Raw genomic sequence first — 72,089 nt, 5'->3', positions numbered from 1 at the left:
GGAGAAATCCGGCAGTGTAGTTGTGCCTGGGAAGAAGGGAGGGGTGGTGGGAAGGTGTTCTGAGATTTTGTTTTATTTCTCATTACCTTGCTCTGGTTGGTTTGTAATAAACTGAGTTAACTTTCCCAAATTGAGTCTGTTTTGCCCGTGACGGTAATTGGTGAATGATCTCTCCTGTCCTTATCCCGACCCACAAGCCTTTTGTTATATTTTTCTCTCCCCTGTCCAGCTGAGGATGGGGGAGTGATAGAATGGCTTTGGCAGGCACCTGGTGTTCAGCCAGGGTCAACCCATCACATCACTCCTCTCTCCGGCTGCCCTTTTTCTGTCTGTCTCAACTTTTTTTCCCTTTTTAAAAATGTTATCACAGAGGCGTTACCACTATCGCTGATTGGCTCGGCCTTGGCCTGTGGCGGGTCCATCTTAGAGCCAGCTGGTATTGGCTCTCTCGAATGGAGGGGAAGCTTCCAGCAGCTTCTTACAGAAGCCACCTCTGTAACACACCACCACCACCACCACCCCCCGCCGCTACCAAAACCTTGTCAGACAAAGCCAATACAAAGAGCAACCTCTCTAATGGCACATAAACATTTTCCAAGTGGCTGTCCTATTAAGGTTATGCAAGACCCAGGACAGTCCTCTGCAACATGATGTCAGCTCTGGCTCCTGACCTGACACACAGTTACATAACAGGAGAAGGCAAGGGGAGAAAATGGAGATGCTCTGGAGCTGTCAATTTTTTGAAATACAGTTTAAGCACATAGTTTCTATTGCAGTTACTAGCAAAATGTCAGATGGGTAAACAGCAGTGGGGAGCGTTAAGGTTGATCTAAGACACGCTTGTTTTTTTCCTTTTCTTTATATTATTCTTTATTCTTCTCTTCATGCATCTGTTCTGATTATCCCTCTCAGAATCTTGGCAGGGGTGCAGAAAGAAGCTCATAAGTACATAGCTTATGACTAAGTAATGCTCTACTGAAGGCAGGGAATCTCTTTTTTTCAGTTTTTCATGTTTTTATTTTACTTTGTGCATGAGCTGTTAGCTTAGAATCCCTCCTAATATTTAGCATTCCTTCCACACTTGTTAATTCATGCTTGTCACAAAAAGCACATGGTGGGGATTTGGGGCCAGCATTGGTGGAGATGTGCTCATTATGACAAGCAGGGCAGGGAAGTGTCACTGCTATGTTGCACAGCCCAAGAAAAGAGAACAAAGGAATCAAAACAAACCTTTTTCCTCACTGCCCACGTAAGCCCACTCCAGTGTAGCAACGAGTGCTGAACAGATGTGGAAGTGTGTCTGAGATGGAGGAGACCTTCAGGTGCCACCGTCTCAGGATAGGTTCTGCTGCTCTTTCTTCCCAATGCTTTTTGGAGAGATCAGAGCTATCAGCCAAGTGAAATGGTTGTCTTTCCCACCTCACACATTAGCCAGCCTTTTTGAAGGCATTTTTGTCCTCCCTCAACTTAAAATCATGTAGGTGGCCCTGGCTAGGGAGGGAATTGCCCAGGATGAATAGGGCTTGTCGGGGCACAGATAAAGCCTTGCAGAAGGACGTCCTGCAGCCACTCATAGGGCCAAGGGTGCGTGGAGGAATGATGGACTCTCTTTGCTGATGTTGGTGAGTGAGGAGCAGCTCTCTGAGCAGCAAGCGCAAGCCCTGTCCACCATGCGGGTGGGCGTGAGGGCACTGTCCTCACCACCAGGTCTCCACATCGCAAGCCAGGCAGGGGAGTGGGCTGGCAGCACAACAACAGGCAGGAGAACCAGGGCCCACAACACATGCCATCTGACCATGGGCAAAGACAGAGAAAGAAAGGGGTAGCATGCTCTTGGACTAGGGTCCAGCTCTTGGACTCACTACCTGAAGGGAAGGTCTCTGCCCAACTGAGCTCTCTGGGAAACTCATGGTAGCCAAGAGCCACATGGAGCCCAGGGCTACCCTGTTCGTCCCCAAAATGCTCCTAGCCTGTTACTGAATTCTTTTATTTTTCCATCAGCCTGTGTAAAGAGCTTGACTGTTCACTCAGTTGCTCTATCAGGAATGTGCATTTGGCTGATGTGGGGGAGTCCTGTCTACTCATACATGTAGCTGCACTATCCTCATGCCCAGATTAGGACTTGTCAGAATAAAGCTGTGAAACTTCTCAGACAAAAATTGGTAATGAAGGTTTGAATTGTAAGCACCGATAAATTTCAGTTTGAACTAAATCTTTTGTCCACAAATATTTCCTACAGTTTTCTGTCTTTTATCTCTGATACATGCCAACTTGCATGAATTTCTTTCGGTGATGTCTTAGGAGAAGGCACCACAGGAAAACCACTCAGCCAAAGATTTCCCTGTAGATGAAGAAAGTCAGACCTTGCAATCCAACTACTTATTCCAAACTGCATGTGTCTGAACTTTTGCATGTCTATGAAAAAATTAAGCTTTTCTATTCCCTCTCTGGTCCTCACAATTCACTTGGAACCAGCAGTATCATTCAGGCAAAACAGACCTTCTCAGAGAAAATCAGTTTGCTTTCTCCTGCTGTGTTAAAAGAAACTGGATTTCTATGAAACAATAGAAATTCCTTGCATTTAAAAAAAAAAAAAAAAAATCCATTCCACGTGAATGTTAATGCTACCTCCAAATGATGTGTGTGTGGGGAATGCCTTTAAAAGAAGCCCTTCACAAAATCCATTTGCATCAGGGGATGCAACTGGTGGACTTCCATCTGAATGTTGCTATTGTTCTAGTCTCTGTCACATTTCCTTTTCCAGTCAGTCTCAGATGTAACTTCCCAACCACAAGAAATTGTTTTGAGTTGTCGGCAGTCTAATTCATCTAGATTGTCTTTGTTTACCGGAGGATTTTAGTGTCCAATGAGAGGAAGGGATTTTACTGCCAGCTCTTAGTCAATGCAGGGCAAAATGCAGGCAGGAGAGTAGATTTCCACAGATCAACATTCATAGGAGAACTTTTTGTTCAGGTTACTGGCTGTAGCCTAGCAATAACTATGCATGAAGTATCTATGCTGTGCTTGGAAAGAGCAGAGCTCAAGTAATTTGGTGCTAAACTGATTTGCATGTCCTCAGCTGCATTTTTATCCTATTTCTTCGAACTTCATGAGCAGAAACCTCTGTCTACCCTCCTGCCCCATGGCAGGCTGAGCCCCACCTACGTCTGTCACTCCTGGCACTAGTTTGTCTGACCTGTTCTTTAAGACCTCTGAGCCACAGCTCCCCTCGGCAAGCTATTCCAGCTTTTGTCTGTCCTCACAGTCTCCACTTTCTAAACTAAATTTCTTTTAGGCAGTCTCTGATCCTCAGCTTGCATGAAATGAGATGAGCTCTGTTGACATCAGTGAAGTTTAAAAACTCAGTCCTTTCACTTCCCTCTTAATTTTTCTCTGTTCCTACTCTTTATCTTTTGATAGATTCATGATGTTCCTTCCATTCACTTTAACATCTAAGCAGTGTGAAAGTGCTGATGCTCACTCCTACATACCATCATCAGCATTCAGCTCTCTTATTCTGTTCATATCTCTAAAACTTTCAGATCTTCATCTTCACACATGCCCACTACAGCATTCTGCGGGGGATCTAAGAAACACATCAGACATATAAAGAAGTTTCTGAGATCATCTTCCAGCCTTGTCTTTCTGAGCAAATAAACCTTCACTTTATGACCCTGTGGTAGGTTGACCCTGGCTGGATGCCAGGTGCCCACCAAAGCCACTCTATCACTCCCCCTCCTCAGCTGGACAGGGGAGAGAAAATATAGCAAAAGGCTCGTGGGTCGAGATAAGGACAGTTTAATAAAGTGATAGCAAAGGTTGCACACGAAAGCAAAGGAAAACAAATGATGTTATTCTCTACTTCCCATCAGCAGGCAATGTCTGGCCACTTCCTGGGAAGCAGGGCTTCAGTACGCGAAGTGGTTGCTCCAGAAGACAAAAATGCCCCCCTTCCGTCTCCCTTTACTTATCTTTTATAGCTGAGCTGACGTCATATGGTATGGAATATCTGTTTGGTTAGTTTAGGTCAGCTGTCCTGGTTATGTCCCCTCCCAAGATCTTGCCCAGCCCCAGCCTGCTGTTGAGGGGGGCGAAAATGTTGGAGAGACAGCCTTGATGCTGTGCCAGCACTGCTCAGCAGTAGCCAAAACACTGGTGTGTTATCAACACCTTTCTAGCTACCAGTGCAGAGCACAGCACTATGAGGGCTGCTATGGGGACAATTAACTCCATCTCAGCCAGACTCAATACATATGCTGATACTCATATTCATTTTCATACTCCTACCATGATATCTTGGATTCTTTCCTAGAGGCAGCGTGAGAGCCAAGGAAGAACTCATGCTTACCACCATCATCCACTAAAAAGGAAGAACTGGACAAAAAGGTACTGTGGTGTTTGAGCCACTTGTGAGCTCAGTGGAGCATTGCTGCTCTTCTGGGAGGAAGGGACATGGCCCAACAGCAACACTGGCCATGCACAAAATACACTAAATCATTTAAATCCATATGTGTATGTATAGACATGTTGGAGTGGCGGAGGAATGCACATAAGTCAACTCAATATGAGTGATAGAAGTGATTCAACTTTATTTGCACAGATAGCTCATATTTATACTGCTTGCGATAATTATGCCTACTAGTCCTAATATGATTGGTACATTGCTAATGTTTATTCATTACTAAAACACACCCACTTGTGATTTGCAGCTATGCGTGTTCCGTAACTTTCTCATGGGAACTTCTTCAAAAGTTGCTTATGAAACTATGCCAAGGTCACACCGTCCCTGTCTTTCTCCTGATATCAGCGAGACCAGCTGTTGTTTTTCTCCTGATATCAGCAAGGCCAGCAGTCTTCGGCCAAGGCCTAGTCTTGCTGCCCACGCTGACATTCCTTCACACACAACTCTGCTCGCACAACTTTTCCATAGACCCATGTCCTTTCTCATCAAGCCAATTCCCAACATAGACATGCTACAAAACATTAGCTACAGCTAAAGAGACTTAGAGGTAGAAGTAGAGGAACAAACTATGAGGAAGGAGAACAGGGAAAGGAAAACTTTGGAAAGGGGCAGAAAGGCCTCACTTAGGCTATTTGAGCATGTATAAAAATGTCTCGTTTTGCCACTTTGCTGGAGGGAGGAGGGTAAGAAGGCAAGTATTATATTATTCAGTCAATAACAGTTGCAAACATGAAACAGATTAAAAGAATGAGTCATTCCCAGTCTCATGGTCAACTACCAAAGTCTGCTGAGGCAGCTGATACTAAAAGTTTTGTCAGTGCAACGTCATGATCCGTAGTCGTTAGGGTAACACGAGTTATGAGCAGTCAGACCTCATGCCTCAGGGTACAAGCTGATCACATGCAGGAGTTGGAAAGGAATTTCCTTCCCTCACTCAACCAAAGGGTGGGGGGTGATGGCAGTGCCGCTGCCTCACTGCCCTCCCTGTGCCAGGGCAGGGGAATTTGTGGCCCCATTGCAAAACGCCAGCACTGCAAAGAAGTAGCAGCGCCACTGCCCATCCTGTTCTTTGTGGAAGAGGGGGATGGGAGAGAGATGGAGCACAATCCTAACTCAGCTTTGAGCCTTTCTCTTCCTATATTTGGATGCTTTTGAGTGTTTATGTTTGATGTTTTCCAGAGCAAGAGGAGAGGAGGAATGGGCAGGAACCAGGATTTGTCTTCTCATCTTTTTTTGCCTCCCATCAGTAAATACAGGGGCTTTTGGGCCAGCTTCTCAATGGGAACAGGAATCAAGAAAGACCTCTCAAAATACTTCCCTGTGGTCACTTGGGTATTTACAGGGTCTTGGTTCCTTGAAAGAGCACACAGGCAATTTCACCTCTCAGAAAAACCCCAGCCGTGACTTCTCTGCACCTCTCATGAAGGAGCAGCTCCACTCAGTCATGTCTACTCAAGAGTAGCTACTTGAAGCACACTTCCCCTTCCCTCCCCCGCCTCTGAGGTTGCTTCTAGCTCACAGCCTGGCTCCAGTCCTCTTTGTGCAGCTGCTCTGGATCAGAGGAACCGAAGAAAGACCGGATAACACAGACAATGCAGACAGTGTTTGCACATCCATGATATCTTTACCAGCTAGGAGGTCTGTTTGCTCATTGGCAGCTTTAACTCCTTGCACAGTTTCATCATGGGCGCTTTTGTGCTGAGGAACTTTGAAGTGAAAGGCAGTAACACTTTTGACCAAGGCATATTGCAACACCATCTCCCTTAAATAGCCACAAGCCCTTATCATTCCCATCCTGCCGCGACTGAGAGACGGGACACAGCTTGATGCAAGCAGAGGGTCCGTTTTATTGCATATAACACTCGTTTATATAGAAAATTAGAAGACCCGTTTTTTTGAACTGATTGATTATTATGCTTCAAAGTTCTTATCAGCGTGCTCTAATTGGTAGCTACTTAACTTTAACAATTGGACTGTCAGCAACTAAGCTATTTTTGCAAAAGACTCTAAGTTCCAGCACCTTATCGAACATGACTCACAGGTCAGTAATTCTCCACCACCTCGGCGCCTCTCTATTTCCCTTATCAGGCCTCCCAAGGTTTATAGCCTACGAGTTCCAGCACATCCCTTTCTAACAACGGAGCAGTACCCGCCGTCCTGTCTGATTCCTTCAAATCTCTCCCCACATCTCCCCCTTCCTGTTGCACAGAAAGAATCTTTTTCATGGAGCGCTCTATCAGTCGTTGCAAACATTGTAACAAGCAGGGTAAAAAAAGCAATAAGACAATAAAGATGGCTAAAGCATAAACAATACTAATGATCCCCAGTCTATGAAGTTCCGTAGGTGTCCTCCGCAGCCTCAAGAAGGTGAGGGAGTTGTTGTTCAGGAGGGCGATCTGGGGGTTGAGCAGAGTCCCCGCCAGGCTCGTCGGGCGCTCGAGGCAGGGATTCACGGAAAGGACACACGTTCTTTGCTGGAATCCACCTGGGGCCTTTCTCTGTGGAGACACAAGCTTAACCTCTTCCCCACGTGACAAGGGGATATGGTCCCATTATTTTACCTGTTTCTGGGTGGTGAACCAACACTGGGGCTTTAACTCGTGTCTCGAATGACGTATTCGCGTTAAAATGTCGAACTATTGGAGGATTGTTACCTAGCAAAGAACAATTCAAGAAGTTAAAAACATACAAAGCTTTTTGTAATTGTTCCTCAGGGGTGGCAATCCCTACTCCCCCTTTCTGTTGTTGTAGTAAGTGCTTCAAAGACTGGTGAGAACGTTCAATTAGAGATTGACCTGTAGGGGAATGAGGGATGCTAGTAATGTGAATTTTTTCCAGCACAATACAGAGGCCTGCCGAGTTGATGGCAGCCGTGACAAGGGCTACAGCTTCCTCCATGACCTCGTGATGTTGTGCGGCCACCAAGATGTCATCCATATAATGGTATAGCAAGACACTAGGCATTGCAATCCTAACCAGACTAAGTACTTTAGCTACATACCACTGACAAATTGTAGGACTATTCTTCATTCCTTGTGGCAGCACAACCCACTGGTATCTTTGCAACGGGGCTTGCATGTTGATGCTTGGAACTGAAAAGGCAAATTTAGGAGCATCCTCAGAGTGTAGTGGGATATTAAAAAAGCAATCTTTGAGATCGATAACAGTCAAATACCAATTCCGAGGAATCATAGTGGGGGACGTGAGTCCTGGTTGGAGGGCTCCCATGTCTTCCATAGCATCATTAATTTTTCTGAGGTCATGGAGCAAGCGCCACTTGCCGGTTTGTTTTTTAATAACAAAAATAAGCGAGTTCCAAGGACTGGTAGAAGGCACAATATGCCCTTTTGTTAACTGTTCCATAACTAATTCTTGGAGGGTGCAATGCTTTTCCAGTGGTAGGGGCCATTGATCTACCCAAATAGGGGTATTGGTCTTCCATGTCAATTTAAGGGTGTCGCGCGCTTCAATGGCCCCTTCTAAAAATGTGTCCGAATGGACATTCCCCACTGGGACAGCACATCATGCCCCCATAGAATCATAGGGACGGGTAACACAAAAGGTTTAACAGAGGCTATATGCCCCTCTGGACCTTGGATTTGGATTAATTCCACACTTTGGCGGCTGTTACCAGTTCCTCCAATTCCAGCCAATGCTTGGGAAGCATTAGCCAGAGGCCATTGTGGAGGCCACTTAGCCAGAGATATTACCGTGACATCGGCTCCAGTATCAATAATTCCATTTAGTACTACTTGTTGCCCTCCGTGGATAAGGGTACATTGACATACGGGTCGGTTCTGAGAAATAGATTGCACCCATAGAATTTGTGGGTTCCCTGTACACCCAAACCCTCCCTGCCTTTGAGGAGATTGACTAGGAATGGGGGAATTCTTCCCTGCCGGAATCAATATTAATTGCGCTACATGACTACCTTTAGGTATCGTGCAGGGAGGAAATGGAGTCCATGCCATAATTTTAATTTCATCAGTACTATCAGAATCAATGACCCCTGGTAATACAAAAAGCCCCGACAATGTGGTAGATGATCTCCCTAACAACAGCGCTTGTGTTTTGGGGGGCAAGGGTCCCGAAATATTTGTCGACAGCAAGTGAACTGAACAATCAAGTAACATTACTGTGTGGGCGGTTGCCAGGTCCAATCCGGCACTCCCAGCTGTTGCTGGACGAAGACTTGAGGCACTTCTGTTTCCCTCCGTGGGGGTTGAGACGTTGGCTGCGGTACTTGTGTCTGCGCGTGTCACTGCCTCGCGCTCCGCGACTAGTTTCCCTGTATCAGTTGACCCTGAAAATCACACTTAGACCGACATTGATTAGTATAATGACGCCCTTTTCGGCATCTAGGGCAAACCCCAGAGGCTTGGTGCCTGGCTTCCGTATTCATAGACAGGCAGTTCTTTTTTAAATGCCCTGGTTTACCACAGCTGTAGCAATTCCCCAAACCTGACGGACCGCGCATGGCTGCAAAGGCAGCAGCCATGGCCTCAAATTTATGATCCACAGTGCCAATTCTATTACAAGCTTCCACCATTTCAATCAGTGTAGGATTCGGTTTAGGGAGGGATTTCAGGAGCTTTTTACAATCCACATTAGCATTTTCTACAGCCAGTTTCAACAACAAAATTTCTCGTGCTTCCGCATTGTCTATCTGACGCTCCAGAGCCTGTTTTAATCTATCAATAAATTGCATATAGGGCTCTCGGGGTCCTTGAGTAATAGTTGTAAAAGCTTTCTGTGGCTTTTGCGTGTCAGGGACCTTAAAAAAAGCCTTTTTCACTTCTTCACGGACTGCTTCAAGAGCCTCCCGAGGGATATCCCGTGCCTGAGCTACCGGATCAGTGTGCTGACTGATGCCGGTAAGATGTTCTATGGTTAATGCAACCACAACTTGATTAGCATTACCCGCAAATGTGAGAAGAAGTGCCTGGAGCCCAATGTGAATCCCACAGCATAAACTGAGTCGGAGTTAACAGTAATTTTGCTAGAGACTTTAAATCATGAGGAGTCATAACATAAGTATCAAAACCAGAAGATAAGGAGAGGAAAGCCCGTGCTCAGTGATGGTACGGCGCAGTTCCTTAATTACGGGAAAGGATAAGGCTTCCCATTGTGCCCCCCGGCCCTGATAAATTACAGGGGCAACTATGGTTTTGGCAATCTCGAGATCCCCTTCCTTTAAGGCTTGGTGTCTTATATTAGCCCACAGGTCATGTGGGTCAGGGGGATATAGGTCTGGCTCCTTCTCGGGGTTTACCGGCCCCAGATCAAAGGGGTCCTCCTCTGGAGGATAATTTGTGGCGCCGACCTCTGGGGGTCCTCAGCAATTTTGACTTTCCAAAGGCAGAGAAGGGACCGTGGGGGTATTCCCTTTAGTCTTTACGTCACCATTATCACTCTCCTCTTGAGCTTTTAGGGTTTCAAAAATGATCCTCCACCACAGAAGCATACGCTGTGCTTCTACATCCCCCAATGTGGCGGAGTCCCACAACTTCACCCCCACATCATCCCAAAGTTCCCGCGTAAAGATGCTAGAAGCAGTTACAGCGAGTATCTTCATTGATACCCATTTAAGCATGGCTTTAAGATCATGCCCGGAGATAACTTTCCCATACTTTTGAAGAAGAGCTTTCATAAGCTCATATACGACTCTTTCAGGGGAAGACGCTTGATTCCCCATGTTTCCCACAGCTCACCTCTCTACTCCGGAGGGATTTCAGGCCGGCCGGCTCCTGCTGCCTTTCAGCAGCTCATTCAACGTTCTGTGGGACTCGCAGCATGCCACGCAGATAGGCGGTTCCTGGACCCTGGAATCACGTCGGGGTCGCCAATTTGCAGCGATTGAGAGATGTGACACAGCTTGATGCAAGCAGAGGGTCCGTTTTATTGCATATAACACTCGTTTATATAGAAAATTAGAAGACGCGTTTTTTTGAACTGATTGGTTATTATGCTTCAAAGTTCTTATCAGGGCGTGCTAATTGGTAGCTACTTAACTTTAACAATTGGACTGTCAGCAACTAAGCTATTTTTGCAAAAGACTCTAAGTTCCAGCACCTTATCGAACATGACTCACAGGTCAGTAATTCTCCACCACCTCGGCGCCTCTCTATTTCCCTTATCAGGCCTCCCAAGGTTTATAGCCTACGAGTTCCAGCACATCCCTTTCTAACAACGGAGCAGTACCCGCTGTCCTGTCTGATTCCTTCAAATCTCTCCCCACACCATCCCTCTATTTTATTCTAATGAGACTTTACCCTGTACTCCTTTTGCACATTTTGGCAGAGAGGGGATCTGTTAATTAGCTAGACTTTGCATTTTTAGTGGAAGTCTTCTGCAAAAGTCTTGTTTTTCTAAATCCGACCTGCTGAGTGATTCATGAGATCCATATTAATACTTGGCACAGTACAGCTCCATTGGTTAGCATCCTAAATCTGCCAGATGGCTCAGGAAAAAGATAAGCATCAGGAGAAAATTCACTCTCAAAACTAGCATTGCGACAACAGCATTCATTATCCTGAAGTTCACAACATAAATCTACTATGCTATAGCATTTTTTAGTACACTGCACTCTCAACCAGGATGCAGGGGAAGATCAAATTTAGAGAAGAAGGGCTTCTATTTGAAGTTCAGTTAAAAAATATAGTGTACCCTTGGGAGTTATGTTCCTGTAATAATTTTAGAAACAAGAGTAGAATAAAACATTTACTAGCATTCTCAGGTGACAGGCAGTGTAGTCAGGTGGACATTCCTGAATATAACATGCTGTTTCAAATACAGACTTCCAAGAAAAACAGGGCCTGGGACCATTTATTATACAGCACTAAGAATATTGGAGATGTGTGAAAAACTAAATTTTCATATGTAGGCCATCTGGCTCGAATGGCATGATGGCTCACATCAATAGTTTTTTGTACTCGCCGGTTGTCTCCTGGTTTCCAATTAATGAGTATCTCTGTGGCCAAATTTTCAAATCTCTGCTTCCAACAAGGTACACGAATAAGTGCCTATTCAGATGTGCTCTGCCCATAACAGCTTCCAGTCTGACATGCCTGGACAGATTTTAAAAAGCATTTGGCAATAATATTCCATCTATAGCCCAAAGAGAACTGGGTGAGATATTGTGGCCAAAACATTTCTGGTAAAATATGTGCAATATCTCCAACATTTAAGATTCATTTCAAAGAAGCTAATTTGTTTATATCACAATCCAGGGAAGAAGGAATTGAGCATGGAAAGACAAATAAAGAAGGATGATTACATTTGTTTTGCCTGCAGAAGGGATTTATTTTTCTGTTCACTGATATTTTACTGGGAAATTCCATCCAATATTTTTTTTAATTCTGAAAAATTTTCACATAGAAAATGCAATATTGTGTGAAATATTAGCAACACATTAGCTCCTGTGAGTTTAAACTACAACAAAAATATTTTCTGCAATCTTTCAGCTTGTTGAAGATGTTGAAAAAATATATTTGTTGTTGACCTAGGCTGATTTTTTTCCCAGCTGTTGGAAGAACTACCACAAACCAGAAAAACAGTTAATCACGTGGCTCGAATACTGTTTTGTTTGGTTTTTGTTTTTTTAAACCTATCTACACTTTTAGATTACTTTATGATGAGACAGAGAAAATTTAGTCCTATGCATGTCCCTGAAAATACAGTTCACTGGAAGAGCTGGGGAGAAAAAACTTGCCACCCCTGCAGATGATTATCTTTCAGGAAACATGAGGACAGACTGTCATTTTTACTTAAATAATGAAAGTATAACGAAGATGCTACCTAAAGATGTCCTGTTCTTCTGTCTGTATTTAAATTTGTTTAAGGAAAGGAGACAGGGTGGGTTTGCATGTTGCACTTGTCATATTATGCAACAAGATACATGACACTGCATTAGTCATAAGAAAATTTTTTTCCATGTGTATTCTCTTTTCTGTTGGAGAGAGTAACAATGTAATGACGATTGTTTCAGTAACAGAAATGTGATGTTGGAAAAAATATTTTGTAGTGCATTATAATCATTAAACTTATGTTAATTCTAGTAACACTTCTGACAATTATTTTTCCAGATATTGAATCTGACCTAGGTGCACGTCTAATTTTGTAGTAGATAGTTTACTCTTTGGATATAATCTGGAAATCTACCTTGGAGTCTTTTGATCATTTTAGTTTTCCACTGATCTGTAAGAATAAGGAATATTTGAAAATATTTAGCAACATGTCTTTGTAGAATATCCAGGGCTTCAGCTTCGAGTCAAAAATCTAGAGACCCAGAAGCTGATGAAACTATGTCTCTGTCAGCACAACACTGAGCCTGGGCTCCTGGCTCCTTGGCAGGGGGTCTGGGAGCCCTGACGGTCAGGAACTTTGGATTCCTGGCAAAAATTCAATTAGAAATTGTCATAAAGCTATCAATTAAAAAATTATTATTTTTCAAATATCTCTTAAAAAAAAAAATCTGGATTTCTTTTTCATCTTTTGCCTTGCTTGTCTCTTTCCCCTTTTTCCCCCTCGCCTCTGTCTTTTACCTCTCTTTCCCTCAGTGTCTATTTTTCCCGCTTTTGCTCACCTTTCTCTATTCCCTCGCATTTCTCAGCTCTCTCTTTTCCCCTCTCTTTCCCGTTGCCTGTCTCGTTTCCCTCTGAGATGGGTTGACCCTGGCTGAACACCAGGTGCCTGCCAAAGCCGTTCTATCACTCCCCCATCCTCAGCTGGACAGGGGACAGAAAAATATAACAAAAAGCTTGCGGGTCGAGATAAGGACAGGAAAGATCATTCACTAATTACCATCACGGGCAAAACAGACTCAGTTTGGGAAAATTAACTCAATTTATTACAAATCAACCAGAGCAAGGTAATGAGAAATAAAACGAACTCTCAGAACACCTTCCCTCCACCCCTCCCTTCTTCCCGGGCACAACTACACTCCCGGATTACACCACCAAGCCCCCTCAGCGGCACAGGGGGACAGGGATGGGGTTTATGGTCATCACACGTTATTTTCTGCCGCTTCACCTCCTCAGGGCGAGGGCTCATCACACTCTTCCCCTGCTCCAGCATGGGGTCCCACCCACGGGAGACAGTCCTCCATGAACTTCTCCAACATGGGCCATTCCCATGGGCTGCAGTTCTTCACGAACTGCTCCAGCATGGGTCCATTCCACGGTATGCAGTCCTTCAGGAGCACACTGCTCCAGTGTGAGTCCCCCACGGGGTCACAAGTCCTGCCAGAAAACCTGCTCTGTGGGCTCCTCTCTCCACAGATCCGCAGGTCCTGCCAGGAGCCTGCTCCAGCGTGGGGTTCCCACGGGGACACAGCCTCCTTCGGGAAACCCACCTGCTCTGGCGTGGGGTCCTCCACGGGCTGCAGGTGTATATCTGCTCTACCGTGGACCTCCCTGGACTGCAGAGGGACAGCCTGCCTCACCAGGGTCTTCACCACGGACTGCAGGGGAATCTTCGCTCCGGTGCCTGGAGCATCTCCTCCCCCTCCTTCTTCACTGACCTTGGTGTCCGCAGGCTTGTTTCTCTTACATGTTCTCACTCCTCACTCTGGCGGCTGTTTCTCCCTGTCCCCACTTTTTTTCCTTCTTAAAAATGTTATCACAGAGGCGTTACCACTATCTCTGATTGGCTCAGCCTTGGCCGGCGGCGGGTCCGTCTTTGAGCTGGCTGGTATGGGCTCGCTCTCTCTCGAACACAGGGGAAGCTTCCAGCAGCTTCTTACAGAAGCCACCCCTGTAACGCCCCCCCCGCTACCAAAACCTTGCCACACAAAACCAATACACACTCTTTCCCCTATGTCTCTCTCTCACCTCTCTTCCCTCTGTCTCTAATTCCCCCCCTCGCTCTTTTTCCTCTTTTCCCTCCCATCCCTCAGCTCTCTCTTTTCCCCTCTCCTTCCCCTTGCCTGTCTTTTTTCCCTCTTTTCCCTATTTCCATGAACTCTTCCCTCTTTATCCTCACCAGTCACTTTTTCCTGCTTTCCCTCAACACCCTCTTTCCCATCTTTTCCCGTGCTTGTCTCTTTCCCATCTTTCCACTCGCCTGTGTCTCTGACCTCTCTTCCCTCGGTGTCTACTTCTTCCTACGTTCACTCGTCTTCCTCTATTCCCTCCCGTCCCTCAGCTCTCTTTTCCCCTCGCTTTTCCCTAGCCTGTCACTTTTCCCTGCTTTACCCCGCTTTCCCCCAACTCCCTCTCTTTCCTCTCTTTTTTTGCTCGCATGTCTCTGTTCTCTGGACCCTCTTTTCCACCTTTTCCCTCGCTTGTCTCTTTCCCTTTTCCCCCTTGCCTGGCTCTCTTACCTCTCTTTCCCTCGGTCTCTATTTTTCCCACTTTCGCTCATCTTCCTCTATTCCCTCCCATTCCTCAACTCCCTCTTTTTCCCTCTCTTTCCCCTTACCTCTTTTCCCTCCTTTTCCTATTTCCATGAACTCTTCCCTCTTTACCCTCACCAGTCACATTTCCCTGCTTTCCCTCAACTCCCACTTTGCCACCTTTTCCCATGCTTGTCTCTTTTCTCCTCTTTCCACTCGCCTGTGTCTCTCACCTCTCTTCCCTCAGTGTCTACTTTTCCGCAATTACACTTGTCTTCCTCTATCCCATTACATCCTTCAGTTCTAATTTTCCCTCTCTTTTCCCTCGCCTGTCACTTGTCCCTGCTTTAACTGGCTTTCCCCCAACTCCCTCTTTCCCCTCTCCTTTCCCTTTCCCGTCTCTTTACTCTGGACTCTCTCTTTTCCATCTTTTGCCTTGCTTGTGTCTTTCCCTCTTTCCCCTATCTGCATCTCTCACCTCTCTTTCCCTCGGCCTCTAATCTTCCCACTTTTGCTCGCCTTCCTCTATTCCCTCCCATTCCTCCACTCCCTCTTTTCCACTCTCTTTCCCCTTACCTCTTTTCCTTCTTTACCCTATTTCCATGAACTCTTCCCTCTTTTCCCTCGCCTGTCACATTTCCCTGCTTTCCCTCAACTCCCTCTTTTCCATCTTTTCCCACGCTTGGCTCTTTCCCCTCTTTCCACTCGCCTGTGTCTCTCTCCTCTCTTTCCTCGGTGTCTACGTTTCCCACATTCACTTCACTTCCTCTATTCCCTCCCATCCCTCAATTATCTCTTTCCCTCTCCTCTCCCCACCCCCTACCTTTACTCTGAGCTCTCTCTTTTCCACCTTTTTCCCCTCGCCTGCCTCTTTTGCCTCTCTTTCCCTCGGTCTCTATTTTTCCCACTTTCACATGCCTTCCTCTATTCCCTCCCATCCCCCAACTATCTCTTTCCCGCTCTTTTCCCTCACGTGTCACTTTTCCCTGCTGTCCCCCAACTCCCTCATTTCCCTCTCTTTTCCCTCGCCTGTCACTTTTCCCTGCTGTCCCCCAACTCCCTCTTTCCCCTCTTTTTTCCCCCTCTCCTGTCTCTTTTCTCTGGAGCCTCTCCATTCCATCTTTTGCCTTGCTTGTCTCTGTTCCCGAATTTCCCTCGCCTGTCTCTTTTACCTGTCTTTCCCTCGGCCTCTAATCCCGCCCCCCCCCCCCGCCTTCCTCTATTTCCTTTCGTTTCTCAGCTCTTCTTTCCCCCTCTCTTTCCCCTTGCCTGTCTCCTTTTCTCATATCCCTATTTCCATGAACTCTTCCCTCTTTACCCTCACCAGTCACTTTTCCCTGCTGTCCCTCAACTCCCACTTCGCCACCTTTTCCCGTGCGTGTCTCTTTCCCCTGTTTCCACTCGCCTGTGTCTCTATCCTCTCTTCCCTCGTTGTCTACTTTTCCCACATTCACTTCTCTCCGTCTATTCCCTCCTATCCCTCAATTCTCTCTTTCCCTCTCTTTTCCCTCCCCTGTCCCTTTACTCTGAGCTCTCTCTTTTCCACCTTTTCCCTCGCTTTTCTCTTATCCCTCTTTCCCCTCGCTTGTCTCTTTTACCTCTCTTTCTCTCAGACTCTAATTTTTCCCACTTTCACTCGCCTTCCTCTATTCCCTCCCATCCCTCAGCTCTCGCTTTCCCTCTCTTTCCCCTCACCTGTCACTTTTCCCTGCGGTACCCCAACTCCCTCATTTCCCTCTCATTTCTCTCGCCTGTCACTTTTCCCTGCTTCCCCCCAACTCACTCTTTCCCCTTCGCCTGCCTCTTTTCCCGTAGTTTTCCTCTTTCATTGTCGTGGCTTAACCCCAGCCAGCAACTAAGCACCACGCAGATGCTCACTCACTCCCCCCCATCCAGTGGGATGGGGGAGAAAATCAGGAACAAAAGTAAAACTCCTGGGTTGAGATAAGAACAGTTTAATAGAAGAGAAAAGAAGAAACTAATAATGATAATGATAACACTAATAAAATGACATCAGTAGCAATAAAAGGATTGGAATGTACAAATGATGCGCAGGGCAATTGCTCACCACCCACCGACAGACACCCAGCTAGTCCCCCGAGCGGCAATTCCCAGCCCCCCCCCCCACTTCCCAGATCCTATACTAGATGGGACGTCACATGGTATGGAATACACCGTTGGCCACTTTGGGTCAGGTGCCCTGGCTGTGTCCTGTGCCAACTTCTTGTGCCCCTCCAGCTTTCTCACTAGCTGGGCATGAGAAGCTGAAAAAACCTTGACTATAGTCTAAACAATACTGAGCAACAACTGAAAACATCAGTGTTATCAACATTCTTCGCACACTGAACTCAAAACATAGCACTGTGCCAGCTACTAGGAAGACAGTTAACTCTATCCCAGCTGAAACCAGGACAGTATCCACCCCTTATTCTATACCATTGACGTCATGCTCAGTTCCCATACCTTTAGTTACATCCTGATTAATCATCACCACCTTTCCATCCCTTTGAGACATATGAACAATGAGATATATATATATATATGTATACACACACAGAGATATCATTCCTTTAGTTCATGAGTTATGTTCATAAAACATTTGTTGAGTTCATTTAGTTTCCAACTCTGGGCTCCATCTGTCATACCAGTCTGTCTGGGCAGGAGGGATGGTGCAAAGTCCTCTCAGTCGGTAGAGCAGAATTGGGCTTCAGTGCGGTGTGATGAGCGGGTGACATTGGACACAGCAGGAGGATGGTGTGCACCGTTGAATTGTTGCATGCAGGAGTCAGTTCAGGTTCCATCACTACTGTGCTTTGCTCAGTTTAATCACAGTTCTTTCTTGCTTGATCTAAGTGATTCTTACTATAGTACTATGGATATAGCATATAACAATTATAATAATGATAACATACAGTAGCAGGGTTATATAGCAACTAAAATCATACAGTTTAATTCTGGCCATTCTCACCTAAAATCAAATCCCCTTGAGCCATATATCGGACTTCTCCATCTTTTTGCATCACCCACCAAGTGCACCCAGGCCCTTGAGCAAAAGCAATCCCACGAATGGGTTTACCTTTGCCTGAGTCAGGACTAACCCAGACTGTCTTCCCTAACATATTTTTCATGTGCACTACAGGGACTTTATCCCCTTCTACAGTATGTAGAAATTCTGATTGGGCAGGCCCACTCCGATTGGCAGATCCTCTGGTGTTGACTAACCAGGTGGCTTTTGCTAAATGTGTATCCCAATCTTTGAAAGTTCCGCCCCCCATTGATTTCAATGTAGCTTTTAACAGTCCATTGTATCGCTCAATTTTCCCAGAGGCTGGTGCATGATAGGGGATATGATACACCCACTCAATGCCATGTTCTTTGGCCGAGGTGTCTATGAGGTTGTTTCGGAAATGAGTCCCGTTGTCCGACTCGATTCTTTCTGGGGTGCCATGTCACCACAAGACCTGCTTCTCAAGGCCCAGGATAGTGTTCTGGGCAGTGGCATGGGGTACAAAATATGTTTCCAGCCATCCGGTGGTTGCTTCCACCATTGTAAGCACATAGCGCTTGCCTTGGCGAGTTTGTGGGAGAGTGATATAGTCAATCTGCCAGGCTTCCCCATATTTATACTTCAGCCATCGCCCTCCATACCACAGGGGCTTTAACCGCTTGGCTTGCTTGATTGCAGCACATGTTTCACATTCATGGATGACCTGCGTGATAGTGTCCATGGTCAGGTCCACCCCTCGATCTCGAGCCCATCTATATGTCGCATCTCTTCCCTGATGGCCTGAAGTATCATGGGCCCACTGAGCCATAAATAGCTCACCCCTACGTTGCCAGTCCAGATCCACCTGAGCCACTTCAATCTTGGCAGCCTGATCTACCTGTTGGTTGTTTCGATGTTTTTCAGTGGCCCGACCCTTGGGTACGTGAGCATCTACATGATGTACTTTCAACAACCAGATTCTCTAGCCGGGACCCAATATCTTGCCACAGTGCGGCAGCCCAAATGGGTTTACCTCTGCGCTGCCAGTTGCTCTGCTTCCATTGCTGTAACCACCCCCACAGGGCATTTGCCACCATCCATGAGTCAGTATAGAGATAGAGCACTGGCCATTTTTCTCTTTCAGCAATATCTAATGCTAGCTGGATGGCTTTCACCTCTGCAAACTGACTCGATTCACCTTCTCCTTCAGCAGTTTCTGCAACTTGTCGTGTAGGACTCCATACAGCAGCCTTCCACCTCCGATGCTTTCCCACAATGCGACAGGACCCATCAGTGAACAGGGCATATGTCCTCTCATTTTCTGGCAGTTTATTATACAGAGGGGCCTCTTCAGCCCGTGTCACCTCCTCTGGTGACATTCCAAAATCTTTGCCTTCTGGCCAGTCCGTGATCACTTCTAAAATTCCTGGGCGACTGGGGTTTCCTATGCGAGCCCGTTGTGTGATCAGTGCGATTCACTTTCTCCACGTGGCATCAGTCGTGTTATGTGTAGAGGAGACCCTCCCTTTGACCATCCAGCCCAGCACTGGCAGTCGGGGTGCTAAGAGGAGCTGTGTCTCAGTACCAACCACTTCTGAGGCGGCTCGAACTCCTTCATACGCTGCCAGTATCTCTTTTTCAGTTGGAGTATAGTGAGCCTCAGATCCTCGATATCCTCGACTCCAAAATCCCAGGGGTCAGCCTTGGGTTTCCCCAGGTGCTTTCTGCCAGAGGCTTCCAGGTAGGGCCATTCACCCCAGCTGCAGTGTAGACCACATTTTTAACATCTTGTCCTGTCCGGACTGGTCCAAGAGATACTGCATGAACAATCTCCCGTTTCATTTGTTCAAAGGCTTGTTGTTGTTCAGGGCCCCATTTAAAATCATTCTTCTTCCTGGTCACTTGATAGAGAGGGCTTACAATCAAACTGTAATTTGGAATATGCATTCTCCAAAACCCCATGACACCTAAGAAGGCCTGTGTGTCCTTTTCATTAGTTGGGGGAGACATAGCTGCTATTTTGTTAATCACGTCCATTGGGATCTGACGACATCCATCTTGCCATTTTATTCCCAAAAACTGGATCTCCTGCGCAGGTCCCTTGACCTTACTTTCTTTTATGGTGAAACTGGCTTTCAGAAGGATTTGGATTATTTTCTTCCCTTTCTCAAAGATTTCTTCTGCCTTGTTGCCCCATACGATGATGTCATCAATGTATTGCAGGTGTTTCGGAGCTTCACCTTTTTCCAGTGCAGTCTGGATTAGTTCATGGCAAACGGTGGGGCTGTGTGTCAACCCCTGGGGCAATCGATTCCAAGTGTACTGGACACCCCTCCAAGTAAAGGCAAATTGTGGATGACACTCTGCTGCCAGGGGGATTGAGAAAAACGCATTAGCAATGTCAGTTGTGGCATACCACTTGGCTGCCTTTGACTCTAGCTCGTATTGAAGTTCTAACATATCTGGAACGGCAGCACTCAGCGGTGCCGTAACTTCATTCAGGCCGCGATAGTCAACTGTTAATCTCCATTCCCCATTAGACTTCCGCACTGGCCATATGGGACTATTAAAGGGTGAGTGAGTCTTGCTGATCACTCCTTGGCTCTCCAGTTGGCAAATCAACTTGTGGATGGGAATCAGAGAGTCTCGGTTTGTGAGATATTGCCGCCGGTGCACCGTCATGGTAGCAATTGGCACTTGTTGTTCTTCAACCTTCAGCAACCCCACAATCGAAGGGTCTTGAGAGAGACCAGGCAGAGTAGACAGCTGTTCGGTGCCCTCCGTCTCCAAGGCAGATATACCGAAAGCCCATCGATACCCCTTCGGGTCCTTACAATACCCCCTCCTGAGATAGTCTATGCCAAGGATACATGGAGCCTCTGGACCAGTCACAATGGGGTGTTTCTGCCATTCATTTCCAGTTAGGCTTACTTCACCTTCCAATACAGTTAACTCTTGAGATCCCCCTGTCACACCAGAAATACAAATGGGTTCTGTCCCTTTATAGCTTGATGCCATTAGAGTGCACTGTGCGACGGTGTCTACTAGAGACTTATACTCCTGTGGGTCTGACGTGCCAGGCCATTGAATCCACACAGTCCAATAGACCCGGTTATCCCTTTACTCCACCTGGCTGGAGGCAGGGCGCCTCTAATTCTGGTCAGAGTATCCAGTATTCACTTCTCGTAAAATTGGCTCAGAATTCCCTTCAATAGGATCAGAAATAAGATCAGCCCTTCTACTCTGTTTGGAAACTGGAGCGGCATTTTTCCTGGTAGAATCCCCTTTTGTGGTGTTTTTTCCTCGCAGCTCACGTACCCGTGCATTTAGGACCAAGGTAGGTTTTCCGTCCCATTTCCTCAAGTCCTCTCCATGATCACATAGGTAAAACCACAGGGCACCTCGCAGTGTGTACCTTCTATATTCTCTCACTTGGGAAGAGGAGCGTTCACTTCTAATAGCACTCCTAATAGCTGAGACATTGGTCCTTACAAGTCGGTGCCTCTTCGTCTTCCCAGGTCATTATTGCCATTGTGTTGGCATAGGACGATGGTGCGCTCCGTACAAATTTCCGCCACATGGGTCGTGTGCATTGGACTTCGTCTGGATCTTTGGGCAATTGTGGGTTGTCCGGGTCATGATGAATTATCTCTAGCACAGCTAATTCCCTCAGATATTGGATACCTTTTTCCATGGTGGTCCACTTGCTTGATTGACATATAACATCATCCTTAAAGGGGTACCTTTCCTTCACACTTGACAGGAGTCGCCTCCAGAGGCTGATGGCTTGTGTCCCTCATCCAATTGCCTTGCCAATGCCACCTTCCCTGGCAAGCAATCCCGGCTGCTTGGCTTCCCTACCTTCTAATTCCAAGCTATTAGCCCCATTGTCCCAGCATCGGAGGAGCCAGGTGATAATATGCTCACCTATATGGTGGCCAAAATCTTTTTGCATATTCCGCAGCTCACTCAAGGATAGGGACTGGGTTATTACCTCTGGTTCTGCCTCTTCCTCCTGTTCCCGAGATGACCCTGGTTCACCTTCATCCTTCGCTAAGCGAACTGATTTTTTTGTATATTTCTTTTTCTGTACGGGGGCAACTGATACTGGTGCAGGTTGGTCCGCTGGTTCAATTGCAGTATCGCTCGCCGGGTTTTGGATAACCGCAGTGCCTGTCGCCGAGGTTTGGGTAGCAGCAGTGCTCGTTGTTGGGGCTGGAGGGGCTGCAGTGCCTGTTGCTGATGTTTGGATACCCCGAGTTCTCGTCTCTGGGGCTGGAAGGGTCGCGGTGCCTGTCACCAAGGTCTGGGTGCCTGCAATGCTCGTTGCTGGGGCTGGAGGGGCGGCAGCGCCCATTGCCGAGGTTTGAGTTGCCACGGTGCTCATAGTTTTGTTGTGTCGTGGTTTAACCCCAGCCAGCAACTAAGCACCACGCAGACGCTCACTCACTCCCCCCCCATCCAGTGGGATGGGGGAGAAAATCGGGAAAAATAAGTAAAACTCATGGGTTGAGATAAGAATGGTTTAATAGAACAGAAAAGAAGAAACTAATAATGATAATGATAACACTAATAAAATGACAGCAGCAATAATAAAAGGATTGGAATGTACAAATGATGCGCAGGGCAATTGCTCACCACCCACCGACTGACACCCAGCTAGTCCCTGAGTGGCGATTCCCTGCCCCCCCTTCCCAATTCCTATAGTAGATGGGACGTCACATGGTATGGAATATACCATTGGCCAGTTTGGGTCATGTGCCCTCGCTGTGTCCTCTGCCAACTTCTTGTGCCCCTCTAGCTTTCTCGCTGGCTGGCTGGGCATGAGAAGCTGAATAATTCTTGACTTAGTCTAAACATTATTTAGCAACAACTGAAAACATCACTGTGTTATCAACATTCTTCTCATACTTAACTCAAAAAACATAGTACTATACCAGCTACCCAGAAGATAATTAAGTCTATCCCAGCTGAAACCAGGACACCCACATGTTTTCATACTACCCTGTGACTGGCTGGCAGAACAAATCATCAACTTCAGAAGAATATGTGCATTGGGACAATAAGAAAAGCTCCAAAGTGTTATCCAAAAAAGACCATGAAAACGAAAGAACGGCCGATGAATTGGAAACTATACTTGGAGGTAAGTTGCTGCATTGAGTCTAGCTGAGATAGAGTTAACTTTCTTCATAGCATCCTCTATGGTGCTGTTTTTTGGATTTCAGGCTAAAACAGTGTTCATAGCATACCCACGTTTTTGTTATTGCTGAATAGCCAAACAGACAGTTGATTCATCAATTGGAAAGCCAAGGAGTGATCAGCAAGGCTTGCTCAGCCTTTAATAGTCCCATATGACCAGTGTGAAAGCCTGATGGAGGGTGGAGATTACCAATAGACTCTCGTGGCCTAAATGAATTTATGCTGACAGTGAGTGCTACAGTACAGGACATGCTAGAACTCCAGTACAAGCTGGAGTCAGACAGCCAAGTGGTAAGCCTCAGCTGATATTGTCAATGCGTTTTTCTGAAATTCTTTGGCAGAAGAATGCAGGCCACAATTTGCTTTCATGTGGAGGGGTGTCCAATGCACCTGGAACTGACTGCCCCAGGGGTGCAAGCACAGTCCTGCCATTTGCCATGGACCGATCTGAATATGGATGTTCCATACCATATAATGTCATGCTCAGCAATAAAAATGGAGATAGAGGAAGCAGCAGGGGTTCTTTGTTTCCAAGGTGGCCGTTGCTTGGAGACTGGCTTGGCATCAGTCTGCTGGTAGGAAGTGGTGAGCGATTGCATTTGTGTCCTGGTTTTAGCTGGGATAGAGTTAATTGTCTTCCTAGTAGCTGGTACAGTGCTATGTTTTGAGTTCAGTATGCGAAGAATGTTGATAATGCTGATGTTTTCAGATGTTGCTAAGTAGCGTTTAGTCTGAAGTCAAGGATTTTTCAGCTTCTCATGCCCAGCCAGCGAGAAAGCTGGAGGGGCACAAGAAGTTGGCACGGGACACAGCCAGGGCAGCTGACCCAAAGTGGCCAACAGGGTATTTCACACCATGTGATGTCACATATAGTATATAAACTGGGGGGAGTGGGGGCGGGAGGATTGCCACTCGGGGACTAATGGGGTGTCGGTCGGTGGGTGGTGAGCAATTGCACTGTGCATCATTTGTACATTCTAATCCTTTCATTATTGCTGTTGTCATTTTATTAGTGTTATCGTTTTCATTATTAGTTTCTTCCTTTCTGTTCTATTAAACCGTTCTTATCTCATCCCACGAGTTTTACTTCTTTTTCCCGATTCTCTCCCCCATCCCACTGGGTGGGGGGGAAGCGAGCAAGCAGCTGCGTGGTACTTAGTTGCTGGCTGGGGTTAAACCATGACAGTGGGGCACGATGTTGTAAAAAATGGTGAACCTTTCTTCTGAAGTTGACTTTTTTTTCTAGTTTTCAATTTTCATAGACAGTGTTGTCTGTGTCTTGCAGTACCATTCAAAGCTCAAAAGCTGCCCCAGTAATACTGCATGGTCATCCTGGCAGTTTGGGGATGGATCCAGGGTCTTCCTGATGCAACTCACAGGGTTGGTCTTTTCTTGCATGTGTCAGGGATTGCACAGGGGGGCCCCTGATGGGCCTCGTAGGACAGGTCCATAGCCCTCAGGCATGTTCTAACTTGTTTGTGCCCCCTCTTTTTGGTGCCCCTGCCCTCTTGACCTTCCTCACACTGCAAAAATGTTAGGATTTGTTCAACACTTTTGTAAGGCAGGGGGAGGAATGCTTTCCTTTTAATTTGTTTAATTACTTTCTATTCAGATTTAAACTTTAATTATTCACCTAATTAGCTCTTATTAAAGAATGTTTTATTCATTTCACTTTTCTGTATAGATATATTTCACTTATAGATCTTTATATAAATATAAAATATATACACATAAATATATACATAGTTTTCCATGTAAAATACATAAAATATATGTTTATACAGATTTGTACACTCCTATACATTTTATTTATTTATGTATTTATTCATTTATATATTTATATATGAGCACTTCATGGTCCAAATGAAATGGGCAGCCAATTAGAGGGTACTTTGAGATGACATGAGTATGATGGTTTCTAAAAATGCAAACCAGATAATCCCAGACTACTATGAAAGTTAGTGAGATATTGTATTGGGTCTGGCTGAGATGGAGTTAGTACTCCCTATAGCAGCCCTCATAGCTCTGTAGCTAGAAAGGTGTTGATAACACACCAGTGTTTTGGCTACTGCTGAGCAGTGCTGGCACAGCATCAAGGCTGTCTCTCCAACATTTTTGCCCTCCCCTCAATGGCAGGCTGGGGCAGGGCAAGATCTTGGGACGGGACATAACCAGGACAGCTGACCTAAACTAACCAAACAGATATTCCATACCATATGACGTCAGCTCAGATATAAAAGCTAAGTGAAGGGAGACGGAGGGGGGGGACATTTTTGTCTTCCGGAGCAAGCACTACGCGTACTGGAGCCCTGCTTCCCAGGAAGTGGCCAGACATCGCCTGCTGATGGGAAGTAGAGAGTAACATCATTTGGTTTTTTTTCTTTGCTTTCGCGCGCAACCTTTGCTATCGTTTTATTAAACTGCCCTTATCTTGACCCACGAGCCTTTCGTTATATTTTTCTCTCCCCCGTCCAGCTGAGGAGGGGGAGTGATAGAGCGGCTTTGGTGGGCACCTGGTATCCAGCCAGGGTCAACCCACCACAGTCCTTTTTGGCGCCCAACGTGGGGCACGACAACGGCAGTTTTGCATTAAGCGTTCTATAGCTAGTTATTAAGTGGCAAGCTCCTGTGCAGGTCACAGAGCTTGTTAGCTGCTTGCTTATCTCTAGCTTGCTGAGTTTGGGAACATGTTAATGCAAATAATGGCTGTGTGCTTTGTCCTGGCACTGATGGCTTTGTTGTGCTGTGGGAGTTATCTTGTGTGGAGAATGAAGGAACGTGGGAACGTGCTAATACAAATAGTGTCTATGTGCTTTGTCCTGGCAGTGATGGCTTTGCTGTGTTGTGGGAGCTATCTTGTGGAGGAGATGAGGGAACACATCTCCCTCTCCCTACCAGGCATTGATGTGAATGGTTTTATTATGCAGGCTCCCGAGGTCCTTGTTCACCCTTACGTGAGCTGTTCAATACTAATAATTAATACTGGTGGCATATTATGGGTATTGTGGAACCTGGTCTCTTCCTGGTATAAGAGGAGGCAAGTTTTAGGTGAGGCAATATTGAAATGTGCCCTCAAGCGACCAGTCCCTGGGTGGCAGGGTATATGGAAGGATTTCGGCAGATTCCTAGGACGGTTATCACCTCCCATAATCTGGGATTTTACATCCGAACAGGACCAGATGTACAAAATGTACTCTACACTGCAGCTGGGGAACATGGTCTCACCTGGAGCCTGTGGCAGAAAACACCAGGAGAAACCCGAGGTCGACCATTAGGGTTTTGGAGCCGGGGGTACCGAGGATCAGAAGCTCACTATACCCCGACTGAAAAAGAGATATTAGCAGCATATGAGGGGGTTCGAGCCGCTTCAGAAGTTGTTGGTACAGAAACATATCTCCTCTTGGCACCACGATTGCCCGTGCTACACTGGATGTTCAAAGGAAACATCCCCTCTACACATCATGCAACCAGCGCTACATGGAGTAAGTGGATAGCATTGATCACGCAACGGGCTCGACTGGGGAAATCTAACCGCCCAGGAATTCTGGAAGAGATCATGGAATGGCCAGAAGGCAGAGATTTTGGAGCATCACCTGAGGAGGTGACTCGTGCCCAAGAGGCACCACCATATAATGAGTTATCAGAAGATGAAAGGTGTTATGCTTTGTTTACTGATGGATCCTGTCGTGTGGTAGGGAACCATCGGAAGTGGAAAGCTGCTGTGTGGAGCCCCACACGACAAGTCATTGAGGCCACTGAAGGAGAAGGCGAGTCAAGTCAGTTTGCAGAAGTGAAAGCCATCCAACTGGCTCTAGACATTGCTGAACGAGAAAAGTGGCCGGTACTCTACCTCTATACCGACTCCTGGATGGTGGCTAATGCCCTATGGGGGTGGCTACAGCAGTGGAAGAAGACCAATTGGCAACGCAAGGGTAAACCCATCTGGGCAGCAGCATTGTGGCAGGACATTGCTGCCCGTGTAGAACACATGACTCTAAAGGTACGTCATGTAGATGCTCACGTGCCCAAAAGCCGTGCCACTGAAGAACATCGAAATAATGAACAGGTAGACAAGGCTGCCAAAATAGATATAGCTCAGGTGGACCTGGACTGGGAGCGTAAGGGTGAGCTATTTGTAGCTCGATGGGCCCATGAGACATCGGGACATCTAGGGAGAGATGCAACATATAGGTGGGCTCGTGATCGAGGGGTGGACCTGACCATGGAGGCCATCACACAGGTCACTCATGAATGTGAAACATGTGCTGCAATCAAAAGAGCCACCAGAGTGAAGTCTCCCTGGAACAGAGGGCGGTGGTTGGGTTTTCAATATGGCGAGGCCTGGCAAATTGACTACATTGGACCACTGCCACGAACACGCCAAGGCAAGTGCTACGTACTCACCATGGTGGAAGCAACTACTGGTTGGCTAGAAACATATCCTGTAAACCATGCCACTGCCCGAAACACCATCTTAGGCCTCGAAAGGCAAATTTTATGGCGACACGGTACCCCAGAAAGAATTGAATCAGACAATGGGACTCATTTCCGAAATAACCTTATAAGCTCCTGGGCAAAGAAACATGGCATTGAGTGGGTATACCACATACCCTATCACCCGCAGGCATCTGGAAAAATTGAGAGATATAATGGACTGTTGAAGAGTATGTTGAGAGCGCTAGGCAATGGGACATGGAAGCATTGGGATGCAAATTTAGCAGAAGCCACTTGGCTAGTTAACTCTAGAGGATCTGCTAACCGTCCTGGTCCTGCCCAAACAAAACCCCTACATACTGTGGGAGGAGATAAGGTCCCCGTGGTGCACATGGGGAAGTGGCTGGGGAAGGCAGTGTGGATTGCACCTCCCATGGGAAAAGGCAAACCCATTCGTGGGATTGTCTTTGCTCAGGGACCTGGGTGTACTTGGTGGGTAATGCGGAAGGATGGGGAGACCCAGTGTGTGCCTCAAGGACATTTAACCTTGGGGGAAAAATAATCTGTGATGTGAGTTGTATGTTGCAGGAAGTAATGTAGCAGGAATGACCTGAACTGCAGAGGAGTGAACTTCGCAAGGAACCAGACAAGTGCATCGGTGACCCAAACCAAGCCGACGTTGGTGCCCAACGATTGAACGTACTGCTTCTCCTGTCCTGACCACTCATCTTGATGGATGGGGCCCAAGTCATAACCTGTGTGTGAACATCTGAAGGAGTGGAAGAAGCCCCTGGAATATCTATCTCTTAAAGGACAAGGGATAGTAATTAATAAGAATGTATAAATCTGTACGTTGGGTATAAAAGTTGTTTAAGTATGTAGTTTCAGTTGTAAGTGTTGGTAAGAAAGGATTTCAGTAATGAGAATTAAATACAATAGTATGGTTAGAAGATATCTGTATTAAATTATGTGGGACCTGAGCAGGACGCAAATGGTATGGAATAAGGGGTGGAGATTGTATTGGGTCTGGCTGAGATGGAGTTAGTACTCCCTATAGCAGCCCTCATAGCTCTGTAGCTAGAAAGGTGTTGATAACACACCAGTGTTTTGGCTACTGCTGAGCAGTGCTGGCACAGCATCAAGGCTGTCTCTCCAACATTTTTGCCCTCCCCTCAATGGCAGGCTGGGGCAGGGCAAGATCTTGGGACGGGACATAACCAGGACAGCTGACCTAAACTAACCAAACAGATATTCCATACCATATGACGTCAGCTCAGATATAAAAGCTAAGTGAAGGGAGACGGAGGGGGGGGACATTTTTGTCTTCCGGAGCAAGCACTACGCGTACTGGAGCCCTGCTTCCCAGGAAGTGGCCAGACATCGCCTGCTGATGGGAAGTAGAGAGTAACATCATTTGTTTTTTTTTCTTTGCTTTCGCGCGCAACCTTTGCTATCGTTTTATTAAACTGCCCTTATCTTGACCCACGAGCCTTTCGTTATATTTTTCTCTCCCCCGTCCAGCTGAGGAGGGGGAGTGATAGAGCGGCTTTGGTGGGCACCTGGTATCCAGCCAGGGTCAACCCACCACAGATATGATGTGAAAAATGGTGGCCTCCATGTATGCAGTAGGCAGGGGCTTCTTGTTCTGATGCCCTTCTGGAGTAGATAGGAAAGGGTCTTGCCAGGCAGTCACAGGGCTGCCTGATAACATGTGGAGTATGAAGGTGTCAAGAAATGGAGTCAGGGAATCACAGTGAAGTATGAAAACACATGGGCTATGACCATTTACAAAATGGGGGCACCCTGCTATAAAATGGCAGCTTTTGGTAGGTTGATCTTGGCTAGATGCCAGCTGCCCACTCAGCCACTCTCTTACCCCCCACCCCCCCACCCCCAAACAGGGCACAGGGAAAAAAAAAAAAAGGATAAACTTGTGGGTCAAGATAAAGACTGGAAGATCACCTAGGAATTACCATTACAGGTAAAACAGACTTGACTTGAGGAAAATTAATTTATTTTATTGCCAATTAAAATAGGTTTGGATAGTGAGAAACAAAGAAAAATTAAAACAACCCCTTCCCCCCACCTGCACCCCTTCTTCTGAGGCTAAACTTCACTTCTTCATTCTGGACTCTTCTATATCCCCCCACCAAGCAGCGCAGGGGGGAAGGGGAATGTGGGGTTGTGGTCAGTTCATAACAGTTCCTCTCTGCTGCTCCGTCCTCCTCACATGTTTCCCCTGCTCCAGAGTGGTTCTTCTCCATGGGCCACGGTTCCTGTCAGGAAAACTTGCTCCAGCATGGTTCTCTCCACGGGTTGCAGGGAAATACCTGCTCCATTGCGGTCTCTTCCACAGGCTGCAGAGGAATCTCTGCTCCAGTGCCTGGAGTACCTCCTCCCCCTCCTTCTTTACTGACCTTGGTGTTTGTGGGCTTGTTTTTCACACTTTTTCCCTCAATCCTCACTGCCTATGCAGCATTTTGTAGTTGCCAAGCCTCCCTCCATCAAAGTGCCCAGTGACTGGAGAAAAAGGAAACATCACACCCATTTTTTAAAACGGTAAAAGGAGGACCTTGGGGACTACCAACGAGTCAGCCTCAACTTCATGACTGGTAAGCTCATGGAGGAGATCCTCCTGGAAGACATATTGAAACATATGGAAGACAGGGAGATGATTAGAGACAGCCAACATGGCTTCATCAAGGGAAAATTGTGCCTGACCAGCCTAGTGGCCTTCTATGATGGAGTGACTGCATCAGTGGACAAGGGAAGAGCTATCAGTGTCATCTGGCTGGATTTCTGTAAGGCATTTGATACGGTCTCCCATAAGAGGTAAGAGGTTCTTACCTCTAAATTGGAGAGAGATGGGTTTGAGGAATGGACTGTTAGATGGATAAAGAACTGTCTGGATGGCCACGTCCAAAGAGTTACAGTCAATGGCTCAATGTCTAAGTAGAAACCAGTAACAAGTGGTGTCCCTCAAGGGTCCATACTGGGACCAATATTATTTAATATCTTCTTCAGTGACATAGTGGGATTGAGCGCACCCTCAGCAAGTTTGCAGATGACACTGAGTGGTGCAGTTGATTTGCTGGAGGGAAGGGATGCCATCCAAAGGGACCTTGACAAGGTTGAGGAATTGCCACCTGACACTAAAGGGACTGACAGGTTCTTTTAGGGATCCTTGGCAGAATGATGACAGCACTAAATTGTAGTTACAATTAAAGCTTTATTTTCTTAACAGGATTTTATGATTAGTATAGCACAGAATTTAAGATTAGAATGGCACAGGATTTCTACAAGCAGAATCGATGTAGTACAGTTTATAAGTAGCGCAATACAGAATTTATAATACAACTTACGATTTCTAATCACCTGGACTCTCTGCAAATCAGGTTGGATCTTAATATATGGTTTGCTCTATCAATATAAAAATCATAATCTAGACTTGAAAATCATATAAAAGAATACGTGTCACTCAGTCCTTGGAGGAAGCAGATGGTGGAGGTGTCCCTGGCCACTGGGGGGTAACGGGTCTCACTGTCCAGCAGCAGTTCCAGTCCAAGTTCCCTACTTAGGACTTGTAACTGCTTGATTTTATAGACAGTGCTCTGTGTGCTGTTATGCTTCCCTGTTCTGTGATGGGGTCATCAGCAACACCTGGCTGGCTGGGTGCCTGGGATCTTTAAGGCTGGTAAGGAGGGGAGTAATTGGCCTGGTGCCCAGGTATCTTGAGGGCAGCAGGGAGGGGAAGAAGAAATCTGTTTGACTACTTGGTTCACAGGACCTTCAGGACCTGATAATGAGAAAGGGAACAAATATGTGACCTGCTCGCTTACAGAGAATGGCTGCTTGCCTCATAAAATGGCGTTAGTTACGTTAACCACATTACCAGGGGTCGGGAGCAGGGGGTACCAGTCACAGGAATGGGCCTGTGTGAACCTCATGAAGTTCAACAAGGCCAAGTACAAGATCTTGCACCTGGGTTGGGGAAATCCCCAATATAAATACAGGCTGGGGATGAAGGGTTTGAGAGCAGCCCTGCAGAGAAGGACTTGGGGATACTGGTAGATGAAAAATTGGACATGAGCTGGCAATGTGCACTCGCAGCCCAGAAGGCCAATCGTCCTGGGCTGCATAAAAAGAAGCATGTCCAGTAGGTCGAGGGAGGTGATTCTCCTCCTCTCACTCTCGTGAGACCCCACCTGCAGTACTGCATCCACCTCTGGGGCCCACAGGGCAAGAAAGACACGGACCTGTTGGAGCAGGTCCAGAGGAGGCCCACAAAAATGATCAGAGGGCTGGAACACCTCTCCTATGAGGAAAGGCTGAGAGAGTTGGGGTTGTTCAGCCTGGAGAAGGGAAGGCTCCAGGGAGACCTTATTGCGGCCTTTCATTATATAAAGGGCACTAAGAAAGATGGAGAGAGACTTTTTACCAAGCCCTGCAGTGGCAGGACAAGGGGCAACAGTTTTAAACTGATAGAGGGTAGGTTTAGATTGGACATAAGGAAGAAAATTTTTTATGATGAGGGTGGTGAGACACTGGAACAGGTTGCCCAGAGAAGTTGTGGATGCCCCATCATTGGAAGTGTTCAAGGTCAGGTTGGATGGGGCTCTGAGCAACCTGATCTAGTTGAAGATGTCCCTGCTCACTGCAGGGGGGTTGAACTAGATGATCTTTAAAGGTCCCTTCAAACCCAAACTCTTCTATGATTCTATGATTTTGCCCTTTCTTAAATATGCTTTCACAGGGGCACCACCAGCTTCATTGATTGGCTTAGCTGTAGCTTGCAGTGGGTTGGTTGCTGAGTCGACTCGAAGTGGCTGTGTCCATCTTGGGGCAGCCCCTGGCCTCTTCTCATAGACACCCCCCTGCAGCTTGCCCACTACCAAAACCTTGCCATGTAAACCCAATACACAGCTGAAACAAAATGGCAGCCCTTGTGTATGTAATGGAAAAGGACTTCTAGTTCTGCCATTTTCTGGGTAATGTAGCTGTAAGGAACAGCTATTCAAGTTAGCCAATCACAGTGCAGTCTGTGAATACACGGGGTATGACGTTTTAGAAAGTAGTGACACCCCTCCCACCAGGGGAAAATGGTGAAGTAAAGAAATCACACGACTGGAAGAGGGGAGGGGCTTCCAAGGCAACTGGGACATGTGACCCCAGTAGGGTCAGGGCTTCTGCTACTGAGGTAGATGCATTGAGTACCTGAAATCTGCTTGCCTGAAATCCAGTCTGTACTCTGCTCCTTTCCTTCCTCACTCCCGTCAGCATCTTGAGTTCCACTTTTTCATGGTCACTGCAGCCAAAGCTTCAATGAATTACCACATCCCCAGCCAGTTCTTTTTTTGTTAATAGCAGATCCAGCTGTATGCCACTCCTAGCTGGCCTATCCAGTCCTTCTATTGAGAAGTTTTCCCCAATATCCTCCATATATCTTCTTGACTGCTTGTATCCTTGCCATGTTGCCCTTCCAACACATATCAGGGAGGTTAAAGTCCCCAGTGAGAACCAGGGTCTAAAACCTATACACTTCCTTGATTTTTTTCAAAGAATCACAGAATCATGGAGGTTGAGATTGCAAGGGGCCCCTTGAGATCACGTAGTCCAACCCCAACACTCAAGCAGGGTCAGCTAGAGCAGGTTTCCCAGGGCTGTGTCCAGACATGTTTTGAATATCTTCATCGATGGACACTCCACAACCTCCCTGGGCAACCTGTTCCAGCATTCAACAACCCTCACAATAAAAAAAATGTTTTCTTATGTTCAGACAGAACCTCCTGTGTTTCAATTTGTGCCCATCGCCTCTTGTCCTGCCACTGAACACCACTGAAGAGAGTCTGGATCCCTCTTTTTCATTCCCTCCCATCATGTTATTTATACAAATTGATAAGATTCCCCCTGAACTTTCTCTTCTCCAGGCTAAACAGTCCCATCTCTCTCAGCCTTTCCTCGTATGAGACAGGCTCCAGTACCTTAATCATCTTTGTGGCCCTTCATTGGACTTTCTCCAGTATGTCCCTCTCTCTTGTACTGGGGAGCCCAGAACTGGATATGGTACTGCAGGTGTGGCCTCACCAGTGCTGAGTAGAGGAGAAGGATCACCTCCCTTGACCCGCTGGCAACACTCTTCCTAATGCAGCCCAGGATACCCATTTGCCTTATTTGCTACGAGTGTGCATTGTTCAATTTGGTGTCCACCAGGACCCCCAGGTTCTTTGCTGCAAAGCTGCTTTCTAGACTGTCAGGCCCCAGCATGTACAGCTTCATGGGGTTATTCCTTCCCAGGTGCTGGACTTGGCATTTCCAATTGTTGAACTGCATGAGGTTCCTCTGCCCGTTTCTCCAGCCTGTCGAGGTCCCTCTGAATGGCAGTGCAAGCCTCTGACATATCAGCCATTCCTCCCAGTTTTGTATCATCAGCAAGCTTGCTGAGGGTGCATTCTGTCCCATCATCCAGATCATTAATGAAGATGTTAAAAATTTTCATAAACATAAAGAAGGCTTCAACATAAAGAAGGCTTCGTCCACTTCCTCACCCTGCTTGACTGGTCTGTAACAAACTCCCACCACAATGTCACCTTTCCTGGCCTCTCCTCTGATCGTGACACATGAGGTTGTAAGGGTATGTGGAAGGAGAGTGTCTGCTCCTTTAAGGGTATCTGGTCAAGGTCCTTTTTCAATGCAGCAAGGGAAAATAAGAAAAGGAGGAAGCCATAAACAAGAACATCCAGGGACACAAACCTGGCCGACAAATGATACAGTCACACTAATGGATGAGGACCTCTGAGTGTGAAAATGTTTATTTCAGCAAGGTTATCTGATAGAGGACCCTGTCAATTAGGAAACTAAGGGAAAAAAGAGGGAAAACGGAAACAAAATGCACAGAGACACAGACCTGTCAAAAACACGGAGACAATGACAAGAAACAAACCTCTCCGGTCACACTAATTGATGGGCTACCAAGAACCCAGCTACTGGCTGGATGGATGAGCCCAAAGGGTTGTGGTGAATGGAGTTAAATCCAGTCGGCGGCCAGTCACAAGTGGTGTTCCCCAGGGCTCAGTTTTGGGGCCAGTTCTCTTTAATATCTTTATCAATGATCTGGATGAGGGGATCGAGTGCACCCTCAGCAAGTTTGCAGATGACACCAAGTTGGGAGGTTGATCTGCTCAAGGGTAGGAAGGCCCTACAGAGGGATCTGGACAGGCTGGATTGATGGGCCAAGGCCAATTGTATGAGGTTCAACAAGGCCAAGTGCCAGGTCCTGCACTTCAGTCATAACAACCCCATGCAGCGCTACAGGCTTGGGGAAGAGTGGCTGGAAGGCTGCCCGGCAGAGAAAGACCTGGGGGTGCTGGTTGACAGCTGGCTGAACATGAGCCAGCAATGCGCCCAGGTGGCCAAGGCAGCCAACGGCATCCTGGCCTGCATCAGAAATAGTGTGGCCAGCAGGAGCAGGGAGGTGATTGTCCCCCTGTATTCAGCACTGGTGAGGCCACACCTCAAACAGTGTGTTCAGTTTAGGGCCCCTCACTACAGGAAACACATTGAGGTGTTGGAGCGTGTCCAGAGAAGGGCAACCAAGCTGGCAAGGGGCCTGGGGCACAAGTCTTATGAGGAGCGGCTGAGGGAACTGGGGTTGTTTAGTCTGGAGAAAAGGAGGCTGAGGAGAGACCTTATTGCTCTCTACAGCTACCTGAAAGGGGGTTGTAGTGAGGTGGGTGCTGGTCTCTTCTGTCAGGTGGCTGGAGATAGGACAAGAGGAAATGGCCTCAAGTTGCATCAGGGGAGGTTTAGGTTAGATATTAGGAAAAATTTCTTTACTGAAAGGGTTGTCAGGTATTGGAACAGGCTGCCCAGGGAAGTGGTTGAGTCACCATCCCTGGAGGTATTAATAAAAGCGCATTAGACAAGGTACTTCAGAACATGGTTTAGTGGGCATGGATGATGGTTGGACTCGATGATCTTAAAGGTCTTTTCCAACCTAAATGATTCTGTGATTCTATGATTCTAAGAAACCACAGGCTCCTGTGGAATGATTGCTGGAGGTGACTTATCGATATGACAACCCTCCCCCCACAAGAGAAGGTGAACCTCCACGGTGGAATACAGTGGAAACGTAAAGAATCGGTTCCATGGTAGTTCCCTAAGCAACATAACCTGCAACTTTTAGATGTTGGCAACACCAGGGGAACTTGGTGTGCTAACTCTGAAAAGTAACACGGAGGGTGGAGTGGAGTGGAGACGCTGTGGCCAGGCTCTGTGATCACAGGGACAGGGAACTAGAATGATAGGAACAAGAACGGTTGGTCCCTGCATTGAATCCACTGAAGCAAGGAGGTAAAATAATGGGGGTTCTGTCCACGTACTGCCCTACTTTTGATTTACATCACACGTGCCCCATCCTGGGGTACTGACATGTAACATCATGTCCTTTGGGTGAACTTTACTCATTATAATCTCATTATAATACCAAAACACACCTCCATCCCAAAAGTTACCCACCTCCGAGGTGCAACCACTCCCCCACGGAGCATGCGCTCTGAATTTTTTCTAGCATATACCTTTAAAAGCAAAGTGAGAGAACTAAAATCTAAGCAGGAGTCGAGTGAACAGTCACACTCTACCCCTTGGTATAGACCAAATATTTAGCAAACCTAATGCCTCAGTGAATGGAGGTACTGTTACTCCTCTTGCCTCGCTGGGGGTGAGGGTAGGGGAGTTTTGAGCACTTTCACTGAAGTCTGGCTTCACAGTTTGTAATCAGGTAGCAATTGATGGTAGATGCTTTCAACACGGTGAGATAAGTGATAAACATGGATATACAAGCATGCTAATAACAAATCTAATAAAATAGAACATAATAATACAATAATAATAGGATGTAACGTAAGATGCAATATGTCAGTTGCATCTCATGCATATCCCATTAAAATGTTGTAGGGTTTGGTGTTCGGAAGATCTCACGATGTCACGGAAAGATGGAGGGTTAGTCGCAGCCCTATGACACACCTATAACCCTGCCTGCCCTTGTTAGTATAAAAGGAATTAACTGCACAATAAAAGGGGGGAGTTGGCACTCACACCACGTGTGTTATCTGTCTCTTTCCCTGGTCCGGGTCGACCAGTGATCCGATCGTGGCACCTAGATATGTAGCGAATGCTACATAGTGGTGACCCCTACGCAATCAGTCGCACAGCGACGATGGAGCTTGAGCAAGTGATTAAGGTATTGAAGGTGTTAGCTAATGAGGTGGGTGCCCGGGGAACGATTAAGAAGGGCCCCACGGGTGAATGCATCTAGTGGATGCTGCGCCGGGGAGGCATTGGTTCTCCCAGAGAAGTTTTAAAACCCCCGAAATGGGGAGAGATCCGGGAACTTCTGCTCCAGGCGGTGCTCAGGGGCGAGCGCGGAGCTACCGAGCAGTTGCAAACCTGGGGAAAAGTGGAGAGGGTGGTTACGGAAGGACAGAAAATCAGGGCGTGCTGGTTGGCGGTGTGAACTGCTTTGTTCGTGGATGAGGCACCGCCTCAGGAACAGCGGGAGACGGTGCCCCCAGGGATTGCAACTCAGACTCAGATGGAGTGGGCGGTCGTGGAGCGGGGCACACAAACCGATGTCTCTCTGATTAAGGGCGGGGACGCGGGAGGTGCGGCGGAGGCTAAGGTTTTTCCTATTGAAACGGCACCAGCGGGGCCGGATACTCCCCCTGCCTCGGAAGTTTCCCTGGGAAGAATTACGACGGGTGCTTCAGACGGACTTAGAGGAATGCCTCTTGGACTGGGTTCCAGGCAGGGATGTTAAGGGACATTTATACCGTAAGTTGAGACAGTGGGAGGGACGACCACCCGCGGAGGAAACAATTAGGAGGCTACGGGGGGTTAGAGACGGTGACAGAGGAAGAAACACCCCCATGTGAGGGGAATCAGGCGCCCTTGTTGGGAGAGCGGACTGAGCCTCCCGGGATTGAGCCCCCTGTGCCTGCTGAGCCTGTGCCTGCTGAGCCTGTGCCAGTGGAGCCTGTACCTGTTGGACCTTTGCCAGAGCCCCAGCCTGCTGCGCCATCTGCCGCGCCTTTGCCGGAGCGGGTCGAGCCCCTGTCCAAATGCTTCCGGAAGTGGCGTGAGGTGCCAGTACACGGCGACTCCGATAGTTCTGACGAGAAGGCGCGTGGCGCAATACGGAAGCGATCGAAACCTGCGCCACAGGTTCGGACAGAGGAGGGATCGAACACCCTGCAGAGAGTACAGGGTCTATTGCAGAGGCTTGAGGGGGCCATACAGAACGTGGAGCGTGTGGTGCCGCTAATGCCCCCCACACAGGGGGCTGGGGATGGCCAGGAAGGGGGTGCCCAGAAGGGCACAGATTGGCGGCTGATTGCCAAGGAATGTTGCCTTTCAGGGGTGCAGTTTCAGCCGGTCGTTCTCCCTATTCGGGCGGCGGCACGGGGAGGGTATGAGTGGACGCCTTTTGACGTAAAGACCGTTCGGGAACTCGCGAGTACTGTGCAGGCGCATGGAGTGAATTCCGCGCAGGCGCTCGCTTTGTTCGAATGTCTGCTTTCAACGCCTGTTGCGCCCTTTGACGTGATGCAGCTGATGAGAGGGATTCTGCCCCCATCATTGCTGCTGTTTAAGGAGGAATGGCGGGCTCAGTGCCTTAAGATCGTGACCGATGCTCAGGATCCTGGTCACCACCTAGCGGGAGTGACCATAGAGCAACTCATGGGGGAGGGGCAGTTTGCGACACCTCAGGCGCAGGCACAGGGCATGCACGGATGTGACTTCGCGGCAGCCGCCACTACCACTTTGGCCGCGTTTCAAACGTGTTGCGGCTATGGACAGAGCATATCCCCCTTGGGTAAAGATTCGCCAGGGGGTTGCAGAGAGGTTTACAGCCTTTTTAGATCGGCTTCAGCTTGCTGTACACGCGGCGATTCTCTCTCATTTGCCAGCGGGCTCATCGCTGGGTGAAATGATATGTCACGTACTGGAAAGGGAGCAACAACAAGAATCGCGTCTGCTGGCAGCACCTTTGGAACAAGTTTTGCAAGGGGGTACGGGCGCTTGTCACCGGTGTGGGGGTAGGGGTCATATAGCAAGGAATTGCGCAACTAAACCCGGAGGGTCGGCTCAGGAAATGGGGGCGAGTAACCTCCGTTGCTGGAAATGTGGTAAGCCCGGACACAGGGCTCGAGACTCCTGTGTACACGGGACCCAGCAGGGGGCTCCGTGTTGCACGAAACACCGACAACCGATGTCGGGAAACAGGGTGAGGGGAGGGAAGGGGTCCGGGCCCTCCCCTTTGAATATTGTGCAGGACCCAGCGATGATGCCTCAGGATCAAACGACACTTCCGTGGAACTGACCGCCGACACGGAGACACAGGATCAGGGCAATGTAACAACAGTTCCAACAGTTCCTCCTGTTGCCCAAATAGCACTGACCATGGGTATGAAAACCCGCCCAGAATGCGTAATCACTTTAGAGGTGGGACCGCCCCTTTCCCCGCGAAGCATTACTTTACTGGCCCTATTAGATACGGGGGCAGATGTCATGGTGATTCCAGTTCATGTCTGGCCCCCAGGGTGGCCCACCACAACACAAGGTCAATTGATGGTGGGGGGGGGCACAGGAATCGAAGAAAAGTAAAGCCCTGGTGAAGATCACTCTTGCTCAGCCTACAACTGCTGCAGATGCTGATAGGATAGCATGGTGCAACCCAATGGTGGCAGTGGTCCCAACAGCCATCCTTGGGCGTTGCTGCCTGCAGAGCTGGGGATGTCACCTTTCCACGGATTTTTAATGATGGCCACTGCTGTCTGCCGTCCTTTGAAGCTCACTTGGCTAACAGACAAGCCAGTGTGGGTGCAGCAGTGGCCAATTACTGAAGAAAAGCGGGCGGCAGTAGTGCAATTAGTGCAAAGGGAAGTGCAAATGGGCCACCTTGAACCTTCCACTAGTCCCTGGAATACTCCTGTATTTGTCATAAAGAAAAAGTCAGGAGCGTGGCGGCTCCTCCATGACTTGCGAGCAGTCAATGCCTGCCTGCAGGACATGGGGGCTTTACAGCCGGGGTTGCCCTCCCCGGCCATTGTGCCAAAAGGACAAGCTGTCATTGTAATTGATATAAAAGATTGTTTTTTCAGTATTCCCTTGCACCCAGGAGATCGTGAGCGGTTTGCATTCTCTATCCCGGAGAAGAACCATCAAGCGCCTATGCAGCAGTATCAGTGGAAAATGCTCCCCCAAGGCATGAAAAATTCGCCAACTCTTTGTCAGATCGCGGTAGGTAAAGCCTTGCATTCTCTGCGAAAAGACCACCCGGAGGCCACCATTATACATTATATGGATGACATTTTGCTGTCCCATCAAGATGACTCCGTGTTGCAACGCCTCTATGATCAGACAGTCCATCAACTGAGTGAATATGGCCTACATATATCTCCCAACAAGACACAAATTGGGCCTTCTGTTAGTTACTTGGGCACTGATTTAACCCCCCGCACAGTCACTGCTCAAAGTTTTATGGTCCCTGACCAAGTATATACATTACATGATGCCCAAAAGTTAGTAGGCAAACTGTTATGGCTGAGAAATTTCATTCCCATTGTGGAAGATGAAATGAACTTCTTGTACCAGCTACTCCGGGGGGGGGGGAACCGTTGCGGATGCCACGTGTACTGCAACCATTACAACGTGCATTACTAGAAAACATAGCCCAACGGGCCCAGCAGTGGGGCCTGCAGAGGTTTCGGCCCACACAGCCAATTGATGCACAGCTTTTTGTGGCCAGAGTTGCCACGGTGTGCTAATACAGACTGCAGAAGGCCCAGAGTGGCCTTTTGCGTGGTTACATCAGGGTAGAGCACACACAGCTATCATTACTTGGCCGCTGTTAGTAGCCGCCATGATTATGCGTTGCCGTGGGGCTTGTCAACATTTTACTGGCAGAGAACCAAACCGCATTGTCTTACCCTGCTCCCTAACACAATGGAATCTGGTCTATCCACAGGTCTCTGCGTTACAGGGTGCCTTAGCAGAATTTACGGGAACAATAGCGAGATATGAGGTCCATCCTTGTGGGGAAATCTTACATGCCCTACCCATTCTTCCAGTGCAGCACGTGTCGAAACACCCTAATGACGGGCGCACAATATTTACTGATGCATCCTCCAAGACCAGTAAAGCTGTTTGTGTTTGGAAGGAAGATGGGGTGTGGCACGAGGTGGTCTACACTGAACCGAGTCGCTCAGTACAGTTTCTGGAAGCCAAAGTGGTCGCCATGGCCTTACTGCGTTGGCCGACAGAGCCCTTAAATGTGGTCATGGATTCATTATATGTGTATAAGCTGTTGGTGGCAGGGGAATGGGCGCTAGCTTCTTCTACAGAAATAGCTGGCATGTTGCTGAACGCTTTACAGTTACGCAGTGCACCCGTTTTCCCTGTTCATGTTGCCAGTCACTCTGGTCTTCCAGGACCACTGGCTGAAGGGAACAGCCGCGCTGACCAGGCGGCGCAAGCACTTTTGGCTGCCGTTGGCAATGATAACAGCACGCCAGCAAGGGCACGTGCGATAACACTACACCGCCTTTTGCATTGCGGTCCACGAGGCTTGGTGACATTAGCAGGCATTTCTCGTGCTGAAGCCAAAGAAATTGTTGCAGCTTGCCCTCATTGTGCCCAAGGACCCCTTTGGGAAGCTGGGGTCAACCCTCGTGGTTTACGACCGAATCAGATTTGGCAAACGGATATTACAGAATATGTTCCCTTTAAGCCACAGCAGTATTTACATGTTACGGTAGACACTTATAGTAGGTGTATTCTTGCTACAGCACATACTAAACAAAATAGTTTGGCAGTTATACAACACTGGCGTGCTTGCATAGCTCAATTAGGTATTCCACAACAGATTAAGACAGACAATGGTACAGTTTATACAGGAGAAAAGGTAAAACGATTTTGTGCAATCTGGGGTATCAATCTTGTACATGGCATCCCATATAACAGCACCGGCCAGGCCATTGTAGAGCGAGCACATAGAACCTTAAAGACCTTGCTCGATCGGCTTAGGGAGGGGGAGCAGGAGGAGCCATCCTGGCTACAAGATAACACGCCTGCCCTCCGTACACAGCGTCTTCTATTAACTGCATTAATCTCATTAAATCAGACGGTTCGAGGGGACCTGGAACAGACAGCGGCGCAGCGACATTTTACGAACACGGAAGAGAAAGGTCCCTACCCGCTGGTCCACGTGCATGATTTCCAGACAAGCCAATGGGATGGGCCGTTTGAGCTGCGTTGTCTCGGGAGAGGGTATGCCTGTGTACAGACACCTGAAGGGTTGCTGAAATGGGTCCCTAGCCGCATGGTTCATCCTGCTCTAACCTTATAGTGTTTGAGTGTTTTTCTTTACAGATTGCCGGCATCTTCTTCTGGCCCGTGACGCCTTGGGTATCCACTACAGATCTCCGGTACTGCGGGCAGTACCAAATGGGGGTCCGATGTGCATCCAGACGATGTCCCTCTTGGAGCCCATCCGTGCATGTCTTATGGGGTCCAGATGTCAGAGACTGAGCTGAGAATGTTGTGTACGAATGAGTATCAACAGAGAAGTTAAAACTACTCACTGCCGGGACTCTGGATGCCTTAGACGGCAAGCCTTAACATCGACGTGCCAATGATAAGCTTTATAACGTAGTAGAAGTAATTCTTCTCTAGCCTTAACTTTCCATTTACCACTTGTGTGATTTACATTTAGGTATGCTTAAGATGCAATGCTTCAACTTAGTTGTAGGAATACGCCTATGATCATAGCGCTTCCTTAGTTATTCCTTTGCGTGTGATTGTTTATAACCATAGAAACTAGTCATAGGGAGGGGGAGATGTAGGGTTTGGCGTTCGGAAGATCTCGCGATGTCACGGAAAGATGGAGGGTTAGTCGCAGCCCTATGACACACCTGTAACCCCGCCTGCCCTTGTTAGTATAAAAGGAATTAACTGCGCAATAAAAGGGGGAAGTTGGCACTCACACCACGTGTGTTATCTGTCTCTTTCCCTGGTCCGGGTCGACCAGTGATCCAATCGTGGCACCTAGATATGTAGCAAACGCTACAAATGTCATACCAGTGATGTCCAGAAGTTTGTTCAATTTCTGTTGCGGTTCTGACAATTGGGCCGGTATTGAGTTTGATAGCAATAATCACTTGGTTTTGGTATGTAGTAGATTTTTCATAGCTGATGATTTAAGGATTCCAGTTCTTCAGTTTGAGAGTATACTGTGTCCCATATTGGTCCTAAGGATACAGACCAAGTTGTAGGCCAAAATTCCACCAGCATTGATGTGAGGTTTGCTTTATGGTTTCTGTAAAGTCGTCCACAGGTTTCTAGTGCTGTAACATTGCACGGACACTCTCGGGCAGGAGCAATCTTTTTTTTCCCCATCGTTCCATAGAACATCACAAAGTGACATCACGTGTATACAACCTGTTTTCCCCTTAAGTATAACTGTGCAATTGTCATACACTGAGTCTAAATAACAAGTACCTGAGGATATATTACTGGAACATGGGTCTTGTATTACTAAACACTCAGGGCAGTACCATTCATGGTTTCCCCATTGTACACATCCACGGGTATAAATTAGATTGTCTTGGTTATCTATCAATTTTCTTCCTTGAACTGGTGCCCATATTCTATTAGCTACAATGATGGTGTCATGGTTTAAACCCAGTGTATTGGTTTTGTTTGGCAAGGTTTTGGTAGCGGGGGGGGGGGGGGGGGGTTACAGGGGTGGCTTCTGTAAGAAGCTGCTGGAACCTTCCCCTGTGTTCGAGAGAGAGCGAGCCCATACTAGCTGGCTCTAAGACGGACCCGCCGCTGGCCAAGGCCGAGCCAATCAGTGATAGTGGTAACGCCTCTGTGATAACATTTTTAAGAAGGAAAAAAAAAGTTGGGATGGGGAGAAACTGCCGCCGGAGTGAGGAGTGAGAACATGTAAGAGAAACAAGCCTGCGGACACCAAGGTCAGTGAAGAAGGAGGGGGAGGAGATGCTCCAGGCGCCGGAGCGAAGATTCCCCTGCAGTCCGTGGTGAAGACCCTGGTGAGGCAGGCTGTCCCCCTGCAGTCCAGGGAGGTCCACGGTGGAGCAGATATCCACCTGTAGCCCGTGGAGGACCCCACGCCGGAGCAGGTGGGTTCCTGAAGGAGGCTGTGACCCCGTGGGAACCCCGTGGGAACCCCGCGCTGGAGCAGGCTCCTGGCAGGACCTGCGGATCTGTGGAGAGAGGACCCCACACTGGAGCAGGTTTTCTGGCAGGACTTGTGACCCCATGGGGGACCCACGCTGGAGCAGTGTGCTCCTGAAGGACTGCACACCGTGGAATGGACCCATGCTGGAGCAGTTCGTGAAGAACTGCAGCCCGTGGGAATGGCCCACGTTGGAGGAGTTCGTGGAGGACTGTCTCCCGTGGGTGGGACCCCACGCTGGAGCAGGGGAAGAGTGTGATCAGCCCTCGTCCTGAGGAGGTGAAGCGGCAGAAAATAACGTGTGATGACCATAAACCCCATCCCTGTCCCCCTGTGCCGCTGGGGGGGCTTGGTGGTGAAATCCGGGAGTGTGGTTGTGCCCGGGAAGAAGGGAGGGGTGGTGGGAAGGTGTTCTGAGATTTCGTTTTATTTCTCATTACCTTGCTCTGGTTGATTTGTAATAAATTGAGTTAATTTTCCCAAACTGAGTCTGTTTTGCCCGTGACGGTAATAGTGAATGATCTCTCCTGTCCTTATCTCGACCCGCGAGCCTTTTGTTATATTTTCTCTCCCCTATCCAGCTGAGGATGGGGGAGTGATAGAATGGCTTTGGTGGGCACCTGGTGTTCAGCCAGGGTTAACCCATCACACCCAGCCAGCAACTAAGCACCACGCAGCCACTCACTCGCTGCCCCCTGTCACGACCATGGCTGGACAGACCAGGGAGTTGTGTTGAATTTGGAACTCCCTCAGGCTAAATTGAGGTGTGTGGTGGGTTAACCCTGGCTGGACGCCAGGTGCCCACCAAAGCCTTTCTATCACTCCCCCTCCTCATCTGTACACGGGAGAGAAATTATAACAAAGGGCTCGTGGCTCGAGATAAGGACAGGGAGAGATCACTCAAACAAATACCGTCACGGGCAAAACACAATCGACTTGGGGAAAATTAACTTAATTTACGGCCAAACAACCAGAGTAGGGTAATGAGAAATAAACCCAAATCTTAAAACACCTTCCCCCCACCCCTCCTTTCTTCCCAGGCACAGCTTCACTCCCGAACTCTCTACCTACCCCCTCCAGCGGCGCAGGGGGAGGGGGAATGGGGGTTACGGTCACTTCATCACACGTTGTCTCTGCTGCTTCATCCTCTTCAGGGGCAGGACTCCTCACACTCTTCCCCTGCTCCAGCGTGGGGTGCCTCCCATGGGAGACAGTCCTCCATGAACTTCTCCAATGTGGGTCCTTCCCATGGGCTGCAGTTCTTCACGAACTGCTCCAGCATGGGTCCCTTCCACGGCGTGCACTCCTTCAGGAGCACACATGTCCTGCCAGAAAACCTGCTCCAGCGTGGAGTCCTCTCTCCACAGATCTGCAGGTCCTGCCAGGAGCCTGCTCCAGTGCAGGCTTCCCACAGGGTCACAGCCTCCTTCGGGCACCCACCTGCTCCGGCGTGGGGTCCTCCACGGGCTGCAGGTGGATATCTGCTCCACCGTGGACCTCCATGGACTGCAGGGGGACAGCCTGCCTCACCATGGTCTTCAGCATGGGCCGCAGGGGAATCTCTGCCCCGAAGCCTGGAGCACCTCCTCCCCCTCCTTCACTGACCTTGGTGTCTGAAGCCCCACATGTGCAAGACCACCAGAACTAGACCCATCGGCTGACTGGACCCCTTGGCTGACTGAACCAACGCTGGATCCAGGGGCCATGAATTCTCTCTATCTTCCTTTTTCTCTCTCTGTCTTGTTCTCTCTTTCCCTTTCCATAATGCCTACACCTCATCCTTTTAGACATAAACTGTTGACCAAGTCTGGGACTAGGAGTGGATTCAGCTGTCCCTAGGCTCCTTTCTGAGAAGGAGTCGAGAAAGCAAGGGGGTCTACTCTGAACCTCATGACTCAACAGGAAGGATCTCCTTATTGTCTTCCCTGAACTGATGTATACGGTTACCATGGGTTACATGGGTTTAACTGAGGTAGTTCCATGCTAGTTCCTGTTGTGAGAAACCCCACCACCTACTGTTATGCCTCCCAAATTCAGTTTGCTTCTGTCATAAATAAAATGTTCAACTGATCATTTGGTGTCATTTCACCTTGTACTGGGTTTGTGTGGCAAGGTTTTGGTAGTGGGGGGGGTTACAGGGGTGGCTTCTGTGAGAAGCTGCTAGAAGCTTCCCCTATGTCTGACAGAGCCAATATCAGCCAGCTCTAAGACGGACCCGCCACCGGCCAACACTGAGCCAATCAGCGATAGTGGTAGCGCCTCTGTGATAACATATTTAAGAAGGGAAAAAGAGTTGCTGCAACACAGAAAATGCAGCCGGAGAGAGGAGTGAGAACATGTAAGAGAAACAACTCTGCAGACACCAAGGTCAGTGAAGAAGGAGGGGGAGGAGGTGCTCCAGGCGTCGGGGCAGAGATACCCCTGCAGCCTGTGCTGAAGACCATGGTGAGGCAGGCTGTGCCCCTGCAGTCCATGGAGGTCCACGGTGGAGCAGATATCCACCTGCAGCCCGTGGAGGACCCCACGCCGGAGCAGGTGGGTGCCTGAAGGAGGCTGTGACCCCATGGGAAGCCCTTGCTGGAGCAGGCTCCTGGCAGGACCTACGGACCTGTGGAGAGAGGACCCCACACTGGAGCAGGTTTTCTGGCAGGATGTGACCTTGCGGGGGACCCACGCTGGAGAAGTGTGCTCCTGAAGGAGTGCATGCCGTGGAAGGGACCCATGCTTGAGCAGTTCTTGAAGAACTGCAGCCCATGGGAGGGACCCCACATTGGAGCAGGGGAAGAGTGTGAGGAGTCCTGCCCCTGAAGAGGAAGGAGAGGCAGAGACAACGTGTGATGAACTGACCGTAACCCCCATTCCCCCTCCCCCTGCGCCGCTGGAGGGGGTAGGTAGAGAGTTCGGGAGTGAAGCTGTGCCTGGGAAGAAAGGAGGGGTGGGGGGAAGGTGTTTTAAGATTTGGGTTTATTTCTCATTACCCTACTCTGGTTTGATTGGCAATAAATTAAGTTAATTTTCCCCAAGTCGATTGTGTTTTGCCCGTGACGGTAATTAGTTGAGTGATCTCTCCGTGTTGTTATCTCGAGCCAGGAGCCCTTTGTTATATTTTCTCTCCCTTGTACAGCTGAGGAGGGGGAGTGATAGAGCGGCTGTGTGGTGCTTATTTTCTGGCTGGGGTTAAACCACAACTGTCCTTTTTGGCGCCCAACCTGGGATGTGAGGAATTCGAGATAAGGTAGTAATTGGGAGAGGTAACAGGCAAAACATGGACTGAACACAGCTAAGGGAGTGAAGAGCTGAACGACTGTGGGGAATTTATCTTGATGTAATTGTGGTGAAGGGACGAGGGGTGGATTGCGTGTAAATTGTCCACTTTTTGTCGATGTTGTGATGATGTTATTTTGATTTTGGTGTGGAGAGTTCTTTTTTGTTGATGTGAGTGAAGTTTGTGAAAACTGTGAAGATTGTGTGACTAATGTGGATTTTAATGATAATTCTTAAATATGTGATGCACAGACGTAAGGGGTGGAACCTCCTCCCCCAGCTGCCCCCTCCTCCATTGTTCTTCAGGACTGCCTCCCAAGGGACTCTGTCAACCAGGCCCCTAAACAGGCCAAAGCCTGCCCTCCAGAAGACCAAGGTAGCAGTTCTGCTTGTTACAAATATTTTGATAAAAGTTGAAATTTTATATAAGCTGGGTTTGGTTAAAAGGGTAAAGACTGTGGAATATAGGGGTTTGAAGCTCACAGTTATAGAAACTTAGGAACATACAAAATGTGCTGTATACAGTCATAAGAAAATAAGTATTGTCTAAAATTAGTTAACCATAGAAACTTTGACAGATTTGTTAGTTTGTAGTGTTTTGTCCTAAGAAACCAAGAGAGATCGTTATGGACCTTCTGTTGCTTAGAAACCCCACTTTGATCAAGATTCCAGTTAGTGGAATTAGGTAAGATTAACCAATGAATGTTTTAGTATAAGAATATTGATAAGGTGGTGTGACTGAGGGCCAATCACTAGAAACGTTAAATTTAAGAATTAACATTGAATGTACTTTTATGTAAATCTAATACATGATGGCGAAAATTGTACTGCGCAGAATCACATAAGAGAGGTCAACTATCGGACAAAGTGAGGAAGACTATGGAAGACCACCAGAGGGCTTCTGAAGACCACCAGAGACTTCACCAGGCCTGCGTAGAGGGACATTTACATATGCTAATGATTTATCGGACAGTTGATGATTATGTATGACATTTCCCAGAAATTTAGTGAATATGTATAACAGGTGTGTATTTAACCTCCATGATTAAACCAGACAGGTGCACACACTAGGTGGAGTGATCCCCTGTGTGCCCAGCGCTGCAATAAAGAAGTGCCTGCTTCTTAACTTCTCATTGCTGTTAAGGAGTTTTATTCCGGATTTCGGCAACATGCTGACCCCCCTCCTTACTTCTCCAAGAATCAAAACCACTATCATTCCATGATCGCTATCCCCAAGACAGACTCCAACCATCCCATCACCCACAAGTCCTTCTCTGTTTGCAAACAACAGGTCCAGCAGGGCTCCTTCCCTAGTTGGCTCACTCACCGTGTCAGGAAGTTATCTTCCACACACTCCAGGAACCTTCTAGACTGTTTCCTCTCTGCTGTATTGTATTTCCAGCAGACATCTAAATTGAAGTCCCCCACAAGAACAAGGGCTAGTGATTGTGAGACTTCTCCCAGCTGCTTATAGAATATTTCATCTGCCTCTTCATGCTGGTTGGGTGGTCTATAACAGATTCCCACCATGATATCTGCCTTGTTGGCCTTCCCCCTGATTTTTACCCATAAACACTCAACCCTATTGTCACCATCATCAAGCTCTAGACAGTCAAAACACTCCCTAACATACAGGGGCTATCCCACTGCCTCTCCTTCCTTGCCTATCCCTTCTGAAGAGTTTATAGCCATCCATTGCAGCACTCCAGTTGTGTGAGTCATCCTACCATGTTTCTGTGATTGCAGCTATATCACAGTTTTCCGACTGCATGGTGGCTTCCAACTCCTCCTGTTTGTTGACCATGCTGCGTGCATTGGTGTAGATGCACTTCAGTTGGGCTATTTATCCTGCCACCTTTTTTGGGGGAGAAGCCCTAATTCCTATGTGACCGTTCTCAGGTGCTTCCACGGTTTCTAACATATCAATAACCCTTGTGTCTTTTCTGCCACGTGGATCTCCATCCCCTACCTCCACTGAGATGGCAGACTGAGGGAACTCGCTAGCACACCGTCCCTCAAACATTGGCGTGCCGCCCCAAGGCTTATCTCTAGCAAGCCTGGTTTTATCCCTTTCCCCCTTCAAATCTAGTTTAAAGCTCTTTCAATGAGCCCTGCTAACTCGTGTGCAAAGACCCTTTTACCCATTTAAGACAGGTGTACTCCATCTGTCACCAGCAGGCCTGGTGTCATGTAGACCAACCCATGATCAAAAACCCCAAAATTCTGCAGGTGACACCAGGCTCAGAGCCAGGTATTGATCTGTTGGCTCTTCCTGTTTCTTTCCTCATCATTCCCTGTAACTGGAAGGATAGAAGAGAACACTACTTGTGCTCCTGATCCCTTAACCAGTCGTCCCGAGGCCCTGAAGTCTCTCTTGATTGCCCTCAGACCTTGTTGGAACTCGTGAGAGACTGAATTGTTATCTCGAGCTGTTTGTCTCAAAGATTGTTAGGTGTGAGAGACTGGACTGTCATCTCAAGCCATTCATCTCAAGGATTGTTTGATGTGAGAGACTGAACTGTGAACTATTTATCTCAACCCATTTGTCTCTGGGGATGGCCTGTTTAAGCAGGACACTCCTCTGTCCATAAGCACGATTACCAGGCCACTGAGGCATCCAGGGGAGGAGAAGGGCTGCAGCCGATGAAGCATGCAGGAATGTGGAGACTACCATTGTCATGGAAGCTGCAGTCTTTGAGATAAGGTACTGGTTTCTGGTGTTGATCACGCAAAGGTCCTGTGATAGACAAAACCTGCAGCGCGTGAACAGTGCATGAACAGTACGTATGTGCATGCATCATCGAACTATCCCCTATAAGAAACCATGGAGACAAGCCATGGTGTGCACCCACCACCAAAGAATTGAAGACTGAGGACCAATGGGACGCCGCTGGATCCATGGTGGTGACTATCCTTGCAACTCTATCCCGACTGCTTGCTTGATTTCTGCCTTTTTCTTCCATTCTATCCTATCGCTACTATTTTCTACTTTTGATACTTTTGATAATAAAAGCTGTTTTGGGTATATGGCATTTGACCTCGTTTGTGTCTTAATCTCACTCTTGGGATCATATCGAAACCTTCCCCAACATTGGATCGGGACAGAACTTCATTGCTGCCTGCCTGAAAAATCAATAATGGTTAATAATCTGAGGGCTGTAACAGGGTAGGAAGTTTTCTCTTCACATCTTTAACCAAGACCCCAGGGAGGCAGCAGACTTCCCTAAGAAGTGGGTCCAGTCTGCATATTGGGCCTTCTGTTCCCCTCAGGAGAATGTGTCTTATGACAGTGACCCATCTTTTTTTCTTTATGGAAGCAGTTTTGATGCAGGGCATAGGTCGACATAACCTTGGTGACACCTCCAAGCTAGATGAACCATTATCCTCATTATTGTTCAGTTCCACTTGCAGAGCCTCGTACCTATTATGCAGCGACACCTGGGGAGCTGGAGTAGTCACAGAGGAGACGCAACTGCTGCACCATGTAAGAACTTGTCGCCACTGCCCCCTATCCCTTAAGTCACTGTGTTCTGCCGGGTGGGGAGAGGATAGGGTATCCCCCGTATCATGCATCCTGTCTGCCTGTCGGGCCTGTCCCAGGGAAAGTAGGGTGCGATTCCAGTAGTCTATCTCTCTCTTGGACTCCCTGATACTCCAAAACCTACTAACCTCCTCCCAGAGCTCTGTCTCTAAGTGGAGGAGTTCCTCTACCTGGGTGCACCTCCCACAGGTGTGCTCACTACTGCCATCCAGTACTGGCATAAAGGTAGGGCACACACTGCAGCCTGACACCTGGGTGGCAGCATGTTCCCATAGGAGCTCTGTCTGGGCAGCTGTGTCAGTTGTGGCAGGTGCAGCGCTTAGAGTGGACATAGCCTTCTGCCAGGTGGATACCATTGCTCCCTGGTCGAGCTGGCAAAGCTATAGTGCCCTTCCCGAAGGCCCTTCTGTGAACTGCCATGCCACACCCTTGCTGACCCATCATGCCCTGTTTGCCCACCCTGGTCACTGCGCTTCTGGTTGCTAGCACTCCCTAGGGGCTTTTTTTATACGGGGGGGGGGGGGGGGGCGGGGCTTGGCTGCTGCTGCTCCTGGCCCCTCCCAGGTCTCGTCAGACACTGTTGTTCGAGCTGTGGGCTCCTGGTGGCTCTCTCAGCTTCCCCTGAGGTTTCCCCGGTTCAGGAAATGCACCTGTGCACTGTGATAGAGCACTCTGCTGCTGATAGTGCCAGCACCGGAGCTGCTCACCTTGGTGACTGAGAGCTGGGCTGCAGCTTCTGGTAGGAAAAATCTGCTCCAGCATAGGTCCTCCACAGTCTGCAGGGAGTATCTGCTCCACCTTGGAGCACCTCTTCCTCCTCCTCTTTTCTCTGACATAAGCCTTTCCTTTGCTGTCACTCGCTTTTTGTTCCCTCCTCCTCTCTCCATCCAGCATTGTCTCCCCTTTCTTCAATGTATTTTCACAGAGGCACCTCAGACTTCTCTACTTGGCTCAACTTTGGCCTGTAGTGGGTCTGTCACCACACCAGCTGCAACTGGCCGTGTCTGGCACAGAGCAGCCCCTTACATCTCCCCACAAAGGCCACCCCTGCAGCTCCCCCTCCCCCACTACCAAAGCCTTGCCACATACCCAAAACATAAGGTGAGAAGGCATGTGCTAAAGTCACTGGAGCAAAGAGGAGCTGATGTTATCATAGAATCATAGAATGGTTTGGGTTGGAAGGGACCTTTAAAGGTCATCTAGTCCAACCCCCCCTGCAATAAGCAGGGACATCTTCAACTAGATCAGGTTACTCAGAGCCCCGTCCAACCTGACCTTGAATGTTTCCGGGGATGGGGCATCTACAGACTCTCTGGACACTCTGTTCCAGTGTTTCACCACCCTCGTCATAAAAAATTTCTTCCTTACATCTAGTCTGAATCTACCTTCATTTAGTTTAAAACTCATCCTTCCCTATTTTCTAGTTTCTGTTTCATAGGAAATGCAGGGGCTCCTACACACATGAATACCTGAGGAGGTGGTTACTGTGATCTCTGAAATTCATAAACAAAACTGAATGTGTCTTACTGTGCACCACCAAGGCTGTAAAGTAAAATGACGGATTGCAAAAAAATCAAACCTGAATTGATTGTCGCTGAAACTACCTTTTAAAAACTAAATTGGGCTCTTTTTTTTTGTTCATTTGAAAGTTTTCCTCACAAGTAACTGTCCTGAATTGAATGTTAAACAACTTAATTTCCTTTTATGACATTGTGACCCATCTAATTGACCAAGGGAAGCCAGTAGATGTGTGGGGTTTTTTTTTAATTTTAGCAAAGCGTTTGATACTGTCTCTCACAGTATCCTTCTGGATAAAATGTCCAGCACACAGCTAGACAAGTCCATAATACGTTGGGTGAGCAATTGGCTGATGGGTCAGGCTAAAAGGGTTACAGTAAATGGGGTTACATCAGGCTGGCGGCCAGTCACCAGTGATTGTCCCACTCTACACTGCACTGGTGCGGCCCCACCTCGAGTACTGTGTGCAGTTTTGGGTGCATCAATATAAGAAGGACATAAAACTATTAGAGTGTGTCGAGAGGAGGGTGACCAAGATGGTGAAGGGTCTTGAGGGCAAGACTTATGAGGAGCGGCTGAGGTCACTTGGCTTGTTCGTCTTAGAGAAGAGAAGGCTGAGGGGTGACATCATGTTACGGATGCACGACTAAGCAAATCCAATAGGTGTTAAAACTCAGATTTATTCTTCAGCAAAAGTTAGTTAGAAGTCCAGTAACATTTTATAAAACCACAGGCTCAATGATGTAAAGAGAATTAATACTACACGGCTGTTTTAGGGTGGTTTCGAGGATTCCCGAGAAGGCGAACACACACACACTGACTATAAGGGAAAAAACAAGCATTTACTAACTACAGAGATGTGTTATGCTAAGGGTATCTTGTAAAGCAAATTAACATACCAACCCAAGGACCGCGAGGAAGATGGACCGTCCGTACATTCTTGTGCCGTCTTGCGCCGCGAGCTCAGCCCAGCAATCGGTAGGTGCCAGCTTTACGTGGGCGTCCCCACAGAGGCAACGGTGGCCTTGCCATACACCAGCCCAATGGTCTTCGGGAAATCCCGGTATTTATACATTTTCAGAGGAACAGGTTTCGGCACACATGGCCAGCAGGTGCCAAAACACGCCTCGGTTGCAATATGGGGAGCCTATGACGCATGCGCTCACTGGCCAGGCACACTGCATGAGCCATAGCCATCCAGTCTATTGGTTCATGGGCTTTGTACACGCGGCATATTGTCATAATCCAGCAGTCACGCACCGACCATGCTCACAGCTGTACCGTGCAACAGCCTGCTGCACCTCCTCCCCCAGTATTGCTCAGCTTTCTTATCTCCATGGTCAGCATTCCAAGCAACGGGCAAAAAAACCATCAATTTTCTGTGCTGACTGCGTTTTTCTTGGCTATCTACTTCTCCCCCAGTGTTCATCCATGGACCAAAATTATATCTTTTAACCCCTCCGTATACAACGGCCGACTTAAGAATCCCCAAGATTGAAAGTGATGGCTCCAAAATGCACGTATCACTCACCTAAAAGCGGAGGGCTCTCAACCTCGAGGAGTTACCTCGGGCGGTGCCCCGATCTGAGGGGGAGTCCCCGACTGCAGACCCGCTGCTCCAAGGAGGACTGCCAACATGTCCTCTGGCAGGACCTCGTTTATACCCCTGTCGAATCTGATCTGTGGTCATTTAATCTCTATTGGCCAGGAGGGTGACCTCGGTGTACCTGGTGCATCTCGATTAGCCAGTTCAAATTTCAACCTGCGGCCTCCAGGGTTTCCTTCCCCTTCTCCCTTCCTGGAGAAGTTTTGTTTCCTGCTGGCAGGATGGGGGGTGGGGTGGTGGGTGGTGTACTGCCACACATCATTGCAGTCTACAACTTCCTCAAGGGGGGCAGTGGAGGGGGAGGTGTTGATCTCCTCTCCCTGGTATCCAGTGATAGGACATGTGGGAATGGTTCACAGCTGCGCCGGGGGAGGTTTAGAATGGACATTAGGAAGCATTTCTTTACCAAGATAGTGGTCAAACACTGGAACAGGCTTCCTAGAGAGGTGGTCGATGCCCCAAGCCTGTCAGTGTTTGGGAGGCATTTGGACAATGCCCTTAACAACATGCTTTAACTTTTGGACATGAGGAAATGGAATGAAGCTGCATCAGGGGAAGATCAGATTGGACATTAGGAAAATGTTGGGGTTGTTTAGCCTGGAGAGAAGGAGGCTGAGGGGAGACCTAATTGTTCTCTACAGCTACCTGAAAGGAGGTTGTAGTGAGGTGGGTGCTGGTCTCTTCTATCAAGTAACTAGTGATAGGGCAAGAGGAAATAGCCTCAAGTTGTGCCAGGGGAGGTTTAGATTGAATATTAGAAAAAAACTTCTTTACTGAAAGGGTTGTCAGGCGTTGGAACAGGCTGCCCAGGTGTCCTGGGTTCAGCTGGGATAGAGTTAATTTTTACAGGAACCTGGGAGGTGGGGGCATAGCCGGGGCAGCTGACCTGGACTAGCCAAGGAGCTATTCCATACCATGTGACATCATGCTCAGTATATAAATGGGGAGCGGGCCAGGTGGTGGCCTCGGTTTTCGGTGGGGGAAGTGGCGGAGCGTTGGGTCCCGGGTGGTGAGCAGTTGCACTGTGCATCACTCTTTTTGTATAGTTTTTCATTACTGCAGTTGTTGTTGTTGTTGTAATCTCTTTGTGTTTGTCCCAGTAAACTGCCTTTATCTCAACCCTCGAGGTTCCAGTTTCTTTTTCTTTTCTCTCCTCCGTCTCCTCCCCATCCCACCGGAGGGGGGCGGAGGAGTGAGCGAGCGGCTGCGTGGTCCTTTGTTACCGGCTGGGCTGAAACCACGACAGTCCTTTTTGGCGCCCAACGTGGGGCAGAAAGGTTGAGATAACGACAGATCTGGCCAGAGTGTGTTGAAACAAATTTGCCAAACGCATTTCTTAGAGAAATAGATGTTAGTCACAATGTTGTTTCATTTGTTTACATGGTGGCGTTTTGTAAGCTCTTATATGCTCTATGTATTGCCTGTAGTTGCGTATCTCATCTCTGGGAGAGTGATTGGGATTATCATTTTGCTGTACTGGGCAATGTTGACTTGTGAAATGATTACATCACTGGTCATGAGGTTAAGCTGGTATCTGTATGAGGCAGTGATAATATTTCCATACTTTGGGCGCCTTCTGTCAGATTTTATTGGTAATTACACCCAATCCATGGGGAAATTAGGGGGGGATACCTCCCCCCGTCCGTTCACCTCCCTTTTCTCCTTCCGACTAATTACAACAGCTTTTGAGAATTTTGAATATCCTTGGGATGCGCAAGCCAGTGTGCTGTTAGTGCTATGCCTCCTGAATATGTTTCAGGTCTTCTTTAGGGCTACAAAAAGGCTCTTTACGAGTACCACTCAGAGATCTTCCCCAAAGCTGGATACTCATGGGTGGCACGGCATGTGGGAGGATGTGGGCAGGTATCTAGAGAACTTCTCACCGCCAGTGACTTGGAAGTTCACTCCCGAACAACTACAGAACCCTCATGAAGTGATAGAATATTTGAAAGAAAAATGCTGTGGCTATCCCAGAGACACACAACTCACTACATTGTGCTGGGCCCTGGCCAGTATCTACCAAACACTGCTTGATACTAGGCAGCACCCTCAGGGAGAAAAGATGGAAAACAGAACAACAGGCACCGTGGCTACCCCGACCCTGACAACAGACACCGTGGCTGCCCCTACCCCGACAACAAGCAACTTGGCTGCCCCTACCCCGGTAACAGACACTTCAGCTAAACCAGAGAACCAGCCTGTGCCAGTATCAGTCGCCCCTGTACAGAAAAAGAAACACACAAAGAAATCAGTTCGCTTAGTGAGAGATGAAGATGAACCAGGGTCATCGCGAGAACAGGAGGTAGAGGCAGAACCTGAAATAATTACCCGATCTCTATCCATGAGTGAGTTGCGTGACATGCGAAAAGATTTTAGCCGCCACCCAGGTGAGCACATTGTTACCTGGCTGCTCCGATGCTGGGATAGCGGGGCTAGTAGTGTGGAATTAGAGGGTAAGGAAGCCAAGCAGTTGGGATCTCTGTCTAGGGAAGGGGGCATCGACAAGGCGATTGGGAGAAAAACACAAGTCCTCAGCCTCTGGAGGCGACTTCTGTTAGGTGTAAAGGAAAGATACCCCTTCAGGGAAAAAGTTACATGTCACCAAGGCAAGTGGACCACCATGGAGAGAGGTATCCAGTACCTGAGAGAATTAGCCGTGCTGGAGGTGATTTACAATGATCCAGAAAATGCGCAGTCACCCACAGATCCAGATGAAGTCCAATGCACGCAACCCATGTGGCGGAAGTTTCTACGAAGTGCACCACCAACCTATGCCAACTCATTGGCAGTAATGTCCTGGAGAGAAGGCTATGGACAAACGGTGGATGAATTGGCTGTCCAACTCTGGCAATATGAAGGAAGTCTCTCTTCCTCCGTACGGGCCTGTGTCTCAGCTGTAGAGGAGTTGTCCCGAGAGTTCCAGCAATTCAAAGTGGATCTGTCCTCCTCCTCACCTGTACAGGCCCGCATCACAGTTATTGGGAGTAAGCGTTCCTCTGCCCAAGAGAGAGGAGAGAGAAAGTACACTCAACAGGCTAACCTGTGGTTTTACCTGCGTGACCATGGAGAGGACATGAGGAAGTGGGATGGAAAGCCTACCTCAGTCTTGGATGCACGGGTACAGGAGTTGCGAGAAAAAGCAACCAGAAAAGAGAATTCTTCTTGGAAAACTGCTGCTCCAGTTTCCCGTGAGCAGTCCCCCAGACGCAGTAGATGGGCTGATCTCATTTCTGATCCCCTTGAAGGGACTTCTGATTTACGTGTGCAGAAAGTGAGTAACGGATATTCTAACCAGGATTAGAGGGGCCCTGCCTCCAGCCAGGTGGAGGAGAGGGACAACCGAGTCTACTGGACAGTGTGGATTCGATGGCCTGGCACATCAGACCCACAGGAATATAAGGCTCTAGTGGACACTGGTGCACAATGTACCCTAATGCCATCAAGTTATAAAGGGGCAGAACCCATCTGTATCTCTGGTGTGACAGGGGGATCCCAAGAGCTAACCGTATTGGAAGCTGAAATGAGTCTAACCGGGAATGAGTGGCATAAACACCCCATTGCGACTGGCCCAGAGGCCCCGTGCATCCTTGGTATAGATTATCTCAGGAGGGGGTATTTCAAGGACCCAAAAGGGTACCGTTGGGCCTTTGGTATAGCTGCATTGGAGACGGAGGAGATTGAACAGCTGTCTACCCTGCCGGGTCTCTCCCAAGACCCTTCGGTTGTGGGGTTGCTGAAGGTTGAAGAACAACAGGTGCCAATTTCTACCACGACAGTGCACCGGCGACAATATCACACCAACCGAGACTCCTTGATCCCCATCCATAAGCTGATTTGCCAATTGGAAAGCCAAGGAGTGATCAGCAAGACTCACTCACCCTTTAATAGTCCCATATGGCCCGCGCAGAAATCTAATGGGGAATGGCGACTAACAGTACATTATTGTGGGCTGAATGAAGTCATGCCACCGCTGAGCTCTGCTGTGCCAGATATGTTAGAGCTTCAATATGAACTGGAATCAAAGGCAGCTAAGTGGTATGCCACAATTGACATTGCTAATGCATTTTTCTCCATTCCTTTGGCAGCGGAGTGCAGGCCTCAGTTTGCTTTCACTTGGAGGGGTGTCCAGTACACCTGGAATCGACTGCCCCAGGGGTGAAAACACAGCCCCACCATTTGTCATGGACTGATCCAGGCTGCACTAGAAAAAGGTGAAGCTCCAGAGCACCTGCAATATATTGATGACATCATCGTATGGGGCAACACGGCAGAAGAAGTTTTTGAGAAAGGGAAGAAAATAATCCAAATCCTTTTGAAGGCTGGTTTTGCCATAAAAGAAAGTAAGGTCAAGGGACCTGCGCTGGAGATCCAGTTCTTAGGAGTAAAATGGCAAGATGGGCGTCATCAGATCCCTGTGGACGTCATCAACAAAATAGCAGCTATGTCCTCACCGACTAATAAAAAGGAAACACAGGTTTTCTTAGGTGTTGTGGTTTTTGGAGAATGCATATTCCAAATTACAGTCAAATTGCAAGCCCTCTCTACTAAGTTACTCAGAAGAAGAACGATTTTAAATGGGGGCCTGAGCAACGACAAGCCTTTGAACAGATTAAGCAGGAGATTGTTCACGCAGTAGCTCTTGGGCCAGTCCGGACCGGACAAGACATTAAAAATATGCTCTACACTGCAGCTGGGGAGAATGGCCCTACCTGGAGCCTTTGGCAGAAAGCACCTGGGGAGACCCGTGGCCAACCTCTGGGGTTTTGGAGTTGGGGATATCAAGGATCCAAGGCTCGCTCTACTCCAACTGAAAAAGAGATCTTGGCAGCATATGAAGGAGTTCGAGCCGCCTCAGAAGTGGTTGGTACTGAAACACAGCTCCTCTTAGCACCTTGAATGCCAGTGCTGGGCTGGATGTTCAAAGGGAAAGTTTCCTCTACGCATCACGCGACTGACGCCACGTGGAGTAAGTGGATCGCACTGATCACACAGCGAGCTCGCATAGGAAACCCCAGTCGCCCAGGAATGTTAGAGTGATCACGGACTGGCCAGAAGGCAAGGATTTTGGAATGTCACCAGAGAAAGAGGTGACACGGGCTGAAGAAGCCCCGCTGTACAATAAACTGCCAGAAAATGAGAGGCAATATGCCCTGTTCACTGATGGGTCCTGTCACATTGTGGGAAAACATCGAAGGTGGAAAGCTGCTGTATGGAGTCCTACACGACTAGTCGCAGAAACTGCTGAAGGAGAAGGTGAATCGGGTCAGTTTGCAGAGGTGAAAGCCATCCAGCTAGCGTTAGACATTGCTGAAAGAGGGAAGTGGCCAGTGCTCTATGTCTATACTGACTCATGGATGGTGGCAAATGCCCTATGGGGGTGGCTACAGCAATGGAAGAAGGGCAATTGGCAGCGCAGAGGTAAACCCATCTGGGCTGCCGCACTGTGGCAAGATATTGCTGTTCGGATAGAGAAGCTAGTGGTAAAAGTACGTCACGTAGATGCTCATGTACCCAAGAGTCGAGCCACTGAAGAACATTAAAACAACCAGCAGGCGGATCAGGCCGCCAAGATTGAAGTGTCTCAGGTGGACCTGGACTGGCAACATAGGGGTGAGCTATTTATGGCTCAGTGGGCCCACGATACCTCAGGCCATCAGGGAAGAGATGCTACATATAGATGGGCTCGAGATCGAGGGGTGGACTTGACCATGGACACTATCGCACAGGTCATCCATGAATGTGAAACATGTGCTGCAATTAAGCAAGCCAAGCGGCAAAACCCCCTGTCGCATGGAGGGCGATGGCTGAAATATAAACAGTGGGAGGCCTGGCAGATTGACTATATCACACTCCCACGAACACGCCAAGGCAAGTGCCATGTGCTTACAATGGTGGAAGCAACCACTGGGTGGCTGGAAACATACCCTGTGTCCCATGCCACTGCCCAGAACACTATCCTAGGCCTTGAAGAGAAAATTTTATGGCAACACGGCACCCCAGAAAGAATCGAGTCGGACAACGGGACTCACTTCCGAAACAACCTCGTAGACACCTGGGCCAAAGAACATGGCATGGGGTGGGTGTATCACATCCCTTACCACGCACCAGCCTCTGGAAAAATTGAACGATACAATGGACTGCTGAAAACTACATTGAGAGCGATGGGGGGGTGGAACTTTCAAGCATTGGGATACACATTTAACAAAAGCCACCTGGTTAGTTAATACTAGAGGATCCGCCAATCGGGCTGGCCCCGCCCAACCAAGACTTCCACATACTGTAGAAGGGGATAAAGTCCCTGTAGTGCGCATGAGGAGTATGTTAGGAAAGACAGTCTGGGTTAGTCCTCCCTCAAGCAGAAGCAAACCCATTCAAGGGGTTGTTTTTGCTCAAGGACCTGGGTACACCTGGTGGGTGATGCAGAAGGATGGGGAGGTTCGATGTGTACCTCAGGGAGATTTGATTTTGGGAGAGAATAGCCAGTGAATTGGGCTGTATGATATTTAACTGCTAAATAACCTGCCAATGCATGTCATTGTATCTATAGTGTCTATATGCCATATCAAGGGTATTATTGTGAGAATTATCCAAATGACTACAGGATGGACTTTTGAAACTGAGCCAAGTACAACAGCGATAGAACTTGAACTGGCACCCACCAATTTCCTCAAGATCAACATCTTCGACCTGCAGACCAGGGGCATGAGTTACACCAAATGTACTAGCCACAAGTTCCAGAGGCAGCGTACAACAACCCAACATCTCACACCATCTCTCTCTTATCCTGAAGAACTGTTACAACAGATAGAGCCCCAAAATCGATGGACACATTAGAGGGATAGCCCATAGGCTAAAGGAACACCATGTGTGTGTGTGTGCGAGGTCAGGGGGTGGACTCCATATACTTATATATAAGACAAGGAAAGTAGTAGTGGTTGATTGGAAAAAAATGTAAGATCTGGGCATGATGTAGATGGTATAGAATAAGGGGTGGATAATGTCCTGGGTTCAGCTGAGATATAGTTAATTTTTGCAGGAACCAGGGAGGTGGGGGGCATAGAAGGGGCAGCTGACCTGGACTAGCCAAGGAGCTATTCCATACCATGTGACATCCTGCCCAGTATATAAATGGGGAGCGGACCGGGGTGTGGTCTCTGTTTTCTGTGGGGGAAGTGGCGGAGCGTCAGGTCCCAGGTGGTGAGCAGTTGCACTGTGCATCACTCTTTTTGTATACTTTTTTTTTTCATTAGTGCCGTTGTTGTTGTTGTAATCTCTTTGTGTTTGTCCCAGTAAACTGCCTTTATCTCAACCCTCGAGGTTCCAGTTTCTTTTTTTTTTCTCTCCTCTGTCTCCTCCCCATCCCACCGGAGGGGGGCGGAGGAGTGAGCGAGCGGCTGCGTGGTCCTTTGTTACCGGCTGGGCTGAAACCACGACAGAGGCCAAACAATTCAATTGGGGTAATCATGATATACGGACGCATCGTAATGTGTTCAGCGTCGGGGAACACAAATGGGTAATTGGTAGCTGACTTACTAAGGTGGCCTGTGTGCCCCCTAACCCTGCAATACCAAAGTTTGGATTGATCAATGGCCATGATGGAGGCCAAATGCATCATGAAATAATCGTAACATCAGCTCCTGCATTGATTTTCATCGGTTTCTTGACGATAACTCCATCAGGCCCTTCCAATTGCACTATGTTTTCTGGTTTACCTCTTGTTATGTCCATGGCAAAGTATACCTGTGGTTTCCCTGTGGAGCCGAATCCACCATCTCCACGTTGTGCTTCACCTGGGTTCGGAACACACGACCTGAATGGAACTAATTGTGCTATTCTGGTACCTTTAGGAATAGAAACAGGAGGGATTAAAACATGAATCATAATTTTCACAGTCCCACAGTAATCTGCATCAATAAGCCCTGGGACTACCAGAATTCCTTTTAGAGCTGTTGAAGATCGCCCCATTAAAAATGCACTTAGTCCAAACCCCAATGGTCCCTTTATATTGGATGTGTACTGCGGTTTCCACATCCACTCCGGAGCTTCCTGCAGTGGCGGATCTGGTGGTTGCGAGGCTGCCTGAGGGCTGGCAGCCCAAGCCCCTTGCATTTGTGTCGTTGCATGAGAGGCCTTTGCGGTTGGTGTGAATTTTCCCTGCTTCCTGTATTCTTGGTGGTATGGTTATCTTTCTTACACTTGTTGCAGCACTTACTGTTAGCAGTAACTGTACATTTGCTCCTAATGTGTCCACGTTTGCCACAGTTAAAACACTTGACCAAGGGTGTCTTACTGGCCTTGTGCTTCTTTGTAGCTCCTTGTAGAACTGTGGCAGCATAGGATAATTTCTGTGAGTCCACTGATCGATCCATGTATTCTATCATATCAACGACGTCTGCATTTTTCGGCAAATTACACAATGCTTTGCGTGTCTTTTCAGTAGTATTTTCAAAAGCAAATATTTTGAACATGTTTTCTTTCATGCCCTCGTTCATGTCAGGGTGGTCATAGGTTGCCCTATGCAGTCTATTAATAAACTGTGCAAAAGGTTCGTTATACTCCTGTTTCACCTGGGTAAAAGCATGGCTGCGCATATTGTCTGGTATGGTAAGAAAAGCTTGATACGCCAAGATCTGTGATAGATGATGAACCTCAGTGATACATTGTAACTGAGCGTTCCTTGATGTGAAGGGTCCAGTACCCATCAGCATCTGCGTGGTTACTCCCCATGAGGGATCTGTTTGTTGTCGTGGTGTTGCTTGTTCCCGATCACAGAACGTCTCCCACTGCCGGAAAAACACTAACATTTGGGCGGGTGTCAAAATCAACTGTGCTAGCTGTTTAATATCTTGAGGTATCAGCGTATCAGCAGAAAAAATGAATTGCAGTATTTGGTGAGCTAATGCAGATTTGATTCCGTACTGACTCACAGCATTCCTTAATTTCTCAATGACCTTCCAGTCAAACGCCTCCCATTTTTTCTGTCCATTTCATGCAGTAACTGGGAATGCTTGGAGCATAGTCCCTTCTATAATGGCATCTTTTATTACACCCCTCCAATGTCTCTGCCTTTCTTCTGCAGCGGCTATTACAAGCGGCTCCGTGTCTATCGCGGGCGCGGTTGGTTTCACCATCTCTGGCCCCGAGAGGCGGGATGGATGAACGGGCAGTAGCGGGGGCGCGGACGGTTCTGCCCGGGGGCCGGCCGCGGCCGCGGCTGGCGGCGGCCGCTCCATGGCCGGATGACACGCACCGCTGCAAAGGGGCGGAGGGAGGGGCGGAGAGGGAGGGGAGGAGGCAGGGGGAGGGAGGGGAGGGGCCGAGGAAGGGGGCGGAGGGGATGGCGAGAAGGCGGGGGGAGGGAGCTGGACTGGTACATGGCCAGAACCTTCATTCTCTTGTCTTCTCAGTTCATCCCTTCGGGAGGATCCTTTCTCCCTCACTTCTGTTTCTCCCGACCGTACTGCCATTTTTTGTAATTGCTGCACCACCTCCCTTAGGAGCTCTTCCGACCGTACTGTCAGTTTTTTTAATTGGTTCACCACCTCCCTTAGCTCTTCCATCGCACTACCCGATGGAGATGGTTCCCTCACCCCCGCAACCTGTTTATCCACATTAGTCACCCCCGAGTGTGTCGGGTTCGTATCTGTCGGGCGACAATCGGCCCCCCCTAATTCCCCTGTTTCTTGTGGAGTAACAGACGGGGGAATTTTTTCGGCACCAACAGCCTGGCTGGGTATAGGCAAAGGCTGCGTCTGTGCAGGTCTCTCAGCGTTAACAGAAATGGATGTCGGGGGGGTGGAGATAGTTGTGTAGAGAATGTCCCCACAACTCCAGCGGGGTAGGCTGACGCAGCAGCCGTGGAGGCAGCAGAGGGTGTCACGGCCGCGCGGGCAGCGGCGGCTACCTCCCGGTCCGCCCTCATTGCCTCCAGTATGTCTCGAATTACTTTCCCGAGCGCTGCGTATTTTTTCATCTCCTTTACCTTACCCCCCTTGCAGTTAGCAGCGTCCCACAGCGCCTTGCCTATATTATCCCAGGTCACTTCTTCAAATGCAACATTTACATTCAGGATAAGTTCTTTCTCCCAGGCCCATAAAAGTAGCCCCTTTAACACAGAATTATTGAATTTCAGTCCTCTCTCAGGAAGAAAATTATGAAGGAGCTTTAGGACTGCTTCCTGCCTTTTGTCCAACCTCATCTCCTTCTCCGACCGCTCACCTAATCAGGGCGAGATTCAAGCTTCCGTGCGTCTCCTCGCTTTCCCAGCTCAGGGCAAGATTCAAACTTACGCGTGTCCCAGCTCAGCTGAAGCTCACGTCGTGCTTCCCAGCTTAGCTGAAGCTCATGCCATCCTGCTGGGGCAGCAGGAACCCTCTCGGCCGGCTCCTCTGCTCCCTCGTCCATTCAGCTGCACCAGGGATTCTCGTAGAGACGATAAAGTGCTGATCTGAGGGTCCCTGTTCAGGCGCCAAATGTTGCGGAGGATCCACAGGGGAAATCACGCACAGACCAATGTGATCAAGTGAAGTCCATTTACTACAACTTTTAGCACAGTTATATACCTTATGTGCTTGTGCACGCGCCTTATACAATACTCTAATTGGTAAAATACCCCAGTTCACGTGACACTATCTTATCCTCTATTGGCTGTTCAAGCTTTTTCACGAGGTGTCCAGCAGTTACTTATCTCATTCTTCGGCATCCAGGAGTTGCTTGTCAGGCTCTTCTTATCTTCCTTTTTCCCAGCGTACAAGGACACAGCGTCCTTGTCCACTCCAGCACTTTGTAAACTTATGCTTCGTTCCCACCTAATGGCTGGATTGCTCACATGCCCTCGCCCAGCCAAGAAATCCTCAACAACAAGCCAACTGTATAGTTGGAGAAGTGACTTCCCCATTTCCAACCTGAATCTTAGGGGTTTTATCCCCTGACTTGTGGAATGGTGTATATCACTATGTCTGAGTGGATTATGATATATGCCTAAATGGACTATGTATATCTGAGTGGAGTTTCCTCTTATCTTTCCTTTGCTGGTCTGTGATTGTTTGAATATACAAGGTTGTCATTTGAAACTGAAGCTGACACTCTCCAGCTTTTTTTTTTTTTTTTTTTTTTTTTACCTTGCTTCCTCAGGCAACTGAATAGTGGTTGGATTGAGACTCAGGGCATACTAGTTGTTAAGGGATTTCAAGGCTCAGTTCAGGTTTTGGTTCTTTAAATTGTGCAGCCACCGCCCTGTTTAGTTTAGGGCTTATCAGACAACCCAGGGCTAAGCTGTCTACACAGCTCCCCAGTGAGTTGTCTCTGCAGAGAAACAGGGCCTCAAGGCAATCCAAGGCTGGGTCTCTTTTGTAACCCCCCATGAGTCGCCTGTGTGCACTAGACATGGTGAAAATTGTTTCTGAACTATGAGCCAGACAATCAACACACCTTGTTGCTTTAAGGGGTAAAGGAATTTGGCAGAAAATAAACCCCCTTGCATTCCACCTTATCCTCAGATGTCAGAGGGGCTGGGGGAGGCTTGTGTTTAGTTTCTGAGTAATGTCCAATTCAGTTCTATAAGTCCGGTCGCGTCACTTATAGCACACTGCACTCTCGGCTTAGCCGCGTTCAACACACGAAAATTACCAGACTTAGGGAGTTTGGTTGCGTTAATGAACTATCACAACTATATTAATGAGCAGCACAGTTTATTAAAGCAACAGTACAGGTTCTTTTGGACTGCCGGTGATAAATACACTGTCTGCAAAGCATGTGCAAATCATAATACAGTTGACTACAAGCACATTAAATTATGAAAGAAAAGAGCTCTAAAGAATTCTAAGTTTCCCAGAGAAGCACTCGGTACAGCCGAGTGTTCGAGTCTCACCCAATAGGTGTCCCTATAGGGGGGAAGAGAGGTTCAATCTGTTGACTGATCCCAGAAGTCAGCGATGTCCTCCCGACTTGTCTATGATGGTATCTTCCCTAATAGTCTTCCTCTTTTGGGGGTCTTTTTATACTATTTTTCTTTTTAGGTGGAGATTGAGTGACTCTAGTCATACATACCTTTAATTTGATTGATATCAAGTTCTCTCACTTTGCTTTTAAAGGTATATGCTAGAAAAAATTCAGAGCACATGCTCCGTGGGGGGGTGGTTGCACCTCGGAGGTGGGTAACTTTTGGGATGGAGGTGTGTTTTGGTATTATAATGAGATTATAACGAGTAAAGTTCACCCAAAGGACATGGTGTTGCATGTCAGTACCCCAGAATGGGGCACGTGTGATGTAAATCAAAAGTAGGGCAGTACGTGGACAGAACCCCCATTATTTTACCTCCTTGCTTCAGTGGATTCAATGCAGGGACCAACTGTTCTCGTTCCTATCATTCCAGTTCCCTATCCCTGCAATCACAGAGCCTGGCCGCAGCATCTCCACTCCGCTCCACCCTCCGTGTTTGTTACAGAGGCACGCACAATAAAATCCGACAGGTGTTAAAGCTCAGATTTATTCTTCAGTAAAAGGTTAGTTAGAACTCCGGTAACATTTGCAAACCACAGGCTCAATGATGCAAGGGGAATTAGGACTACACAGCCAACATAAGAATTCTTAAGATTTAAAATGACTCAAAATGTGCATATCACTCATGAAAAAGATGAGGGCTCTAAACCTCGAGGAGTTACCTAGGGCGGTGTCCCAACCCAAGGGGAGAGTTCCCTGACTGCAGACCCGCTGCTCCAAGGAGGACCGATTCCAAAATGTCCTCCGGCGGGACCCTGTTTATACCCTTGTCGAATCTCATCTGTGGTCATTTTAATCCCTATTGGTCAAAAGGTCACTTCAGTGTACCTGGCGCATCTCGATTAGTCAGTTCAATTTTCAACCTGCAGCCTCTAGGGTTTGGGTTTTTTTCCTTTCCTCCCTTCCTGGAGAAGTGTTGTTTCCTGGGGGGGAGGGGGGTGGTGTACTGCCACAGTGTTACTTTTCAGAGCCAGCATAACAAGCTCCTCCGGTGTTGCTAACATCCAAAGTTGCAGGTTACGTTGTTTAGGGAACTACCATGGAACTGATCCTTTATGGGTCCCCTGCATTCCACCGTGGAGGTTCACCTTCCCTTGAGGGCGGGGGGGTGGGGTGGGGTGGTGTCATATTGATACATCACCTCCAGCAATCATTCCACACCCCTCCTTTGGGCAGGCACTTGAACTCATTAGGCTAATTAGGTGTCATGAGTGGTTTGTGAGCCTTTGGGAAACGGGTTGGTGGACTTGGGGGTTGCTTGGGGAGTAACTTCCCCTTCCCTGCAGATGTGATCTTTGGCCATGCATGGTGAGCTGCCCTGCTCAGCATATCAGAACAGCATATCAGAACAGGAGCTGTGCACCCTCTGGCACACCCTCCAGGTCTTGCTGCTGATGGGTGCTGATCGGCTTCTTTTCACCTGTGGTTCCTTGCTCTGCAGGGTTTGTTGTTATGCAGAGTTCATCTTTAGGCAGAACTTGCCCCACCACAATGTTTGAGACATTAACTCTTTCAGTCTTTCACAGGGGGCTACACAATAAAATTTTAAAATGAAATTGTTGAGCCTGTACCTGAGGGGTTTGCAAATGTAATTCTGAAACATTTTAATGGCAGCTTTACATTTAAAGGCCTTAGGTCACTTTGAAAATCACAACAATAGTGGCTGTTTGTTCAGCTAGGATTATTCCCTGAAGAAAATGTTAGATAAGCATAGAAATAGTTTTTAAAATGAAAAAAAAAAAAAATACAGCAGCATTTTTCCATAAGCAAATCTAAGACTGGCATGCTATAGTGAAATAGCATAACATGCAAAGCTACATATCTATTGATCCTAGAGCAGTATTTCAGCTAAGTCAAAAAGTGATCATGCAATATGGCTTCACATACATCATTAAAAAAAAATTTATCACCATACACTTATTTACTGTTAAGATTATGTGGCTATCCATCCAAAGGAGATGATTTTTAGTAAATACAGCTGCCCTTGGTGTGTTATCAGGAGAGGTAATAAAAATGGCTAGCCATCAGAGCTCAGCTTCTTTGAGCTATTGCCTGCTAGAGTCTTTGAATCTTATGTCTTTGTCACTTATTTTGTGCCTGTCCTGACAACTAGCTCAGAGACACACAAACCCACACACCTACCCCGCTGGGAATACTGGGTGAAGACGTCTGGTCCCCAAGCCCCTGTGGGTGCATCTACAGAGGATGTTGTTAAAGTTCTGCGGTGGTGTATGTCATGGATACAACAGCTCAAGTGGCAGCATTCACAGGAGCTGGGACCATTACTGGGTGAGATACAAGAGAAGCCTCAAGACAACTAAAGCAGCTTAGCTCACCTGTAGAGGCTCTAGAAAGGGCAGGTGCTGCTTCACCTCTCCATTCTCCCACTATTGCTATTCTTTTGCATGATGGGGGTCTTTCCCCCACGTCTGCTTGTTCCCTCCCTCCCCCTTTTACTCAGGATATGCATAATTTTCTTTTTCCATTTCTTATGGAAGTTTTCTTGGAGGATTGGAATAGTGCTTTTCCTAGTGATAAGGTTAGCTTTCTTTGGCCTGTTTGGGGGCCAAGGCCTTGCAGTGGGCTCAGTCTTTGCATGTTCAAGGATATGGGGTTTTGGATGATTCTATCTCCTTGCTTTTGAGGTCGCTGGATTTCTTTGGAGGAATTCATGCTACAATCCTGTTTTTTACCCCCCCTGAACAGTCTGTGCCAGAGGGGACAGAGTGTGGCAGAGTACTCTGTGGATTTCCTGCATGTGTAGACAGAGCTGAATTGGGTGGATGACCTTTTGTTACCCCTCTATATTCATGGCTTGGCCAGCAATGTCTGTAGAGAGGTAGCCTGGGGATTGGTGCCAGAAGACTTGCAGACTGCCATTAAACATGCTTCTGAAGTGGAGCAGCTTCTGCAGTTGCCTGGTTCTGAAATGGCTTCGGGCCCCTGCTCCCCCCCAGCTTGGCGTGGGGGCAGCTGCCATGCTGGTGGTATCAGGGGTGGGGCACGTGTGGCAGGGACCAGATATCAGATGGCACAGCTCCTCCCCACGTTCACCTTGCCCACCCCTGCCCTGCTGCTCATGGCAGTGGGAAATGATGCAAATCGGGGTGGGGTTGGCCCAGTCCTCCTTTACCCCCGTGGAGGACTCTGCAGAGGAGATGGTTGGTTTGGCTACCTTTGGGAGCATTTGGGATTTTCCACTATTTTCTGAATTGTCCCTTTCAGCACCTGCCATTGTGGAGTCAGGAAATGGCTTTGGCCAGTGTAATGAACGGGTTAACTTTGTTCATGAAATCGCACATGGGGGTAGAGACATTCTCCACAATTACCCCTAAAAAGTCTTACTGCTAATCTTGACCTTTGGTCCCTGTATTTTAGATAAAAGTTGTAGCCCTTGTTCAAAGCAGAATAGAATCAATTCAGCTAACAGTGTTAAAACAACAATATGATAATTTACTTACATACTAATCGGGAAGGGGGAAGACACACATTGTGATTAAACGAATGCTTTGTATAAAAAAAAAAAAAAAAAGAAAACCCAAGTGCTTAAATGTTGGGTAAAAGTCAGGAGGAAAATAACAAATATAACTTACTAGATAAGGAAGAGAAAGACAACAGCTATAATTTACTAGATAAGGGGATTAACTCCACCACGGCTACATAGCTCCACAACAAAAGACATTCTACATCAAAAAGACACTTCCCCTTGAGAAGATGGACCGAATCCGCCCAATAATGAACCTACACGAGCAAAGAAGAAAAAAAGAGGGAGAAACAAGACAAGGTGAAGATTGACAAGGGAGGGGTCCATAAACTGTATAAAAGGAATGTAACTATAACAGAAAGTTGCGAGCTTTTGGCGGAGCACTGCCTCCCTGGCCGCCCAGCGCTGTTTTGCTCTCTTATCACTTGCTAATAAATTCAATCCTTTATTTAATACAAATTGGCTCCTCCAATTTGTCACGAGTGTCTATAACAAACTTGGTGCCGTGACTCGGAGCCAGGTTCTTTGGTGCGGACCCTCACAAGCGGGGAGGCGCCCTATCCCTGGATAGCCCCGTCTTGAGGAGGTGCCGTCGCCACTCCCTGGACCCACGAACTCCTTTAAATTAAGATAACTGAGCAAAAGAACCTGCAGGACCCCTTAAATTTTGTGCACGAAGACCAAACGAAGACCTCAGGAGCAGGTGAGTATATAAGTTGTGAGCCGTTTGGTTGGGGTGGTTATCCCGAGGTGCGACTGTGTGAGAGGTCTCTCTGAGATCACACGAGTGCGGACCCTCCAGTAGTGCAGTTCTCGTAACCCGCGAGGGAGCGAGTCACAACCGAGGGGAAGTGAGTGTGTGTGTGGATAAAAGGCACCTCGGAAGATGGGACAGAGGAAAAGCAAGTCCTCTGGACCCATGGGGATGGGGAGGAAAGATAAGTTACCAGGCATACCCCCGGATAGTCCCCTAGGCCTGATGATAAGATATTGGGACAGTTCACCAAAGAGAAAGGAAAAATCTAAGGAGAAGATGATTAATTATTGTATTGAGAATTGGGGTGGGAAACCTCTCAGCAATCCTCATGTACTCTGGCCCGTGTTCGGGTCCTCTGAGGATTGGGTGTGTCAACAATTAAACATATGGGTAAACAATAAGAAACCACCAGCCAGCCCAGAGGAAAGTGAATATGCTGCTTTATGGATTCCCCAATCCCAGGGACCGGCATGCCTCTTTGCCTTAAGGGAGAACAGACCAGATAAACCTCGAAAAGATGATGAGGACCCCCTTTGGCCCCCTCCCTATACGCCTCAGGCCCCTCCGCCTCAGGACCCACCCCAAGGCCAGGAAATAGCCCAGGCCCGGGAAGGGACAGATTCGGAACCTGATTCCCCGACCCCGGCACCCCCTCCCAGAAGGTCTACACGTAATAGAATAAGACGAGCAGAGGAAAGATTGTTTCCTCTTCAGGAAATGTTAGTGCCTGGTGGGGATGGACAGGGGAGACCGGGAACGGGGTATGTGGCAGTTCCCCTTAATACAGGGGATGTAAGGGAATTTAAGAAAGAAATGGGGAGTTTGTTAGATGATCCCCTGGGGGTAGCCGAGAGGCTGGATCAATTCTTGGGACCGAATTTATACACGTGGGAGGAATTACAGTCTATCCTGGGCATATTATTTACCGTAGAAGAAAGGGACATGATTAGAGGGGCTGGAATGAGAGTGTGGGACCAGCAACATCAGGCTGGCCCGGTGGCGGATCAAAAATGGCCCTTAGATTGGCCAAACTGGAATAATCAGGATCCGGCTCACAGGAACAATATGTCAGACTTGAGAACAATTATAATTCAGGGGATACGGGAATCTGTTCCCCGAGGACAGAATATTAATAAAGCCTTCAATGAACAGCAGAAAAAAAATGAGACCCCAACAGAATGGCTTGAAAGGTTGAGGAAAAGCTTCCAGTTATATTCTGGGGTAGATCCTGCCACTCCTGTGGGACAAGCATTGCTGAAAACTCAGTTCGTGGCCAAATCGTGGGGAGATATTAGGAAGAAGTTGGAGAAAATTGAGGACTGGCAGGAGCGGGGGTTGGATGAATTACTTAGAGAAGCTCAGAAGGTGTATGTGAGGCGAGAAGAGGAAACTGAAAAGCGACAGGCTAGGCTGTTGGTTGCAGCGGTAAGAGAAGGACAGAAGGGTGTGATAAGGAGACCCGGTAGGCCTGGTGGGGGAGATAAGGAAAGAATCGAGAGGAAAGGAGATAAAGCCGTAGAATGTTTCTATTGCAGGAAAAAAGGACACATGAAGAGAGAATGTAGAAAAAGGATTCAGGATGAAAAAGCGTTCCAGGAGGATTAGCGGGGTCAGGGGCTCTATGTGCTGAGGACCCCTGGTAAGAAAGAGCCCTTGATAACTTTAAAAGTGGGTCCTCAGCGCCAGGAGGTGACCTTTCTTGTAGATACTGGAGCCGAAAGGTCTACTGTACAATCATTACCTTCGGGATGTAAAATATCCGGGGATAAAGTTAATGTAATTGGAGCAAAAGGGGAACCTTTTAGGGTCCCCGTTATAAAAGATGTGGCGGTGGAATCAAGTTGCAGATATGGAGTTGGAACACTGTTGCTGGTACGTGAAGCAGAATATAATCTATTGGGAAGGGATTTAATCATAGAAATGGGGATTCGGGTAGACGTGGAAAAGGAAGAGTTAAAAATCAGGCTTTGTCCCCTTACAGAGGTGGACGAGAAACAAATTAACCCCAAAGTGTGGTATACTCCCGGAACAGTTGGAAAACTGGATATTGAACCGTTTGAGGTGGTTATTAAGAACCCCGAGATTCCAGTGAGAATTAAACAATATCCCTTATCCAATGAAGGGAGAAGAGGACTAAAACCTGAGATCGAGACACTATTGGGAAAGGGAATACTTGAACCCTGCATGTCCCCTTTTAATACCCCGATTTTACCAGTAAAAAAATCCGATGGTAGCTATCGGTTGGT

Source organism: Accipiter gentilis, chromosome W (genome assembly GCF_929443795.1).
Source record: "Accipiter gentilis chromosome W, bAccGen1.1, whole genome shotgun sequence".
NCBI lineage: Eukaryota > Metazoa > Chordata > Aves > Accipitriformes > Accipitridae > Astur > Astur gentilis.
The sequence above is the reverse complement of the archived record's forward strand: the minus strand, read 5'-3'. Positions refer to the sequence as shown.